The 69,333-nt window shown below is 50.6% G+C and overlaps 3 protein-coding genes across 6 annotated transcripts; 2 read left to right on the top strand and 1 right to left on the bottom strand.

Moving 5' to 3' along the window:
* Positions 1 to 2,583: 2,583 nt before the first annotated feature.
* Positions 2,584 to 9,470, top strand: FOSB (FosB proto-oncogene, AP-1 transcription factor subunit). The gene is made up of 4 exons (XM_053397694.1): positions 2,584 to 2,820; positions 5,784 to 6,101; positions 6,920 to 7,027; positions 8,977 to 9,470. Exons 1-4 carry the CDS (start codon positions 2,689 to 2,691, stop codon positions 9,451 to 9,453), a joined length of 1,035 nt encoding a protein of 344 aa, XP_053253669.1. The 5' UTR covers positions 2,584 to 2,688; the 3' UTR covers positions 9,454 to 9,470.
* A 7,730-nt stretch (positions 9,471 to 17,200) lies between these two features.
* RTN2 (reticulon 2) lies at positions 17,201 to 49,377 on the bottom strand. Of its 2 annotated transcripts, XM_053397689.1 has the most exons (10): positions 49,256 to 49,377; positions 40,953 to 40,997; positions 39,222 to 39,716; positions 35,547 to 35,795; positions 26,578 to 26,785; positions 24,526 to 24,664; positions 23,174 to 23,243; positions 20,739 to 20,785; positions 19,789 to 19,847; positions 17,201 to 17,310 (listed from the first exon to the last, which is right to left on the bottom strand). In XM_053397689.1, the coding sequence occupies exons 1-10, from the start codon at positions 49,284 to 49,286 to the stop codon at positions 17,268 to 17,270; spliced, it is 1,386 nt and encodes a 461-aa protein (XP_053253664.1). In that variant the 5' UTR covers positions 49,287 to 49,377; the 3' UTR covers positions 17,201 to 17,267. The 2 variants fall into 2 exon arrangements, with proteins under 2 accessions (XP_053253664.1, XP_053253665.1); XM_053397690.1 differs by lacking the exons at positions 35,547 to 35,795; positions 39,222 to 39,716; positions 40,953 to 40,997; positions 49,256 to 49,377 and adding an exon at positions 31,921 to 32,041.
* Positions 49,378 to 52,461: 3,084 nt separating this feature from the next.
* PPM1N (protein phosphatase, Mg2+/Mn2+ dependent 1N (putative)) lies at positions 52,462 to 67,440 on the top strand. Of its 3 annotated transcripts, XM_053397693.1 has the most exons (5): positions 52,462 to 55,028; positions 61,295 to 61,412; positions 63,875 to 63,989; positions 65,485 to 65,548; positions 66,980 to 67,105. In XM_053397693.1, the coding sequence occupies exons 1-5, from the start codon at positions 54,102 to 54,104 to the stop codon at positions 67,007 to 67,009; spliced, it is 1,254 nt and encodes a 417-aa protein (XP_053253668.1). In that variant the 5' UTR covers positions 52,462 to 54,101; the 3' UTR covers positions 67,010 to 67,105. The 3 variants fall into 3 exon arrangements, 2 of the variants coding, with proteins under 2 accessions (XP_053253668.1, XP_053253666.1); XR_008331676.1 differs by lacking the exon at positions 63,875 to 63,989 and having other exon boundaries at positions 66,980 to 67,031; XM_053397691.1 differs by lacking the exon at positions 65,485 to 65,548 and having other exon boundaries at positions 66,980 to 67,440.
* The last annotated feature ends 1,893 nt before the right edge of the window (positions 67,441 to 69,333 follow it).

Genomic DNA, 69,333 nt, shown 5'->3' with positions numbered 1-69,333 from the left:
AAAGACAAGCCCTCTGAAAAGGAAACTCACCCCAAACTGTTTGTGGATACTCAAGCGATATGTAAAGTCCAATCTGCACATGTTCAGAGGCAATTTTCCATGGGGGGGCGGGGGAATCATGGTTTCCTATGTTCCTGGTTCTGTGCTATATTTCTGCATGTGCTCAGAGGAACTGGTATCTTATTTTTACGACTTCTTTGTCCTTTATCGACCACTTCATAGCATCTTAGCACTTCAAATAGCATCTCCAAGACAGGGTCTCTCTGTGCAAAACCCTGGCAAGACACCACCAATTAGCGTAATCAATAATAAATCAGGTCCGCCCAGTGGTCTGATTCAGTATAAAACTGCTTATTTGTTCCATACATGCTATCAGCACACTTGAAGATGTTACCACTGTCAAACCCTTTAATCTAGGTGTTGCAATGGAACCTGGGGAACTCCCAGCCTCTAGACGAAAGTGGATTTTAACAAGACTCCAGTCCAAACCCTTGGGAAGGGTGTGTCTGTCTTGCACTTACATAAGCTATGGAAAGGTCAGGTGAAGCATGCGTGGGAGTGGCAATATTTCGGTTCATCCACAGAGGAGATTTGCACCTCTGAATTCGCTCTCTAGCTGAGGCTCCACCCCTCTGAAACTGAGGGACGCTGCTTGCAGGCTGTCTCGAACCCAGAGCCGCTCTGATTAGAACTGGACTCTTGTTTGGGTCAGGGAGGTGCAGGGTGCCAAGGATTTAATCTTGGGCGTTCTGCATTCAAAGCAGGTGTTCCACCACTGAGCCGCAGCCCTGGGGCTTTTAGTGAGGCATCTGAATGAAGGGTGATGATGATTAGTTTGCAAATTCATCATAAAAACGGGGGGTGGGGAGGGAGGGAGAGAGAAGAAAGCCAGCCAAAGAATGAATTCGGACAGCGCCACCATGTTCCCAGGATGTTGGGAATGTTCCTTATTGATGCCAAGCATTTTTATCCTGCTCTTCAGCCAAATGAAGCTGTCGAGGAGGGGCTTAGCAAATGTCACTGAAAACCCCTGCCCAGCACAAAAGGAAAAAGGGATTGTGAGGGAAGAGGAAAAAAGAAAACTCAGGCAGATTTATGGGTCACAAGCAGAATGGCTCCTGAAGACCTTTCCAAAATAGGAGAATATGAGAGATGTAAGCTTTAATTAGTGGGATCAATCAACTCATTTGTGAACTGATGTGGGGGGAGGGGCAGTAACCTGTGAGGCTCAGAGTTTAGAGCAATTTAGTTTACATCCAATGTGATACAACAATTCAGAATGTATGTATGTATATGTGTGTGTGTGTGTGTGTATGATTCTCTTACCTTCAAACAACGAATGTTAGGCTGTGAATGGCAAAGTATTGTACAATTCATTCCACGTACCTTTTTATTTCTTGGTAATATGCAAAAATTAAATAAATGTCAACCGTAAATAAATGTCTACCTTTGAACCAAGCGGGTTATTGGCTGTAGACTGCTGGAGCTTGTCTGAATTAGTTTTCCCCTCTCCTCGCTCTTTCCCTAAAAGGGTCATCCTCACATCTTGTGGCAATGAGTTCCGTGAGTGAACTATAATACAGTGATATATATTTTTGGCGGGGAGGTGGGGGTAACTGCCGATCCTCCTGGCAATAATACAAATCTACTCCTTGGCAGGTATTTAAAAGCATCCCCCGGAGTCTTCTCCCTAATGTGGGGTGGGGGGGTGGTTTCTGGAGGGGGGGGCAAGAAGAGATGCGCCCCCCCTCGCCTTCCCCTCCGCGCGCCTCCCGCTCCCAATGCCATTTCTAGAACGGTAGTAAAAGTTTCTACTAATAAAAAGCCGCGGCGGCAAACACGAAAGCTCTCCAGCGCCGCCGCCGAATCGAGAAAGGGATTCCCTCTGACGTCATTGCTAGGATACCAAACAAACACAGCCGAGACAAGGCCATATATGGCTAATTGCGTCACAGGAACTCCGGCGGGGCGGAGCGAGGGATCCCCGCTGAAATAGCCCTTTGGCGGCCCCGCACGGAGACCCCTTTGGGCAAGCGGGGAGGTCGGGGAGAGAGGGAGCCGCGGGCCGAGTTTCGGGGTCGGCGAGGTCCGGGATCGCCGGGGATCCGCGTTTGGGGGGCCGGATCGGCGCGCTTCCTGGTTGACGTCACGAGGGGCACGGCCCCCCTCTTGTATAAATAGGCTGCGAGGCAGAGCGTGGTTCATTCATAAGATTTCGGGCCCGGGAAGGAAGACCGGCGGCGGGCAGCGGAGACAGAAGCCAGCGCCGGAGGGGAGATCCCGACACTACTGCTCGGAAACCGACCGATCGCTTCGGATTGCTGGCTGCTTGTTTGGGGGGAGGGGGGAGGCTTTTCTCCCGGGCGCGCGTTGGGGTTGGAGTTGGCTCGACCGGTGGAACTTCGGCCTGCCGCTGCCTTCGGGACCATGCTGTTGCTTTGAAAGGAGAGCGAAGGGGGGGACCCGAGGGAGCCGTCTCCCCCTCCGCCAGGCGACCCGGAGAAGAGCAACTCTCGGAGGCGCCCCGAGCCCGAGCCTCCTCCCGCCTCGGATCCGGCGGCGGCGGCGACCACGGCAGCGGCAGCAGCAGCGGCGGGAGGGTCGGCCGGCTGGCTGTGCTCGGCGCTCACCTTGGCTTCCAGGCGCCCCCGGCGAGGCCGCGGCCTTTCCCCGGCGCCCCCGAGGGAGATGTATCAGGGCTTCCCCGGAGACTACGACTCCACCTCCCGGTGCAGCTCGTCCCCTTCGGCCGAGTCCCAGTACCTCTCCTCGGTGGATTCTTTCGGGAGCCCCACGGCCGCCGCTGCCGCCTCCTCGCAGGTAAGAGAGCCGCGGGTAGCGGGGTGTGTGGGGGGGGACACACTTGCCTGCCGGGTTCTTTCGTCCAGCCATGGGAGGCGGGGCGGGGGGGGGCGTGCTTTGCACCGGACTCTTCCGGGCGCCGGGATCCAGGAGATCGGAGGCGGGGACGGGGCTCCCCTCTTACCCACCTTGCAACTCCCTGCACCCCCAGCCCCTGTTCCAAGCGCTGGTCCCCTGGGGGTCTCCGGTGATTGCATGCCTCTCGGAGGACTCTCACGCCCCCCCCCCACCGCAACTGCATGTGCTTTTCGTTTTCCTCTTCCCTCCCCGCCGTCCTTCCTTTTTTGCCCCGCCTGCCCACTTCGGCCGATCCCCTCCCAAATTGATCCCGATCGCGGTACAGATCCCCCCCCCTCTTCCCTATTTTATTTTGTTTTTAAAGCACGCGGAAATTAATTCTCCGGATCGGGTGTCCGACCCGCGATTGAAAAGCAAAAGAGAATTAAAATATTCCCGTAATAGCAATTGAAACGGATCTCCCGCAAAACTCTCCCCGCGCGCGCAAGTCTCCCCTGCGGTCCGCATTCCTCAACTCTCTCTCCGCTTCCCGCACCCCGCTTCCCTCCGGGGTTTCGAACGCGCATGCGCGGAGAGGAGGAGGGGGGAGTGGAGGAGGCGAGCGCGAAGACGAAAGGGGGGAAAGGGGGGCGGGGTTGTGCGTAACGCATGACGTGCTGGAACCCTCCGTGCTGACGTGAAGCACGCACGGCGCGTTTCTCCTCCACCTCCTCCTCCTCCCCGAGGCGCGCGGGTTATTTTGGAACGCCGGTCCACCCCCGTTGCTAAGGGGCGGGGCGGGCGGGAGGAGCGCGCGGATTGGCCGGGCCTGGGAAGGGGAGGCCACGCCCCCTCCAGTCTTTTCTGCTGCTGCTGCTTCTATCTTGGTGCAAGTCAGCAGAGCAAAAAGGAAATGCTAAAAATAGTCCTCTCCAACTGTGGAAGGAGCAGGAGTGCAATGCTTTGCGTCCCATATTTCGGGGGGCAGTTGCCAGCTCCCCACTCCATAATGCCCCCTTTAGCTGGGAGAGAGAAAGGGGCCTTGCTCCAGCCCATAATAAGCATCCATCTCTTTCCTTCCCTTGTTAAATTGGGAGAGGAAGATGCATGCCTGCTCGCCCTCCCAGTGTTGTCCCTGGTCTTCTGGGAGCTCTGTAGGGGCGCGCACCCCCCTCTGCAATTCAGAGGGGGGTGCAATGAAGGGGTGGAGCAGCCCCACAGCTTCCCCTGACCCGCTGGCGAACGTGGGAAATGGGTAATAATATTAGGTATAAATGTGCTTGCTTCTGACACTCCAGCCAGGAATGGCAGCCAGCCCCCGACCCATTTGGAAGTGTGGGGCGGAAGGCCAGATAAAGTGGCTTGGAGGCAGCTTGGCTTTCCTGTGAATTGCATAGCGTCACTCGGGTGAAACCCTTTCCTTTGCTTTTGAGGGAAGGAGCAGCAAATTTTAGGGACGAGCCTCATTTTGCCCCCCAATTCACTCCTTTCCCCACCTGGAGCTGAGTTGCTTTAGAGCTCCTTGTCTGAGTTATTTCTGAGCTGTGTTACCTGCAGGGGGAATCGCCAGCAGCTTTCTTCCCCTCAGATCTTACTGTACTTGGGACTCTTATTATATCACACCTTCTGGTAGCTTGTGTGCTTTGAGGATTCGTCCTAAAAAAAGACGAGAAAAAAGCCAAGGTTTCAAACCAGAGACTATTATTCCCAGTTTAGGTGCAGAATACAACACACACACACACACACACACACACACACATATATACACACACACACGCAAATATATATTGCTTTATTGAAAAGCAATAAAGAGAATTCTGGTATCTTGTCCTAAAAGTTTCCATCGTGGTGGCAGTCACTGATGGCTGATGCTTTCCCTTCATTTGATCTTGTGATATTTGTTAATATTTCTTGATGTCATTACCGGTTTGAGGAATGAGAGGTTAGCCTTCAGTTCTCAAGCTGGAGAGGGAACAGTGTTTGCCACAAGCTTCCACCAACTCTTTTAACAGAAATCCAACACGCTCACTGACAGAATATCTGTGTTGCATCTCCACTGCAGCTGGCAATTCCTCTCCCATAACCCAGATGGCAGGCAGGACTAGATGACAGAGCCAGCTGTGGTGGCTCATTTCATAGAGTTGCCAAGGGGTCATAAGGGGTCATCTGGTCCAACCCCCTTTGGTCTTAGATAGACACTTTGGCTTAGACATGGGGTTGGTGCTCCAGGTGTCATTGGGACTAAAGCTGATGGCATTTGACACCGGCTGAAGTTGATGGGATTTGTAGTTCAGCAATGCAGGGGGTTGGACTATATGACCCTCAGATCCCATTTCAACTCTACAGTTCTGTGAACACCTGGAGGGCAGCAGGCTATTACTCATCACTTTTCTCTCCCCCCCCCCATGAACTCAAAGCGACTTACAAACATTAAATAATAATAATTTATTATTCATATCCCACCTATCTGGCTGGGTTTTCCCAGCCACTCTGGGAGGCTTCCAACAAAGTATTAAACAACAGTAGTCTCCCCTAAAGCTTCCCTAAAGAGGGCTGCCTTCAGATGTCTTCTAAAAGTCTGGTAGTTGTTTTTCTCTTTGACATCTGGTGGGAGGGCGTTCCACAGGGCAGGTGCCACTACCGAGAAGGCCCTCGGCAGTGGCCAAGGTTGCTTTTTAAAAACCGTAATAATGAATGAGGTTGAGAAGAAACCAGCTGCACACACTAGCTCCCACAAAGATTTTATTGATAAAGCAAAACACTTCATTTGTTAGGCATTCGCCTTGGGGGCAAATGATCCATGTCACCTGGATCATTCAGGCCACGGTTGCCTACAAAGGTGTTTCGTGAAGAAGGAACATGGAAGCCTTATTTCTGCCGTCCTCTGAGCATGCATGCCTCCCTCTCTCTCTCTCCCTCCTCAGGAGTGCAGTGGCCTTGGGGAAATGCCCGGATCCTTTGTGCCAACAGTGACTGCCATATCGACTAGCCAAGACCTGCAGTGGTTGGTGCAGCCCACCTTGATTTCCTCCATGGCCCAGTCTCAGCAGCCTCCGGGCCAGCAAATGCCTCAACAACAACAGCAGCAGCAACAGCCACCCACTGTGGACCCCTACGACCTGCCGGGAACCAGCTACTCCACCCCAGGACTGAGTGCTGCCTACGGTGCCGGCCCCTCGGGGCTGCCTGCCGCCCAGCCACGCTCCACCAGGGCCCGGCCCCGAAGGACTCGGGAGGAAACGGTGAGCGGGGAGGATTGTAGGGCCCTGCTTCTCCTGTGGAACTTCCTCTGGGGAGCCGGCGACGAGGTTATTAACTCAAAATCGTTTTGCACCCTTGATTTGGCCCCGCTTGACAGATTCCCCAAATAGCCTTAACGGTTGCATTTGGTATATATATTTTTGGGGTGGGATGTTGGCTGGTTGCCTTCTCCGCCCTCTCGCCCCCTTGGTAGCTTGGGGGAAAGTATGGGTGACTTATCCAGATTGCAGCGACAGATTTGCCAGTCCACTGTAGCCAGAACCACTTCGGATCCCTGGCTGAGCAGCGTCCAGCTAAAGTGGGCTGCTTGACCCCCCCAAATCTGGTGCTCCGACGTTGCTGCATCTTTTCCTAGACTTGCAGAGTTGCAAAGGGACCATTAGTCATCTACTCCAACCCCCTGCGATGCAGGAATCTTGTGACCAATGCGAGGCTCAAACCCACAACCCCCAGATTAAGAGTCTCACAGGGTTACTTGAGTGTATTCTCCTGGGTTGAAAACTGGAGTAAAACCCAGTATGTCCATTTGCCCCACCAGAAAGATAGTGTTGACGGCAGGGGTCGGTTGTGTGGATCCCAGGATTCTTGACAGCCAGTCAGGGGAAGGGATCTTCTGTCTCTTCATGAAGTGCAAAGATAGACCAGCTTCTCCAAGGTTCATTAGGGATGGATGCAGCTGGTTTGCCCTGCAGGAGAGAGGTGGTGGCAAAGTCCTTTGGGACGATGCCATGTCCAGAAAGGGAGAATTGTCTCTAGCCTTCATCCACGGACTGACTGCCTATTTCTCCTGCCCTTGTAGCTGACACCTGAGGAAGAAGAGAAACGCCGTGTCCGGAGGGAGAGGAACAAGCTTGCAGCGGCCAAGTGCAGGAATCGCCGCCGTGAACTGACAGACCGACTTCAAGCGGTGAGTGGAGAACGGGGACTTCCTGGCTATGAGCTTTTTGGTGTCACTGGCCCTGCCCTTGGGGGGGGGAACCCACAAGCTTTGAGGGAGGTGGAGCTGCCTCAGGGCCCTGTTCTTCCTCAATGGCCAATTTCTGTCTATTGCATTTATATCCCACCTCCCTCACATTTAACCTCCACAACAACCCTGCAAAGTAGGTCAGGCTGAGAGACAGAGACTGTGACCGGAGGCTCACGGTGAGCTTCACAGCCAAGTGCGGGTTTGAATCCTGGTGTCTCTCAGGCTCTAACCACTACCCCATGTTGTCTTTGCGTGGCAGGGATTACCATTTTAAGGGGCTACAAACGGCCGATTATTTCATTCCCTATGACCGTGGGGTAAAGCCAGGTTTTTCAGGGCAAAGAGTTTGAAATGTTTTTTCTTCCATTGGGATATTTGAAAAAGGTGTTCGGTTTTTTTTTAAAAAAAAAGGCTGCAACCGCTGATTTTTAATGCCCTTCTCCTTGTGGCTTGTTCTAAGCTGTTTTGGGCTCCCATATTTAGGATAACAAGCTTTATTTACAAATCTTCAAAAACGGACAGCTCATCCCCATCTTTTGGGGACCAGGCAAACCCCAGTTCCTCCCTCCCTCCTGAGCTTCAAGCTGAGAGGGGGTTGTCTCCTCCTGCTTTCCCTCCACCTTCCCTGCCAAGTTCCTAAGTGCTCTAGGCCGCCATCTTGGAGGAATGGGCGCCATAGAGTCCGTTGGCCAGACCGGTTCTCGGCCAGCAGTGGCCCCTCTGGTCCTGCAGGCGCCATTTTGAAAGAGGGCAAAGGGATGCTTGCTTGGCTAGAGCAGGAGAAATGGCAGAGTCCCTGACTGCAATGCCCCCCAAAACTAGGATGCCCCCCATAACACTTTTAAAGCAGTTTATCCTCTGAAGTTGATGGAATTAGAGAAGACTTTGAGAGCTTGGTGATCTCCAGGGAAGTTTGGTCTCTGTATAGCATATGGAAAAGGCAGATGAGTTGGGTCTAGTCTGGTGGGCTCCATGAACACCCTTGCTTCTCCTTGGCTGGGTATTGGAGCAGGCAGCGAGGCAAGATGGCAGATGCAGACTGCCCACAGGAGTCCCTGGCTGGGCTTGAACCACCAACCTTCTGGTGGTGGTGGTTATTATTTGAATTTATATACTGCCCTATACCTGGGGGTCTCTGGGCAGTTCACAGAATAAACTCAAGATGTAAAGCCACAAAATACCTAATAAAAATAAAAACAACCCAATAGCCGCCCACACAAGACAAAACACATTTTAAAAGGCCATAGGATGTCAATCAGATCAGCCAAAGGCCTGGTTAAAAAGGAATGTTTTTGCCTGGCGCCTAAAGGTGTACAGGTGGTACCTCGGATTACATATGCTTCAGGTTACAGACTCCACTAACCCAGAAATAGTACCTCGGGTTAAGAACTTTGCTTCAGGATGAGAACAGAAATCGCGCAGCAGCAGCAGGAGGCCCCATTAGCTAAAGTGGTGCTTCAGGTTTAAGAACCGTTTCAGGTTAAGAATGGACCTCCAGAATGAATTAAGTTCTTAACCCGAGGTACCACTGTATAATGAAGGCGCCAGGCGAACTTCGCTGGGGAGAGCATTCCACAAATGGGGAGCCACCGCAGAGAAGGCCCTGTTCTTGTGTTGCCGCCCTCCGGACCTCTCGCGGAGGAGGCACACGAAGGAGGGCCTCAGAAGATGATCTCAGGGTCTGGGTTGGTTCAGATAGAATCAGGTGGTCCTTAAGGTATTGCGGTCCTGAGTTTCTGGGGAATTTTGGCCAGACGCACCATCCAAGGGAACTGGTGGTGGTGGTTTCCCTCCCAGCTCCCCAATTCCACACCATCTCACCTCCCCTTCCTTGCCCCCCCCCCATGGCTTCCTTGCTGACTCCGCTGATGTCCCCGCTCCTTCCCCAGGAGACCGACCAGCTGGAGGAGGAGAAGGCTGAGCTGGAGTCGGAGATCGCGGAGCTTCAGAAGGAACGCGAACGGCTGGAGTTTGTCCTGGTGGCTCACAAGCCCAGCTGCAAGATCCCTTACGAGGACGTGCCAGAACTGATCGGGCAGCCGGGCACCTCGGGCGAGGTGAGCGCTTTAGCCCTGGCGGTCAAGGAGGACCCCTTTGGGCCCACGGCCTACTCGTCGCTGCCCCTTCACTACCAGCAGACCCTTGGCGGAGTGCAGGCCTTGTCCCCCGCGGAGGTAGCGTTTTCTAGTTCTTACTTTTCACATGGTGAACAGCTGACCGACCCGTACCCGGCTAACCCTTCCTATACGTCTTCGTTTGTCTTCACCTACCCAGAGGGAGCCAGCTGCGGAGCCACACACCAGCGGAACAGCAGCAGCGACCAGTCCTCGGACTCCCTGAACTCTCCCTCGCTCCTTGCCTTGTGAAACTCAAAAAAACAAAACACGCGCAAAAACAAAACGCAAAAGCCCAATCGCGAAACCTTTTCTCTGCCTGACCTCCATTGGAACAAAAAAACCCAAAACGACCCACGTGCGCAAACTTCTGCGTTAAGCGAAGGGGGGCACAAGAGAGAGAGAGAGAAATGGCAAATGCGCACCCCCCCCCCCCAGCTTGGGAGCATCGAACCTTTAAAACACCAATATCTATCTATAAAGAGACCAAGTCACCCGCCAGCCCTTGCTACACCAGCACCCACAATCACAAGCTCTGTGACCATGTTGTTGTTGATGTTCAGACTGCCGGGGTGCAGTGAGTGGAACGCCTTTTTGTGTGTCGACGGTCGCTTTCAACATTTCCTTGTTTTTTGGGCTTTGCAATTTCCAAATGGGAGAGCGAAGGAGGATGGATGTTTCTGGGCTGCAGCGATGGATGATCTACCCTCCGCCTCGGAAGAACTCTGAGCCTAAAACTTGCTTTCTGGGGGGAAACGGGGCCCTTGCCTTTTGCTGAACGTGGACTTTTTGGCTGAGTATGGACTGTGACGATGGTTCTGATTCTTGCTGCCTTTTGTTCATGGAATCATAGAATTGTAGACTTGGAAAGGGACCCCAAGGGGTCATCTTGTTGTAAGAAGCCGAGCAAAAGGGGGTGACCTCTCAGTAGGGGGAATGAGGAGGAATGGGGGTGGGCTTCCTCCCCCCTGTTCTAGCAGACCCTACATTGTCTGGCTGCTTGTGGATCTTCTGCCAGCTGCATGGTTAGAAATGGGCACTCTCAAGGCACTTTTCCAAGTTATCAGCCTGCACTATGAAACGTGGTTGAGAGATTGACCAGCCAGTGACCATCCTTTCCCAATTTATTTTGGCATGTGTCTACTGGCAACCTCAAAAAAAAGGTCTAGAATATGGCGCAGAAGGTGCTTAAAAGCTGTTGTTTTCTGTGTGGTTTAAGCTTGCTGCCTGATCAGAGGTGCATGCTTACTCAGAAGTAAGCACAACAGAATTCAGTTCCTTATGAGTTGCACCCTTAACGCACAGAGGAGCAAGTCTACTTTAATAGGCTTGCAAGCAGAAATTATTCCAGTTCACACGATTACCAGTTTAGGCGCTTTGGTGAATGTCCTGGGAATATAATCAAAGGGCAGTAGAAAAGTATTTGCTCTTAACAAAGTATGAAGAAAAAGTAGTTTTCTTCTTTTTCTTCATGCTGTGTTAATATATATATATATATTGAGTTCAATACAAAATTGAAAACTTAATTAATGAGAACCTCGGCTGCAAAACTCACCAGATTTTTAACTTGTGCAATAGTTTGGCAGCCCTGGTGTGCCTGTCAGAAAATATGGAAGCCTTTTAAGAGGATGGCAGCCTCCATGCTTGTAAAGAAAGCTTTTTTGCTAGGAATTTGCACAGTGGGCTGTCTGGAACGCCACGTCTCTTAATTTTGTCCAGCTGGTTGGGGGGCCAGCTCTACGTTGGGTCTACCCACCGCCTTTTAAACTTGGCCACATCCCCCCCCACCCCCGAATGAATCCTCTTCCCACTAGGGGCTTCTGCCTTTGCTCGGTTTCCTGTGGGGGGGTGGCTGGCAACCGTTTTGCCGGGATGTTGGGGAACTGCGCTTGGTGATATACTGTGAACGGACCTCTCTCCCCCCTCCTTGTATAGATGCTTTCCTTCCCCGACCCTCGATATTGTGACACTATGTACTTTAAGCTGCCTGTTCCCTTTCGCTTGATGTATCCGTGGTTTCTGAAGCTGGCTCTTCTCCCCACCATCCTTTTCTCCCTTGGTGACACTGTTGGTGAGGAAAAAAAACCTCTGGATATTTAGCTGACTTCCATCCCCGGCTGCAGCCTTTTCCTAATTTCTGGGCTTCTGGCTTCCTTCCTGCCTGGCTGCACCCTGGTGGATATCACTTTAGGGTGCCCGGATCCTCAAATGTGAGCTCCCTTTTTGAAAAGTGTCAGTGGCTCAGCCTGTCCCAGCATTTCAATCGGTTTGCAGCCGTGTTGCTTGTGAAGTGGCCCCCCCACCCCAGGGTCTCCTTGCGCCCTGTTGCTTTGGTTGCCAACGCCAAGCGGCGCTTGTGTATCTCTTGTGCGTGATCTTGTGCAACAGCGCTGCCCGCTTCTGACACCGCGCTGCCTCTTATTAACCTGCCACACGAGTGTGTTTATGGACTGGGGTAAAACGAAAAAAAGCTGCCTTGTTGCTTTTATGGAGCTCTAGAGCACGCCGTTCAGGATGTTTCCAAAAAACTTTCCTCGTGACCAAGCTTTCAATGTTGTGTTCCTTTTTAATTTTTTTTTTAAACCAGAATTATTTTTAATCTTATGGACTTTTATTTTAACCGGCTTTTATTTTTAATTGCTTATTATACACTTGCTGGGGAAACGGGGGAATATTTTTAATTTTTTAACTATTATAATAATTATTATATTATTTTTACCCCCTTGTGCTGTAATATTATTTTTGTGTGTGATGTTGTTTTGTTAAGCAGCAGGGGGGGCCGTCGGACGGGAAGGAGGGGAGAGAACTCTGGACCCGGCTGGCGACTCTTCCCTGCACTTAACCTTGGCTAGCAAAAATAGCAAATAAAGACAGCTTTGAAAAATGCACTTTTTAACGATGGATATAAGATCTCTATTTTTTCAAACTCCTGTAAAGTTAACATTAAGGTGCAATAAAAAAAAAAGAAAAACCTCGAGCCGTAGAGCTGCCTGGCTTTCTCCGCACCGAAACCCCCATCACCTTGTGCCTTAACCCTTCACGTTCAGGGCGGGGCAGAACTTGGGGTGGCCGGGTGGCAGGAAGCTGCTATTACGGGTGAGTGACATGTTTATGCGCCGGGACCTTGTTTGGTGTTGGAGTGCCCTCTGCAGCATGCTAAGCGAAAGCACATGTGGTAAGATCTCCAGGAAAGCAGATTTTGGGGTGTATGTGTGTAGTTACAACCCTTAAATCCAGGGTCTAAAATTCAAAAGAACCCATGATCAAAGTGTTGGTGCTGACCTTTAAAGCCCTAAACGGCCTCAGTCCTGTATACCTGAAGGAGCGTCTCCACCCCCATTGTTCTGCCCGGACACTGAGGTCCAGCTCCGAGGGCCTTCTGGCGGTTCCCTCACTGCGAGAAGCAAAGTTACAGGAAACCAGGCAGAGGGCCTTCTCGGTGGTGGCGCCTGCCCTGTGGAACACCCTCCCACCAGATGTCAAAGAGAACAACAACTACCAGACATTTAGAAGACATCTGAAGGCAGCCCTGTTTAGGGAAGCTTTTAATGTTTAACAGACCACTGTATTTTAATATTTTGTTGGAAGCCGCCCAGAGTGGCTGGGGAAGCCCAGCCAGATGGGCAGGGTGTAAAAAAATAAATGATGATGATCAGGCTAAAGGGGCCCACCTAGTCCAGCATCCTGTTCTCACAGGGCCAGCCATGATGGGAAACCTGCGAGCAGGATCCGAGCACAAGAGCAACTCTCCTGCAGTTTCCGGCAACTGGGATTCAGAAGTCTTACTGCCCCCGACTGTAGAGGGCAGAATATAGCCCTTGTGGCTGGTAGTGATTGGTAGCCTTCTTCTCTTGCACAAATTTCCTAGGTGGCACTTCTGCATGGGAGGAATCTTGTAGGGTCTTTCCAGCATTCCATTGTAATAAAAGAAAATCTTCCCTTATGGAGGGGACACAAGAGCCCTTATAGAGTCCTTTGCGGGGGGGGGGCAAGGAGAGAACTCTGGACCCAGCTGGCAACTCTTCCCTGCACTTAACTCTGGCTAGCAAAAATAGCAAAGACAGTTTTGCAAGAGGAGGAAGCTTTGATGCTCCTCTGTCTGGATCTCAATTGCATGTCACCCCCTCCCCCGGACTTCCAGCCAACTTTTGGTTTGAACCTTCCAACCCTGCTTTTCGCTGAATTCCAAAGATTTAAGAGTTTGGAACTAGAATGAACTACCGTTTCACGCAGCACATAGTTAAAACTGTGGAACTCCCTGCCGCAGTGTGCTGGGCCCGGGGGTAACCCGGTCCTGGTGCTGTCCAGGATCCGAAGGTTCTGCTGGGAGTCAGTCCGACAGGGCCAAGGCAGGAAACCAGGCAAGGACAGGTGCAGGATCTAGCATACAGCAATGTTGCTCCCGCAACCTGGGGTGGGGTCCAGCAGCCTTTTATCTCTGTCGGGGTGACGGCCGGTCCTGATCCCCTGGCGACTTACCTCCCTGTTCCACCTGAAGGCGAGCACTCTTCCTGCGAGTACTCAGGTCTCTCAGACCTCAGTCTCTGCAGCTCAAGAGACGTCGGTGGGTTACTCAGCCTCCCCTGACCCAACTGGTAGTGGAGCAGCTGTGAGTGATGGCCCAGCTGGAGGCAACGAGGTCACCCCTGCATCTGGAGCCAGGGCAGGCTCAGGCCCCTGACACAGCCCAGCTGGTGTTTGCTGCAGGGGAACCTGTGCAGACTGGGACTCTTCAGAATCAGGCCCCAGACTTGGTTCAGATGATGCCTGAGGCAAAGGATCCGGTGCAGACTGAGACTCCTCTGGTTCCGAGTCCGAGCCCGAGTCCCAGGCCATCACACACAGGAGGCAGGGCTGGCCACCAACTTATTAAATTAAACTAAATTTTTATTTATACCCCACCCGTTAGCTCAGGGTGGCTAACAGCAAACACAAAACACTGATCAAAATGTGACTTAAAAACAGCATAGAAACAGCATAAAATACAACATAAATGCAGCACTGATCTCAATAAAATTAAAAAACCCAGGGGTCATTGGGGGTGGGGGTGGGAAACCCCAGTCAGTAAACATCAAGTGATGGTAAAGGTAAAGGGACCCCTGACCATTAGATCCAGTTGTGGCTGACTCTGGGGTTCATCTCGCTTTATTGGCCGAGAGAGCTGGCGTACAGCTTCCGGGTCATGTGGCCAGCATGACTGAGCCGCTTCTGGCGAACCAGAGCAGCGCACGGAAATGCCGTTTACCTTCCCGCCAGAGCGGTACCTATTTATCTACTTGTGCTTTGACGTGCTTTTGAACTGCTAGGCTGGCAGGAGCAGGGACCGAGCAATGGGAGCTCACCCCATCGCAGGGATTTGAACCGTCGACCTTCTGATCGGCAAGTCCTAGGCTCTGTGGTTTAACCCACAGCACCACCCACACTAACTGGCCAAGTTGGTCCTACTAGGGCCAGCAGGAGACCAGGGAAGAGTTTAAATGTGGGGTCCCAGATGGCTTTAAGAGGATTGGAGGAATTCATGGAAGAGAGGGCTGTTGATGGCAGCTGGAGGCAGCAGTAATTCAGAATACCAGTTGCTGGAAGCCAAAAGCAGGGAGAGTTTTTCTCCTGCTCAGATCCTGGGGCATCTCTCCTCCGCTAAAATCCATCAGCATTCTTGAGGAGTATAGTTCCCTTAGCTTCCGTTATCATAGCATCAAAAGGGCAAGAATACACAGATATTTTAGCATCTTTGACAGAAGTAACATCACCTCCAGTTTCCTTTTTTAAATAACCAGGCCATGCAATGCTGTAGAAGCACAAATGCCAGAACCTAGGATCTTGCACTCTGATGTTGTCAACATTAAAGTGGCCCGACTCAGGAAGAACAGACACATGCCTGAGCGATAAGCTGGTGGGTGCCTTGCGGTTCACTCACTGGAAAGGGTTGTGTCCCTCCCCTCAGTGATTTTCACTTGCTGGTGGAAGGACAGCAAGGAGAGAACCAGCCTGGCATCCCTAGGCAGGGAGTTCCAAAGTGCCTGGGAGCAGCCACCACCGAGAAGGCCCTTTCCTGCATCCTCACCATGGGGGCCTGAGAGGAGGGTCTCCCCTGAAGACCTAGGGCCTGGGCAGGTTCATACTGGAGGGGGGCGCAGGATACGGCACTTCAGACAGCCTGGGACGAAGGGGGCTTACGCAGGAGAAATCCCCAGGGATGAGTTACGGTGTGCTTGAATTCGTGTGCTATAGGGCTCCCTGGAAAAGACCCTGATGTTGGGAAAGATGGAGGGCGCAAGGAGAAGGGGACGACAGAGGACGAGATGGTGGGACAGTGTTCTGGAAGCTACAAACGTGAGTCTGACCAAACTGCGGGAGGCAGTGGAAGACAGGAGTGCCTGGGGTGCTCTGGTCCAGGGGGTCACAAAGAGTTGGACACAACTAAATGACTAAACAGCATCTTAAAAAGCAGAGACATCACCTTGCCAACAAAGGTCCGTATAGTTAAAGCCATGGTTTTCCCAGTAGTGATGTATGGAAGCGAGAGCTGGACCATAAAGAAGGCTGATCGCCGAAGAATGGATGCTTTTGAATTCTGGTGCTGGAGGAGACTCTTGAGAGTCCCATGGACTGCAAGAAGATCAAACCTCTCCATTCTGAAGGAAATCAGCCCTGAGTGCTCACTGGAAGGACAGATCCTGAAGCTGAGGCTCCAAGACTTTGGCCACCTCCTGAGAAGAGAAGACTCCCTGGAAAAGACCCTGATGTTGGGAAAGATGGCGCAAGGTGTGCAAGGAGAAGGGGACGACAGAGGACGAGATGGTGGGACAGTGTTCTCGAAGAGACCAACATGAGTCTGACCAAACTGCGAGAGGCAGTGGAAGACAGGAGTGCCTGGCGTGCTCTGGTCCAGGGGGTGACGAAGAGGCGGACACGACTAAACGGCTAAACAACAAGAAGCAACCAGGCTCTTCTTAGCCTCTTATGGAACCTCCAGGCCCAGAGGCAGTCTACCTGGATTCCTAGGTTCTTTGGGACATTTGGCTACTGTGAGAGCAGGATGCTGGCCTGACCCAACAGGATCGTCTTACATTTCCAAATGCAAACACCTCCAATGCCTTCTGTTACCTTCCCTCTTTTAAAGCTCCACCCGTAGCGTTTGAAGGCCCTTGATGTTTTGTGAAGGACGCATTATTTTTTGGAGACCACCCCCCCCGGCCGGAAATGCAGAGGGGAGACTGGGCACGCTCTGCCCCTTTTGCAAACTGTGCGGAAAGGGGAGTGGGTGATTTGGGCAAATGCAGGCACTGTCACATGACCCCCCCAACCCTCCGACCCCCCAGCAGCCCATCCGTACATGAGCCCAACCCCCAACGATGCAGGAATCACAGCCAGGAGGCCACACGTCAGACACTTGTTGTTGCTTTTTTCCCCAACAACCATTTTTATTAAAGTGTAAATCCAGGCAAAGATTGAGAACCGGCTCGCGCCAACCCCGTCGTTGGCCGGGATGGGTGTGGCAGAAAGTGGAGCGTCCCGGGAGAAAGAAAGAAACATAAAAAGGTGCGTGGAGGTCGATTGTGTGCTCTGGCCAGCATTGGGCACCTGTTTAAGACGGAGCCTTTCTCCTGGAGAAAGAAGGTGTTGCTCCAAGGCTGGCGGGTCCGTGTCAACTTTCCCTTAAGAAATAAATTCAGCAGGCAGGGAGGGAAACCGGGGAGGGTGGCACTAGGATAAGAAAGGGGCCGTAGCCCAGCCCACCCCCCAAACAGCCACAGCTTCCAAGCTGTGCCAACTCTGCTCAAGGACGGCAGCCGCCCAGAGGACTACGCTGGGAGAATAGACGTCTCCGGCACGCAGTTAGCAAAGGGGGGGTTGACTGGAGAAGGCAAGTGGCTTTCTGTCGTGTCCAGGCCATGGCAGGCGGGGGGGGGGAGGAGGTGAGAGGTCAGGAGGGTCTCTTTGGGAAGGGGTGGGTGGGCAGCTGGAGGGAAGGAAAGGGGCAGAAGGAAGAGGAGGCATGTGTGGGTGTATATATATATCCGTGTGTGTGTGGAAGGGGGTCAGAGCAGGAGGGGGGGGTTCATTCATTCGGCTTTCGCTTTGGCCGTCGGCAGCTTGGACAGCATTCTAGGAAGGAAAGGAGAGAGAGAAATTAAGCCAGTAGCGAGTGGAAAGAGTTTTTTGCTTTTTAAAAAAATTATCTGCAGGACATCGTCTAGAATAAAATACCATATTTTCGCTCTATAAGACGCACCAGACCACAAGACGCACCTAGTTTTTGGAGGAGGAAAACAAGAAAAAAAAATATTCTGAATCTCAGAAGCCAGAACAGCAAGAGGGATCTCTGCGCAGTGAAAGCAGCAATCCCTCTTGCTGTTCTGGCTTCTGGGATAGCTGCGCAGCCTGCATTCGCTCCATAAGACGCACACACATTTCCCCTTACTTTTTAGGAGGGAAAAAGTGAGTCTTATAGAGCAAAAAATACGGTAGCTTACTAGGGAAATGCTGAAGTTGCCCTTTGGGGCGCCTCAGGGTCAATTTTTTTATGGTAGCCCAAATCTCAGTTGTACGGGAGTATGTACAGTGGTACCTCTGGATGCGAACGGGATCTGTTCCGGAGCCCCGTTCGCATCCAGAAGCGAATGCAACCCGCATCTGCAGGGAAAACCCAGGATCCGCGCACAACACTCTCCCTTCCTGCCGTTTCCAGCAACTGATGTTCAAAAGCATCGCTGCCTCTGACTGTGGAGGATAGCACAGAGCCATCACAGCTAGTAGCCACGAGAAGCCCTCTCTTCCTCCATGAAATTGTTCAATCCTCTTATAAGGCAATCAGAGTTGGTAGCCGTCACTGCTTCCTGTGGCAGGGAGTTCCGTAGTCTATTTCCCCCTTTTGAACTATTGGCCCACCCAACAACACAGCGTACACATTTATGCAGGTTTAATCCACGAATGAATCAAGTCGATTCACATTCCAAGAGCTCTGCAAACAGGTGACAGCCCTGAGTTTAAGCCGGTGAGCCCATTCCCTTTGCAGCAGCCCAGTCCCCACACCTAAAGCGAAATGCACATTAAAGACTTAATCCAGATGTGAAATTCTGGGGGACGTACGAGAAGGGAAACTCAAACACTTTCGCATCTCCTTTTTGTGTGTGCAAGTTTCTTCGAGGCTTGTGGTTGAAAAGAGGATGCGAGGCCAGACAAACTTGTGGTCTGGGGGCAGCGAGGCCAGTTCTTCTTAAATACTTCTGAACTTCCTTACGGCAGGTGAGTGCTAGAGGCGACGAGTGGTCGCCCCCACCCTCAAATTCGAGCGCACACTGGTGCAACTTCCACCAGTCCCAACTTTGCCTGCGACCAACAGGGTGATCAATTAACATAGAAACATCTAACTATGGTCTTCTGCAACCTGGTGCCCTCTCCAGGTGTGCTGATTGGGGCCTGGGGGGGCGTTGTCATCCAAAACGTCTGGAGAGGGCACTGGGTTGGCAGAGTCTGCTCTGGCTATTGCAGGAGGGGTAGGAAAGCTGCTTCCCTTGCCAATGCTTATCTGAAGGGCCTGCTTCCATAATTTCTATAGGTCCCGAACAAGCACTGGTAGCAGTGGCCCAGTGTGCCAGCAGGGGGTGCTGTGGGGCTAGAGTATATACACAGAAACCCCATACACTATTCAGTTTCTGAAAATTCATAGCACCCACGGGTGACGCTCTCTCTTCCAAACAGCAGTGAAATAGGAGCCAACATCGTGCAGTGCTAGGAGCATTGGGCCAGGTAGAGGTAGAGGACCCCTGACCATTAGGTCCAGTCGTGACCAACTCTGGGGTTGTGGCGCTCATCTCGATTTATTTCCAAGGGAGCTGGCGTACAGCTTCCGGGTCATGTGGCCAGCATGACTAAGCCGCTTCTGGCGAACCAGAGCAGCACACGGAAACACCGTTTACCTTCCTGCCAGAGTGGTACCTATTTACCGTATTTTTCGCCCTATAGGAAACACTTTTCCCCCTCCAAAAATGAAGGGGAAATGTGTGTGTGTCCTATGGGGCGAATGCAGGCTTTCGCTGAAGCCTGGAGAGCAAGAGGGGTCGGTGAGCACTGACTCGTCTCGCTCTCCAGGCTTCAGGAAGCTATCCGCAAGCCATGGGAGAGCTGCGCGACTTCCTGCCGGGCTCCCTAGGCTTGCGGATAGCAGCCTGCATCCTGAAGCCTGTGGCGTGCTGAGCACCTTAGAGACCAACTAAGTTTGTTCTGGGTGTAAGCTTTTGTGTGTATGCACACTTCTCCAGAAAGTGAAATATAAATAAATATAAATATAAAGGTGAGATATAAATGCAATTCAATGGCAAAGGTAATGAAGAGGACAGCAGAGTTATGGGGGTGCTGCTTGGCCCGCAAGCTTGACCAAAGGCAGGACCTGAAATGCAGAAGGCGAACCCCGCAGAGGAAATCAAAATTCCCACTTGTGGTTGGGGGAATTGAACTGCTATCCCCTTTGACCAAGGATCCAGGCCTGGTGGGCAATGGAAGGATTTGGTGGCCCGAAGCAAGGAAAAGAGGCAGGGGGCAAAGGAGAGAAAATACCCCCTCAAAAAAAACCCCACAACTTACTTTGCTCTGAGGTTACTCAACTGATTCCTCACCAGCCCCACATACTGGTCAATCTGTGCCTGGAAAGAGGAAAAAGGAAAAGGGTCTGTGGTGAGCCAAGATTTGCTGGAAATGCCAGGAAGACGTTCAGGCTCCAGGATATGTCTGTGTGTGCTTTAAAGAGGCTGCTTCCTTCAGGTGTCACTCCATACATGCTCAGAGGCACGCTGGCCTTCCACTGGTATGTTTGAAAAGCTGCTTTCCAGAGAAATCGAAAGGCACTCAGACCTGCATGCAATCCATGCCAAACATTGGAAGCACACAGCTTTCTCCAAAGAATCCTGGGAACTGTAGTTTGCACACTCCTGGAGCACCTTAATAAGTGAACTACAGCTCCCAGGGTTCTTTGCCCAGTGAGAGAGGGCAAAACAAGGAATATGCAAGAACATGTCAGTGATGGGCAGGTCTGAACCCAGTGGATCTTCGTGCAGACCTTAGTCAATCAGGGTCATAACAAGGATGGGGAACAGCTGACCCTGCCCTCAAATGCTTCGGCCCGCAGCTCCACAATGGTCAGTAATTATGGGAGTTCAGATGTCTTCTAAAAGTCTGGTAGGTGTTGTTCTCTTTGACATCTGGTGGGAGGGCGTTCCACAGGGCGGGCGCCACCACCGAGAAGGCCCTCTGCCTGGTTCCCTGTAACTTGGCTGCTTCTTGCAGCGAGGGAACGGCCAGAAGGCCCTCGATGCTGGAACTCAAGTGTCCGGGCAGAACGATGGAGGTGGAGACACTCCTTCAGGTATACTGGGCCTTTGAGGCAGTTTAGGGTTTTAAAGGTCAGCACCGACACTTCAAGGGCTTTGATGTCAGCAGAAGGGGCCCCCGCACCTTAAAGGAATTGAATTTTCCCTTGGGTAAAGTCTCCCAATTGCAGCTACACTCCCCCCCCCTTCATTGCCCAGGGCACCCACCTGATGTTGCCTGTACAGCAGAGGAAAGGTAAATGCACTTATCACACCTGCAGAAAGGAGGAGAATAAAGAAAAATGAGAGTAAAAATCTGCCGCGTTGCTCCCTGACTTTCTTCCCCACCCCACCCTGATACCCTAACCGAGAGAGACCTTGCAACTGGGCTGTTAACTGGCCTGCCGCCCCCACCCACCCCAGCTCATCTTGTCTCTTTCAAGCAAATCTAAGAGGCAATAGCAGGGAACCATGGCAGATTCTCCAGGGGTAGTTTAAAACAAACTAAAACTGCCTTTAGTCAAAAGCCTCCCCCCCCCTTTTTTAACAGCAGTAGGAAACGGTTGCAATAATGAACCGTTGGTGTAAACTCCCCACCCCAAAATATATATACCGTACTTTTCTATGTATATGACACCCCCATGTATAAGACGCCCCCTTTTGGGGGGACTCAAATTTAAGAAAATGGGGGGAGATGGCACAGAGTCGAGCTTTTTTGCAGAGGATTTTTAATATATATATATATATATTTATTGGTTTTTTTAAACATATCATTTAACCTAACTTCTTATCTTATACAATATTTTAGACTTCCGTCAATAACTTCTGAAGATTTTCTGTTCTTTATCACTTGTTCTGCATTTCTTAATTTCTCTATTACTTTTAATTATCCTTAACTAATAATTCTCATCATAGTCTTTTTCAAGTAGTCCTCCTTACAGAACTTCCTGCAGTCCTACTAGTGTAATCCAGTGGCGTAGCGTGGGTTGTCAGCACCCGGGGCAAGGCAAGTAATTTGCGCCCCCTAACCCGTGGATTTGCGCCCCCTAACCCTAACCCCCAGATGTTGCGCCCGGTGCGGCCGGCCCCCCCTGCACCCCCCACGCTACGCCACTGGTGTAATCTGTTTATTACAACTGTTCTTCAAATAGTTCAAATATTTACTTTTTAGCAGGGGATTTTAGGGGTGATTGCTGAAAATCCCTCACATGTCGCAAAATTCGCCTCTGGTCTGTGCCCTCGCCGGCAGAAGCTGACAATCGCCCACCCGATTGCAGCAATGTCAGCCAATCAACGCCACCCGTTGACACAGCAACCAATAACACGCACAATAGCCGCTAACAGCAGTGGCAGCAACCAATCGAACGTCTACCCTATGCAGTCCCCATGTATAAGATGACCGCCATTTTTTTTTTTGCATGATTTTTAAAGGAAAAAACCCTAATCTTATACACAGAAAAGTACGGTACAGTGATACCTCATGTTACATTTGCTTCATGTTACGTCGAGGGTGCAATGAGATTAAGGGCCACTATCTGAATGATAATCTTGGTCATTTGATTGCTCTTTTTACCCATTGCTGTCTTTTTTATTTGTATTTTTTATTTTTTATTTGTATTTTATTTTATTTGTTTACTGTCTTTTTCACTCCATAAGACACACTTTTTCCACCCTAAAAAGTAAGGGGAAATGTGTGTGCGTCTTATTGGAGTGAATGCAGGGGGGAGGCAGGCAGGAAAAGCCCCCAAGAGCCTCTTGCGGGCTTTTCCCCAGGAGGGAGAAGGGACTGACGCAGCCAGTCAGTCCCTTCTCCCTCCTCGTAGAAAAGCCCGCAGGAGCCACGTGCTCCTTAAAGGGTGCACGGCTCCTGTGGGCTTTTGCGGGAGGTGGGGGAATTGCCATAGTCATGCGCAGCCTCTCCCGGCCGGATGGATTCCGCTCGCTGTCTTGACTTCTTTGCTCTTTGGGGCTGGGGGGGGGGGGACCCGGGCTTCCCTCAGCAGCCCCAAGAAGCTCTGGGAGAAGTGGACACGCTTTCTTGATTTCCCCCTCTAAAAACTAGGTGCGCCTTATGGTCCGGTGTGCCTTATGGAGTGAAAAATACGGTATATTGTGTGTTTTATGTTGCTATGGCCGTCGGCTAATGCGAATAAAGTTTATCTTATCTTATTGTTACGTTCTTTCAGGTTACGCGGTGACTCGGAAGTACCAGAAAGCGTTACTTCTGGGTTCGCTGTTTGTGCATGCGCAGAAGCGCTAAATTGTGCTTCGTACATGTGCACAAGGGCCAAATCGCGCCGTGCACCTGCGCAGATACGGCGCTTCAGGTTGCGCTCTTTTCATGTTGCGAACGGGCCTCCGGAACGGACCCTCTTCGCAACCAGAGGTACCACTGTATATATCTGGCAGGGCACCTGTGTCATAAATCCAACAGGTGGTGTTTTGTGACAAAGCTTCACCAGCTGAACCAGCGGCTCTTAAAGGCGCAGGAGACTTTTCCCCCTGACTTCTTCTGTCTAGTCCAAGGTGGCGCAGTGAATCTCGACTGAACCACTGAGACCGCCTGCAAGGCTGTTGTTCCTTGTTCGCCCACTTGGTGGGCTCCTCTTCTCTCTGCCCCAGCCCTGAAATGCGTTGCTCCTTGCACAGCCCATGGGCCTTACCCAGTATCAGCAAAGTCAGCCCATTGAAGACGGCTCCCACGTAGGTGAGGATGTAGAACAGGAAAGCAAACTGAGAAGCAACGGGGGAGAAAAGAAATGGGCTCAGGTGGCTTTCGTTAGGCACAGAGAAAGTTCTGAGACCGACTGGAGTGCAATCTTGGGAGCCCGCCCCCCCCCGGTCCTGCTGTGTCCCTGGCAAGATTGGAACCCGTTCCCCTATCCAAACACACACACACACACACACACACACACACACACACACACACACACAGCATCCGCCACAGAGGATGTAGTGCTTAGAGTGTCAGACTAGAAACTGTAAGCTAAAGGTAAAGGGACCCCTGACCATTAGGTCCAGTCGTGGCCGACTCTGGGGTTGCGGCGCTCATCTCGCTTTACTGGCCGAGGGAGCTGGTGTACAGCTTTTGGGTCATGTGGCCAGCATGACTAAGCCGCTTCTGGCGAACCAGAGCAGCGCACGGAAACGCCGTTTACCTTCCCACCGGAGCGGTACCTATTTATCTACAGTCATACCTCGAGTTGAATGTGCTTTGGGTTGAGTGCATTCGAGTTGCGCTCCGCGGCAACCCGGAAGTAACGGAGCGCGTTACTTCCGGGTTTCGCCGCTCGTGCATGAAGAGACACTCAAAATGGCATCACACGCATGTGTGGAAGCGGCGAAACGCAACCCATGCACGCGCAGATGCGCCGTCGCATCTTGCGTTCTGTTTGGGATGAGAGCAGGGCTCCGGAACGGATCCCGTTTGCATCCCAAGGTACCACTGTACTTGCACTTTGACGTGCTTTCGAACTGCTAGGTTGGCAGGAGCAGGGACCGAGCAACGGGAGCTCACCCCTTTGCGGGGATTTGAACCGCCGACCTTCTGATCAGCAAGTCCCAGGCTCTGTGGTTTAACCCACAGCGCCACCCGCGTCCCAAGGAACTGTAAGAGCAGAGTTCAAATCCCCCCCCTCTAGCTCACGAAGCTCGCCGGGTGACCTTGGGGGCCAATAATTTGGCTCGCTCTCATTCTGACCTACCCTGCAGGGTTGTTGTGAGGATAAAATAGGGAGGAGCGGAACCCTGGACACCCCCTTCAGCTCCCTGGAGGAAAGTTGGGATGTAAATGGAACAACAGCGCGAAATATAAAATAAATATATGAGACATGCCAGGCTAATTGCATGTCTGTTGACGTCTGCACAAATGGCCATCTTAGGGCCTATTCATGTCAGTGGCTCTACTCTTGAGTTGGATTTAGTCGGCCGTATCTCTCGGCCAACCGGGCCCTGCTCCGTGACAGCTGAGCGGAACCTCCACATCCAGGGGCAGTTGAGCCCGACTCCTCCTTACCTTAATGGACTCCACCAAGTCGTCCACCAGGAAGAGGCGCTGGAGGGACTTGGTGCCCGACGTGACGTAGAAGACGACCCGCTCCGTGAGGCGCTCCAGCTGCTCCTTTGACAGCCCCAAGTCAGCATCCAGCTGGGCCCTGGCAAGGATAGGGTGGGTGGGTGATCAAAGACCTCGTCAAAGGCAACCTTAAGAAGCACCCCTTGGCACATCCCCGGCTGCACAGCTCAAATTATGCTCCTCCTAAGTGGTATGGGAGCGGGTTGGGCTAGATGACCGCTGGGGATCCCTTCCGAGTCTATGATCCTGTGGTATGCTTTTGCAGCTGCTCTCCTGGAGAGAGGAGGATTTACTGGGAAGCAAGGCGCAGGGGGATTTTTGGGGTGCCATTCAAGGATGGAAGGCTGAGCCCCCAGCAGAAGGCAGTGAAGGTCCTGTGTGAGTGTCTGGAGGCGGTTGGAGGATGGAAGGCGGACAACAGATTGAGGTTGAATCCTGACAAGACAGAAGTACTGTTTTTGGGGGACAGGAGGCGGGCAGGTGTGGAGGACTCCCTGGTCCTGAATGGGGTAACTGTGCCCCTGAAGGACCAGTTGTGTAGCCTGGGAGTCATTTTGGAATCACAGCTGTCCGTGGAGGTGCAGGTCAAATCTGTGTCCAGGGCAGCTGTTTATCAGCTCCATCTGGTACGCAGGATGAGACCCTACCTGCCCGCGGACTGTCTGGCCAGAGTGGTGCATGCTCTGGTTATCTCCCGCTTGGACTACTGCAATGCGCTCTACGTGGGGCTACCTTTGAAGGTGACCCGGAAACTACAACTAATCCAAAATGCGGCAGCTAGACTGGTGACTGGGAGCGGCCGCCAAGACTATATAATACCAGTCTTGAAAGATATACATTGGCTCCCAGGATGTTTCCGAGCACAATTCAAAGTGTTGGTGCTGACCTTTAAAGCCCTAAACGGCCTCAGTCCTGTATACCTGAAGGAGAATCTCCACCCCCAGCGTTCTGCCCGGACACTGAGGTCCAGCTCCGAGGGCCTTCTGGCGGTTCCCTCCCTGTGAGAAGCCAAGTTACAGGGAACCAGGCAGAGGGCCTTCTCAGTGGTGGCGCCCTCTCTGTGGAACGCCCTCCCACCAGATGTCAAAGAGAACAACAACTACCAAACTTTTAGAAGACATCTGAAGGCAGCCCTGTTCAGGGAAGCTTAGAGAAGCATGCCTGTCATGCTCTGGTCCAGGGGGTCACAAAGAGTCGGACACGACTAAATAACAACAACAAATCTTATATTTTGGAAATGTACATCCAGGTTTTTTTCCTTTAATTTTGTTGGGGCCTCCAGGAGAGTGGAGCCCTAAGCTATCGCTTGTTTAGCTTAAACGTAAATCTGACACTGTGACCTGCCTTTTCCTAAGCCAGACCATTTCTCCGGCGGTGGAAGGGGCAGATTGGAGGGCAGGGAGGCTGACAGCAGGGGGCGCCAGAGCCAAGGACTGGTGGAACCAAGGAATTCTAGGTTGTGTATTTACAGCCTCTACCCCAAGCAGAGACATCACCTTGCCGACAAAGGTCCTATAGTTAAAGCTATGGTTTTACCAGTAGTGATGTATGGAAGTGAGAGCTGGACCATCAAGAAGGCTGATTGCCAAAGAATGGATGCTTTTGAATTCTGGTGCTGGAGGAGACTCTTGAGAGTCCCATGGACTGCAAGAAGATCAAACCTCTCCATTCTGAAGGAAATCAGCCCTGAGTGCTCACTGGAAGGACAGATCCTGAAGCTGAGGCTCCAAGACTTTGGCCACCTCATGAGAAGAGAAGACTCCCTGGAAAAGACCCTGATGTTGGGAAAGATGGAGGGCACAAGGAGAAGGGGACGACAGAGGACGAGATGGTGGGACAGTGTTCTCAAAGCTACCAGCATGAGTTTGACCAAACTGCGGGAGGCAGTGGAAGACAGGAGTGCCTGGCGTGCTCTGGTCCAGGGGGTCACGAAGAGGCGGACACGACTAAACAACAACAATGGGGCTGGTGTGTGCTTTGCGGTTCACTCACTGGAAAGGGTTGTGTCCTTCCCCTCGGTGGATGGCGAGTAGTATTTTGCTGTAAACCCTGAGAGAGATGGTGACGCTGAGGGCCGCCAGGGAGACGTAGGAGGCCACGCTGATGATGCTGAAGTGCAGCAGGCACAGCAGGGCCACCATCAAGGTGGTGAAGACGAACGCCGACTTGCGGGTGTCGCGCCAGTACACCAAGTCTGCCACTGCAAGCAAAAGAGAAGCAACAGCTGAATGACGCTGCAGAGAGAGAGAGAGATAAAAACCACCCGTCTTGCTAGTCCTCATGACCAGTGCCGGATTTACGTAGAAGCTAAGCAAGCGATAGCTTAGGGCCCCACTCTCTTGGGGCTCCCCAAAAATGTAAAGGAAAAAAAACAACGGGGTGTACATTTCCAAAATGTAAGATAAGAAAGCAAATAAAATAACACCTACATACAGCAACAGTATTTTGTGTTGTGTAGGCACCTCAGATTAAGTCATGGGCCCCGCCTGCTCGCCTGCTCCCTAAAATATCACTGGTTTGCTCCTTTATATATATAGGGTGCCGACATTCTGCATGGACTGATTGCATGGCAACATGTACAAATGGCTTGCGATACCTAAAGTAAAGCTAAAGGGAGCCCTGACCATTAGGTCCAGTCGTGGCCGACTCTGGGGTTGCAGCGCTCATCTCGCTTTATTGGCCGAGGGAGCCGGCGTACAGCTTCCGGGTCATGTGGCCAGCATGACTAAGCCGCTTCTGGCGAACCAGAGCAGCGCACGGAAACGCCGTTTACCTTCCCGCCGGAGCGGGACCTATTTATCTACTTGCACAGGCATGCTTTCGAACTGCTAGGCTGGCAGGAGCAGGGATCGAACAACGGGAGCTCACCCCATCACGGGGATTCGAACCACCGACCTTCAGATCGGCAAGTCCTAGGCTCTGTGGTTTAGACCACAGCGCCACCCGCGTCCCTGAGATAACTATTAGGCTCATAAATTACCATATAGCATATATTCAACACAAAAACCAGCGGCAATTTGTTGTTGGCAAAGGACAGCTGGACATATAAAGGGCCCCATTACCTTCAGTAGCTTAGGGCCTCATCAAACCTAAATCCGGCCCTGCTTATGACACCAAATCCCTGTCACCGCAGGGAGAAAGCGAAGCAAGCAACAGCAACTTCATTGTGCTGTAGAGAGAACCACCCGTGTTGCTAGACCTCATGAACATTGCACATAGCAGGCAAGAGAAGGCAAGCAGGAGGCACTAAAACAGGGGTCAGCAAACTTTTTCAGCGGGGGGCCGGCCCACTGCCCCTCAGACCATGTGGTGGGCCGGACTATATTTTGGAAAAAAATAATAATGAATGAATTCCTATGCCCCACAAATAACCCAGAGATGCATTTTAAATAAAAGGACACATTCTACTCATGTAAAAACACGCTGATTGTCTGTGGGCTGGATTTAGAAGGCAATTATGCCGGATCCGGCCCCCAGGCCTTAGTTTGCCTTCGTTTGCACTAAAAGTTTCAGATGCACCAGGAGGGATTGAGCAACATCATCTCAGGTCTGGCTTTTTAACGCACTCCAAAACTGTTCTAGTCACTGCTTGCTTGGTTCCTTAAACTCGCCCCAGCGCCCCCTACCCCACCCTATAAAAAGCATTATTCAGAATAGCAGTTTGCAAGACCCGCTGCGAAAGGCAATAACATAATCCGATTCAAAATAGCGGTAGACCGACTGCACATTTGTTCCAAATCCAATTGAAACGATTTGGTTTGAATGATTCAACCAAGCTGGGGAACTTGCAGCACGAATACTGTACGCCCAAAGATGGGAAGAAGGAGACGTTCCAACCGAGGAAGAACGGCTTTTGAAAAGGAAGGCGGAGTATTCAGAACTGGCAAGACGAACAGGCAAGATTAGAGACCAAAACGACGGAAAGTTCATTGAGGACTGGAGACCTTTCACTGAGTTTTTAAAGAACTAAAATACATAGCTGTCAACTTTTCCCTTTTCTTACGAGGAATCCTATTCGGAATAAGGAAATTTCCCTTTAAAAAAGGGGAAAGTTGACAGCTATGCTAAAATAGCAGGATGAAAACACGGGTTCGAATTATGAGCAACTGCGTTAATCAGTGAGATAAGTAGGTTAAAATGAATGAATGGAATAGCATTTCCAAAGGGAAACAGGAAAACCGTGGAAGGGGATAAAGTAATTCACGGTAAAAACAAGAAAACCGAGGCACTTGATCCAGTGATAGCAGGTTTTCTGCCTGTGACCGGGGAGGCAGAGAACACCATTGCCGCTAGGAGCCATCAATTTGTTTCTGCAAATATAATATGAATGGTTCTTTTTCAAAGTCTCTGTTGCCTAATTCTCTTAGTCTTTCTGTCATTTTTGCCGGTTCTGCATTGTTCATCAACTTCTCTTGCCGTTCTTCTTTAGTTGGTGTTTCTCCAGTCTTCCAGTTTTGTGCAATCAACATTCTTGCTGCTGTAGTGGCATACATAAATAAAGTCCTCATTTCTTTTGGCATGTCTTGACCTAAAATACCTAATACCAACCAGCAGGTTCTGTGGCCGCAGGAGATCCTGTGACGCAGAGGCGAGAGGTCTCCTATCTGCCCCGGGCACTCACCCCCTGACTCAGGGTTAAGGTGGGTCACGCTGGCTAAGGGGGGAAACTCAGCACTCCAGGGGAAGAAATCAATCCTCTTCTGACCGCCCCATCCACTCCAGTGTAACGGCCGCATCCTGCACTTAAGTTTCTAAGGAGGGAGCTACCAGATGGAAGCTGCTCTTTAGGACCCAGGAGACCCTGCTTCCTCACCCCAGAGGCTGCCGCTACACCCCAGCAATGGGGAAAGCACTCTGCACATGGTCAGGGGCACCCTTGCTTCCCTCCCTAATCGTTGCCATTGCTATTAATGCATTTGCTTACATCCTGCCTTCATCCCAGACAAATTGGAAACAACACAGCTTAAAGCACAGAAAGCTAAAAAAAAAAACACGGTTGAAAACTAATTGAATTCTAATAGAATTAAAGCAACACGTTGTGTGAAAATTCAGATCTGAAAAACAACACAAAGGCCTGTTGGAATAAATAGTTTTCCACCTGCCAGGGGAAGGACAGCAAGGAGGGAGCCAGCCTGGCATCCCTAGGCAGGGAGTTCCAAAGTTGCCTGGGAGGTGCTACCACCGAGAAGGCCCTTTCCTGCATCGCCAGGAGCCCCCTCCCCATGAAGAAGCCTGAGGCTTGGATTTGGACTCAGATCCGAACTCAGGGCCCCAAAGCCCAACCAATCCTCACTATGGCTTTGCAGTGGCCTTTCCTCCCTCTTCCGCCTGCCCTCCAAGCTCAAGGGGAGCTGGCCCTGCTACGGTTCTACCTAATCCCTGTCTCACATTTGTAAGAACTCGGGTCTTTTATTGTGGCAGAACCTACCCTTTGGAATTCCCTGCCTAGTGATATCTGGCAGGCAGCCTTCAATGTCCTCTTTCCAGCACCTGCTAAAAGAATCCTTCTTTGGATAACCCAGGTGCCTGGGAAGCCAGTGCGGGTTTTCTGTTGTTATTTTAACGTTCCAAAAGAATTGTTGCTGTTCATTCTTCTGCCCAATCCTTTCAGTGCATCTTCTCTGCAAACTGCTCTGAGGGTTGCTTTCGTGTCACAATCCGCCTGTGTGTACGTTTGACGGAATGAATCGGGGAGCCCGTGCTGGGCTGAAAGGTTTGGATGAGTTTGCAAGCCTGCAGGTAGGCAGCTGCTGCCAGTCTGAGCAGGCAACGCTGGACCCAAGGCTCCTCTAGCAACAAGCATCTTCCCGTATGTGCTCAGGTACGGATTCAGGAACAAAGGAAAGATCAGGTTATCTGTCTTTTCCATCCAGCTTAGCCTTGTCTACTCTGACTGCAGCTGCTCTCCAGGGTCTTGGGCAGAGGGTAAAAGGGTTAAACCACTCGCTATCTATTCTCCTTTAGAATAAATAATAATAAATTTTATTTATACCCTGCCCTCCCAGGCTCAGGGCAGCTAAAGCCAATAAAATATCAGTAAAAACATAATGGGGGGAAAGGGAGGAAAAGGAAAAACACCCCAATTTAAAATACAGGTCAAAATGCAATTTAAAATGCAGCCTCATTTTAAAACAGCTGATAAATCAAGCCTCGCCCAGCCCCATGCCCTCCAGATGTTCCAGGTATAGAATCGGGAGGTTCTTTTTCAAAAATCCTTTGAAGGGGTCCTCTCCCTTTAGTTCCCTTTTAAAGAAAATGAAAAAATCAACAACGCATGCATATATAAAGGGGCAACCAGTCAACCAAGCGTTGCGAGCCCTGCCAGTTTAATTAACTGGTGGTGTTTGAAGAGGCAAGGATGGAAATATATATGTTTACATGTTACACATTGTCTGTTATGTGTGTTGTCTGTTAAGTGTATGTGAGTCTGTTCCTTCTGTCTCTGTCATTTTAGAAATGTTTAAGGGGTTTGTGTTTAAAATTGGCCACAACACCCACAGACTGCCTTTCTTAAGTGTGCATAGTTTAAAAATGAAAACTTGCTTCAAATTTTAGTTAAAAGAAACCATGTTGGACCTGATCAACGTAAACATGGCATGTTTTAACACTGGGAGCCGCCCAGAGTGGATGGGGAAACTCAGCCAGATGGGCAGGGTATAAATAATAAATTATTATTATTATTATTATTATTATTATTGAGATGGGAGTTGTAGTTTGGGACACCTGGAGGGCGCAGGGTTGGGGAAGGGAATCCTTGCGGTTGGCCCCAGCGATCCCGGAGCACGGAGGAGGAGGATGGAAAAAGAACCCAAATGCCTGCAGCTGTCAGAAACATCACACACACACACCCTCCCTGCTCAAACCCTATAACTGACAGCCCCAAATGCCAGGCAGGCAACTCAGCGAGGAAGGAGAGGCTGCGACAGGAGGGGGGGCAGAAAAAGGCAGGCCCCGGCTGCAGGGATTTGGGGGGGGGGTGTCCCACCTACCTACCCACCCACCTCCTATGGCACCCGCATCACGCCCCAAAATGTTGCCTCCCCTCATCTCAACACTCCCCCATGCCATACAGGATGCCCCTGTCTGTCAAAACAGCCGCACACAGCTTCTAAGGATCGGGTCCATCTCCCTCCCGGATCTTCCCTCCTCCCGTGTCGAGGTAGCCCAATTGCAGACCCTCGGTTGACACAGCCCCCCCAATCTTTCTCCCTGACAAGAAATCCCCCTTTTCAGAGGTCCTTCCACCCATCTTTTAAACTCCACCCAGCTCTGCGCCCCCTTGGGGGGTATAGATATATTTTAAAGTGTGTGTGTTTTTTGGGGGGTGTTTCCTACCTCTGTTAGCCATGCCGAGCCCCCTTTTCTCGCAGATCCAAGACTCGTCGCGGCTCTGCGGGGACCTCTCACGAGCGTCTGGCTGGAGGAGGGGCGCCCAGTCCTGGGAGGGGGTTGTTGGGGCAGAGGAGGGGGGGCTATTTATAGCTGACGAATCCCAGCTGCCATTTACCGTCACAGAATCTCCTGCCTTGGCTCGCTTAGAGCGGGTTCGGATCACCCGGAGTTGGGGGCGGGGAGGCAAACAGGAGGGAGGCCAACACCCAAATTCAGGGGTGGCGACTGGGAGGTGGTCATTTTGGGGTATTGCAGGAATTTAGGTATAGGTTGGGGGGGGTTTCCCTTCCAGCAGATATCATGCACATGCAGCCCACTACCAAAACCAGCACAATTGCTTTTGTGATTTGTCCCCCCAAAACACTTCATCACAGTTTCTTCCTATCTATTCCAAGGGCCTCTGCTGCACAATACCAAATGTAAGAATTCACTGATCAATGGATCTATGTACTGCTCACTGGGAAAACTTCAGAAATTCATCTAGACATGTGAGCTCAGCTACTCAGCAGCCCCTCTGCCTGAGTGATAATTCCTGGCATCCTGATACCTGAGTGCCAGACAGGGAGCCATTCCAGAAAGAACAAACCCAGATGAAGACAAAAGGGTGTGATGAACTTGGCTGGGAAACAGGGAAATGTAAATATCTCTTTTGCTTCACTTGATGGGTGTTTGGTGAGGGCAAGGGGAAGCATGGGGCAGGGTCCAGGATGCTCAGATTACCGCCACCAGACCTCCCCTTTCATGATGTAACCATGATGTATGAGTGATGTAGTTTGGGGGGGGTGTAACATGGGGATTAGCAGCTAATAAAAGTTTGGGTTCTCTTTTGTTCGGGGCTTCCATCTTGTTCCACCTTGTGGCAAGTGGGAGTCCTGTCGCGACCGTCTTCAATCAAGACCAAGCCTACTGGCTGCTGTTTTGCTCTGGTATTCCTGGCTGGTGTCCTTGTTTTTTGTCCAAGGGAGCCCTCAGAGTTCTCCATTAAGGGGGGGCACTCCTGGTTTCCACCAGCAGCCAAACACGGGGTGAGTTTCCCCTCTCTCTTGAGACATCCACAAAACTGAATGTTGGAAGGTTCAGGGCAGATTTTTTAAAAAGGTTCTTCCTCATGCAGCACAGATTGGACTGTGGAACTCCCTGCCACTTGAAGGTTAGGGATATCCACCAACCTGGATGGCTTTAAAAGAGGATTGGCCAAATTCGGGGAGGCAGCAATGCTTCTGAATGTCAGTTCCTGAGAGCTGCAGGGCGGGAGAGGGTTCTTGTGTTCGAATCCTGCTTAGGAGTTTTACCCTGGGGCATCTGGGTGGCCCCTGGGAGGACAAAGATGCTGGACTGGGTGGGCCCTTGACCTGACCCAGCAGCCAGGATTTTCTTACGTTCTGATGGAACCTCCAGCTAAAGAGGCAGTCTACCCAGAATCCTAGGTTTTGTGAAAACAGTAAAACAGGTTGCTGGACTCGATGGGACTTTTTCTTGACCCAGACCAAGCTCCTCTTAAACAGCTGCTTTCCTGCAACACGCTTTTAACGCACGATGTCAGAGGAATTAAAGACCCGGAAACTACAACTAATCCAGATCGCGGCAGCTAGACTGGTGACTGGGAGTGGCCGCCGAGACCACATAACACTGGTCTTGAAAGACTTACATTGGCTCCCAGTACGTTTCCAAGCACAATTCAAAGTGTTGGTGTTGAATTGAAAGCCCTCAATGGCCTCAAAGTCCCAGTATACCTGAAGGAGCATCTCCACCCTCATCGTTCTGCCTGGACACTGAGGTCCAGCTCTGAGGGCCTTCTGGTGGTTCCCTCATTGCGAGAAGCCAAGCTACAGGGAACCAGGCAGAGGGCCTTCTTGGTAGTGGCGCCCTCCCTGTGGAACACCCTCCCATCAGGCGTCAAAGAGAACAACAACTACCAGACTTTTAGAAGACATCTGAAGGCAACCCTGTTTAGGGAAGCTTTTAATGTTTAACAGACCACTGTATTTTAATACTTTGTTGGAAGCCGCCCAGAGTGACTGGGGAAACCCAGCCAGATGGGAGGGGTATAAATAATAAATTATTATTATTATTATTATTATTATTATTATTATTATTATTATTATGCCAACAAAGGTCTGTATGGAAGCGAGAGTTGGACCATAAGGAAGGCTGATCGCCAAAGAACTGATGCTTTTGAATTCTGGTGCTGGAGGAGACTCTTGAGAGTCCCATGGAGTGCAAGAAGATCAAACGCATCCATTCTGAAGGAAATCAGCCCTGAGTACTCACGGGAAGGACAGATCCTGAAGCTGAGGCTCCAAGACTTTGGCCACCTCATGGGAAGAGAAGACTCCCTGGAAAAGACCCTGATGTTGGGAAAGATGGAGGGCACAAGGAGAAGGGGATGACAGAGGACAAGATGGTGGGACAGTGTTCTCGAAGCTGCCAGCATGAGTTTGACCAAACTGCGGGAGGCAGTGGAAGACAGGAGTGCCTGGCATGCTCTGGTCCATGGAGTCACGAAGAGGCGGACACAACTAAACAACAACAATTATTATTACTGCTACTTCCGGGTTAAACACAAAACTGGGCTTTTGTGCCCCCAGATAGACTCTGGGTGTGCACACATCACCAGGAGATTATATTCTCTCTGCAATGCTTCAGTTCCTCATTTATGCTGCTTTGCACAGCTCTGTTTAAAGGGACAGGGAGCCGGAAACCGGGAACTGGGAGCCAACGCCAGCCTTGCAGAGCGGGCTGCATGTGTGAGAGAGGAAGACAAAGAGCGTTCCTTCTCAGGTGCTCAGCCGCAGAGTCAGCTGCCATGCGAGAGAGGCGGGTGGTGAGGGGAGAGAGAGGAATATTTGAGAGTCACACGCAGGAGACCCTCCTGGCTCCAATTCCTGCTCCGCTCAGCACAGAAGCTATTTTTACTCGCTGACTCGACTCGGCTACCATCCCGGTCTAGGCAAGTTGCCAGGGGGGGTGAGTAGGGATGTTTTCTGGGCGAAGAAGGCCTTACTAGGCCAACACCATGAAAACTCAGGCATGGCGGGGGCCGGGGGGGAGACGCTAGAAAGCCACAGACGCCCCCCTCCCCCCTAATATCCTTTTTTTTAAAAAATGCTTTTTATTGATTTTTCATTTAATACCTCCCCACTAATATCCATGGGCGGCAGCTCACGAGTTGCAGAATAAGGCCTCTAGCTAAGCAGACAACTTGGAGGTTTCCCTTCCTTTCATTTTAATATGCAAGTTTGTAGTCCTCATGGAGGCAGCCAGTAAAAAAAAAAAAGCAACACCCTGCAAATTCTCCGCAAAAAGCTATTAAGGAACGGCACCTCATCATTCTCCGGTCGCATTCACAGCATACAGGGCTGTGATACAGCCACAGTTTTCCCCTCTCCTAAAGAATTCTGGGAGTTATAGTTTGGGGCGCCGAACGTTCTTTGGCAGCGCCCCAAACCCCCCTCGCAGCGCTACCATTCCCAGAGCTCCCTGGGGAGAGGAGCTGGCTGTTTTCGCCGCTCTGGGAATTGTAGCACAGCCTACGCCTTGTCTGAACAAGCCGCCGACGGTTCGCTCACCTACGGGGCAGTTTTCCAGAGTGTTCCCTGATTGGTCCGGCTCGGCTTGATGCTGCTCTGAGATCGGCGCCCGGTCTTCCTCCTCCTCCTCTTCCTCCCTCTGCTCCACCTCCTCGTCCCACGACGGGTGTTGGCAAAACTCGGATGAGGTCAGTGCTGGGTGCTGGGTGGTGTCAGCACCGCGGGGGGCGCCCGGTTCCGGGTGGGGCGCTAAGGCGTCGGGTGGCGGCAGGTCCTCCAGGGAAGTTTCTGGGGGGAAGCGGACAGCACCAGAAGGGTCACAATGCTTTTTATTCCTCTTAGAATCGTAGAATTCCAAAATGACAGACCTGATAAGAAACCACTCAGGTGGTAAGGTGAAAAATGGAATGGGACCACTTCCAAAAACTACCTGATAAAATGTGGTTCCAAAAACAATACTTTGTTTTGCCCCGTTTAATTTCATAGTTCTGTGGGAGAAATTGATTTTAACCAGCGATCAGCAAACTTTTTTGGCAGGGGGCCGGTCCACTGTCCCTCAGACCTCGTGGGGGGCCGGACTATATTTTGGGTGAAAAAAATGAACGAATTCCTATGCCCCACAAATAACCCAGAGATGCATTTTGAATAAAAGGACACATTCTACTCATGTAAAAACACACTGATTCCCAGAATGTCTGTGGGCCGGATTGAGAAGGCGATTGGGCCTGATCTGGCCCCCGGGCCTTAGTTTGCCTATCCATGATGTTAACAAATGAATACAGAATATCCGCTACTTAAGGAAAGTACAGTGGTGCCTCGCAAGACGAAAATAATCCGTTCCGCGAGTCTCTTCGTCTAGCGGTTTATTCGTCTTGCGAAGCAACCCTATTAGCGGCTTAGCGCTATTAGCGGTTTAGCAGCTATTAAAGGCTTAGCGGCTAAAAGGCTATTAGCGGCTTAGCGGCTTAGAAAAAGGGGGGGGGAGCAAAAAAAAATTGCAAGACGTTTTCGTCTTGCGAAGCAAGCCCATAGGGAAAATCGTCTTGCGAAGCAACTCAAAAACGGAAAACCCTTTCGTCTAGCGGGTTTTTCGTCTTGCGAGGCATTCGTCTTGCGGGGCACCACTGTATTGAAACCGCAAAGAGATCGAGGGAAGTTAACCAAAATAGAAGGAATTCAAACCAGTTTTCCGGAAAAGAAAGAAAGAAAGAAAGGAAGGAAGGAAGGAAGGAAGGAAGGAAGAATACAAATGTAATCTCTTTCTGGGAACTTGGCATCAAATCACTGTTCGTATCCTTTGAATAATTTGGTGTGTTTGATCAATTTCCCTCATCCTTTTTCTCTTTCTTCTTTTTATATTCCTTTTATATCTTTATTTTTGTTTGTTTTGTATTTTTTCTTTTTAGTTCAAATATTTGGAGGTTATGTTTAATATATGCTTTCTTTGTAAATTTTTAAAATGGAATAAAGAATAAAAAAAATAGAATTGTAGAATTGATGGGTTGGAAGGGTCCCCTAAGGGTCGTCTATTCCAACCCCCAGCCACCCAGGGATCACATGCTATGGATGAATTGATCTGGAATCTCTGCCTTGCCTCCTAGTTGTTTATAATATCACACTTTTACACAGATGGAGATAGAGATAGATATGTTGCAAATCTCTGTATAGTGGTGCCCCGCAAGACGAACGCCTCGCAAAACGAAAAACTCGCAAGACGAAAGGGTTTTCCGTTTTGGAGGCGCTTCGCAAAACGAATTTCCCTATGGGCTTCCTTTGCAAGATGAAAGCCCATAGGGAAATCTCCGGGACAGCGGGGAAGCGCAGCGCGTCTTCCCCACTGTCCTCGGACCTCCTCCGAAGGCTGCCGGTGGGGCGGAGAGACCTTCTCCCGCCCCAGCCTTCGGATGGCTGTCCTGAAGACTTGCGGTGGGAGGAGGGTTTTCCTTCCCACCGCCAACATTCAGAATGCTGTTCTGAATGTTGGCGGTGGGGAGGAAAAGCCCTCCTCCCAACGCAAGCCCCGGGAACAGAGGAGAAGCGCTGCGCGCCTTCCCCTCTGTTCCCGTACCTGTCCTGAAGGCTTGCGGTGGGGAGAAAAGCCCTTCTCCGCACCGCCAGCCTGGCAAGCGGTCTCCATAGGAACGCATTAATTGATTTTCAATGCATTCCTATGGGAAACCGTGCTTCGCAAGACGAAAAACTCGCAAGAAGAAAAAACTTGTGGAACGAATTAATTTCGTCTTGCGAGGCACCACTGTAATGTTTCAATGGTTGAGATCTGTATAGGGGGCAAATCTTCGTTCTCAGTGCCTCAGATTTGGGGGTTTACCATATAGAGGCACATTTATACAAACAATTGATCACCTGCAATTTATCTCTCTACCTCTTTAATAGGAATATTCACAAATAAAATATCAGAGCAGTTTGCAACAGCTGCACGTAAAAACCAGTAGGTATCCAAACAAACCCCTGTGTTGCAAAAGAGAACGTCAATAATGTTTAGGCAACACAATGACCATGTACATACATAATAGACAATCTTTATAGAATTCCTTCAAACATTAACAAGTTCAAAATGAAATCTCAGACTCAAAGTCTCTGAAAGTCTTTAAACGAAGAGAGGTACCAAGCTCTGTACGATGAAAGACAAGCTGTGAAGCTTTGTGTATTCAGCAAATATAATGTCCAACACTGAACAGAGATTCCGGATATTGACTGCTGTTTCACATGAGCACTGCTCCATAGCGTTTGATATTTCCATTCACATATATTCATTCAAAATAAGATGGGTTTATGAAAGAATTAGGGACGCGGGTGGCACTGTGGGTTAAACCACTGAGCCTAGGGCTTGCCGATCAGAAGGTCGGCAGTTCGAATCCCCGCAATGGGGTGAGCTCCCGTTGTTCAGTCCCAGCTCCTGCCCACCTAGCAGTTTGAAAGCACATCAAAGTGCAAGTAGATAAATAGGCACCGCTCCGGCGGGAAGGTAAACGGCGTTTCCATGCGCTGCTCTGGTTCCCCAGAAGCGGCTTAGTCCTGCTGGCCACGCCAGCTCCGTCGGCCAATAAAGTGAGATGAGCGCCGCAACCCCAGAGTTGGTCACGACTGGACCTAATGGTCAGGGGTCCCTTCACCTTTCCAGTGGTACCTTGGGTTAAGTACATAATTCGTTCTGGAGGTCCGTTCTTAACCTGAAACTGTTCTTAACCTGAAGCACCACTTTAGCTAAAGGGGCCTCCTGCTGCTGCCGCGCCACCAGAGCATGATTTCTGTTCTCATCCTGAAGCAAAGTTCTTAACCCGAGGTACTATTTCTGGGTTAGCGGAGTCTGTAACCTGAATCGTATGTAACCTGAAGTGTATGTAACCCGAGATACCGCTGTACCTTTTATGAAACAATTCCATATTCTCCCCCCACGCTGACGAAGATTTACGAAACAGCTTATCTTTCATCGTACAAATTTGAAGAAATTCTATAAAGATTGTCTAAACATTGCCTAAACATTGCACGTAAAAACCATACGGTAAAAGCCATGCTTAAAAGGGTTTTTTTTAAAAAAAAGAAAAAACATTGTTTTTAAAGACAAGAGAGGCGTTTTCCTTGCCTGGGTAAAGAAGCAAAGGCGAGAGTCGTGTTTCGTGGCCGCAATTCCACCCCATGGCATCCCCTTCCGCTTCCCCTGGGGTGCCCATTTCTGGGTACCCCTCCCCGTACCTGAGGACGACTCGCTGCTTCTGCTGCTGCTCTGTCTCTCCACCAGCGCCTGTGCCAGGGGGCTGTGCCTCTGCGACCCTTGTGCCCCCTCTCCTTTCCCTCGGTCTGCTTCCTCCACGGAGCCTGCATGGGCTTCCCAGCCCAAAAAAGGGTCCAGTCCTTGGCCGTCAACCGGAGGGGGCGCCCCCTCTCCCTCGGGGGACGGACAGAGGCTGGGGATATTCTCCAAACTGTCCCCCAGCGCCGGCACAAAGGTCTCGCAGGTGTCCGTACGCGGCAGCGGGGCCCGCGCTCGGCGGGTCTGGGAGTCGCGCCTGCCCCGGGGGGCGTGCTCCCCCAGCGTGGGGCTGCTGTTGAGGGGCCCCGCGATGGTGATGTAGGAAAAAGTCAGCTCTCGGGGGGTGCCCCACTCCAGAGACACCTCCTCGTCTTCCTCGTCCTCCGAGAATTCCCTCGCCGTCTGCAGTTCAGGGAAGTCGGATTCATCGTTGCCACCTGGGGAGGGGAAAACGTTACAGGTGTCCTTTGCAGGTACAAGATCACCTCCATCTGGACGCAATTGCCCCCCCCCCGGGTCATTTGTCTTCCCTCTGTGTTGGTGGTCACTGTGTGTGTGTGTGTGTGTTTGTCTCCGTAAACTTTTACACATCCCTTGAGAAGACAGGCGAACTAAAATCAATGTATTGGAAGAAGCAAAGATCATCAGTGTTGAAGCAATGATTCTTCAACATCAAATTCGTTGGACTGGTCATGTCGTGTGGATGCCTGATGATCGTCTTCCAAAGCAACTACTCTATTCTGAACTTAAAAATGGGAAGTGTAATGCTGGTGGTCAACAAAAGAGGTTCAAAGACTCTCTCAAGGCAAATCTAAAAAAAGCAGTTTAAACATCAACAACCAGGAAACACTGGCCTGCGAGCGCTCCAGTTGGAGAACAGCCTTGACCAAAGGCTTTGAAGACACTCGAACTCAGGACAAAAGGGGGAAAGGCGCTAAGAGGAAGGCATGCTTGGCAAATCCACACCGTGATCAACTCCCACCCGGAAACTAATGTCCCCACTGTGGAAGGACGTGTGGGTCCAGAAGTGGCCTCCACAGTCACTTACGGACTCACTGTTAAAGCCGTGTTTGTGTGTGTTTTTTTATAATTTATTTTTACTGAGTTTTTAATAATACAAAAAGAAAAAAGAAAGTACATCCTACAAATACAACAACACACAAAAATTACTATTTACACAAACATAAATCCTTCCCACCCCCTTTACATCCCTGCCACCACACTCCTCAAATTCCCTACACCACAACTTCCATATCTTTTAAATTCGATACTATCATTGCACTCTTTGGGTTTTGATCATCTAGTCCAAGGCAGGAACATGTCCCAAACAGGGACCGAACCTGCAACCTTGGCCTTATCAGCACCTCGCTCTAACCAACTGAGCTCTAATACTTTATCATCTCTTTGGAGCTGCACTTTGCCCTTTTGTCCTTCCAGCCTGTGACACTTTCTGATTTACATATTGCAGATTGTTTTCTTCCTCTAAGAAACCTGGGACCCTCTAAACTAGGGTCTTAACCAGGGTTTGCGAGCTCAGTCTTGGCATAGCTGTCAACTTTTCCCTTTTTTAAAAGGAAATCCCCTTATTCCAAATAGGATTCCTCGCAAGAAAAGGGAAACGTTGACAGCTATGGGTCTTGGGCAGCTGTGCAAAACGACCCGGAGTTACTCACCATCTGTGGAGTCAGGTGTGGTGGAAGCGGTAGACGGAGACTCTTCTGCAAAAGACAGAAGGAAGACCTTAGAACCCAGAGCCACACACACACACACACACACACACACACACACTTTTAGTAATGCACGACAGGGAGGCTGACATTGGACCCTGGTTCGAATCTCGGCGACGCCATGAATTCATCACATGGCTCCAAGTCGCCAGTCCTTCTCTCCTGGCTACAACCAGGAGGGAATCCTATAGGGCTTTTTGTGCAACGATTATGGAGAAGATGCGGTCAAAATGATCAGAACCCTGGACATTAGAAGATGCCACTGCTTAGTGGTCAGGACGCCAGGTTAGGAAGACACGGGTTCAAATCCCCACTCAACCAAGAGGAGGCTTACTGGCTGGCTATTGTCCTACCTCACAGGGTTGTTCTGAGGTTGAGACAGCAAACTGTGTACTCGTTTTTTCTTTGTCTTAAGATCCTTGGAGGAGGATTGTCTTATAAATGTTGAATCAAATCATTGGCCCCCTTTACTATCATCGGCCTATTATTAAGGGACGCGGGTGGCGCTGTGGGTTAAACCACTTGCCAATCAGAAGGTCGGTGGTTCGAATCCCCTCGACGGGGTGAGCTCCTGTTGCTCAGTGCCTGCTCCTGCCAACCTAGCAGTTCGAAAGCACGTTGACGTGCAAGTAGATAAATAGGTACCGCTCCGGCGGGAAGGTAAACGGCATTTCCGTGCGCTGCTCTGGTTCGTCAGAAGCGGCTTAGTCATGCTGGCCACATGACCTGGAAGCTGTACGCCGGCTCCTCGGCCAATAAAGCGAGACGAGCGTCGCAACCCCAGAGTCGTCCGCGACTGGACTTAATGGTCAGGGGTCCTTTACCTTTACTCTTATCCGGCCAGAACTTTTTTCAAGAGATTCTTGAACTGGAGTTGGTGGGGTTGAACCTCTGGTCCCTACGCAGGTAAAATGCATGCTCTGCCGATGACATCAGCTCCCAAACCTTTGGGGACCCCGGCCCCCGCGGTTCCACGAACTCATCCCCCGTGCCCTCGACCCTATGCTCTAAAAAGCATTATTCAGAATTGCAGTTTGCGCAATTCACCAAGGAAGAGAGCAACACAATTCAAAACAGAAGCAATGAACTAATCACACATTCATTCAAGGTCCAGTTAAAACCACTTAGTTCAATTAACAAAACTGATGAACTTGATCCAGTGATCCTTTCAAAGTCTGAGTCGTTCACACCTCCTGCTTCCTCCTAAGACCCCTTTGCCTTTGAGCCCTCCCCTAAGGAATCCTGCCTCCGGGGGGGGGGGGGGCTGTACCGCTTGCTTTGGGAACCTCTGATGTACAACTGTTAAAACTGAATGGCATGTTGCTGCAGCCCTGGGTCTTAAATGACTGCCTATGATTGCTCTAGAACACTATATACCTTTGCAACACATTATTATTATCATTACATAATGATTTGGCAGCTGATCTGCTGGCAGGCCAAGGTGGATGAGCTGCAGCTATTTGCTTTGGCGAGGCCATCTGGGCAGGCCATACCCCCCCCCTCCATGCACACAGGAAACCAAGCAGGAGATCTGGGAAATGACCTCAGCTCACCCCACCCAGGCCTGAGTGTTCTACGCATTACACATGCAATGCACCATCTGGAGCTTCGCCAGCGGCCTGTGCAGGTAAACAAGCCTCGCCCCACAGTCATCGGTCGGACTCTGCCTTCCAACTGTTGCAGGAATTTATGTCTAGGTTGGGGGGGGGTTCCCCTCCAGCAGATATCATGCACATGCAGCCCACTACCAAAACCAGCACAATTGCTTTTGTGACTTTTGTGATTTGTCCCCCCAAAACGCTTCATCACAGTTTCTTCCTGTCTATTCAAAGAGCCTCTGCTGCACAATACCAAATATAAGAATTCACTGATCAATGTACCTATGTACTGGCTCACTGGGACAACTTCAGAAATTCCTATAGACATGTGAGCTCAGCTCCTCAGCAGCCCCTCTGCCTGAGGGATAATCCCTGGCATCCTGATACCTGAGTTCCAGACAGGGAGCCATTCCAGAAAGAACAAACCCAGATGAAGACAAAAGGGTGTGATGAACTTGGCTGGGAAACAGGGAAATGTAAATATCTCTTTTGTTTCACTTGATGGGTGTTTGGTGGAGGGCAAGGGAAACCATGGGGCAGGGTCCAGGATGCTCAGATTCCTGCCACCAGACCTCCCCTTTCATGATGTAACCATGATGTAGTTTGGGGGGATTGGCAGCTAATAAAACATGGGGATTAGCAGCTAATAAAAGTTTGGGGGCTCTTTTGTTTGGGGTTTCCATCTTGTTCCACCTGGTGGCAGGTGGGAGTCTTGTCGCAACAGTCTTCAATCAAGACCAAGCCTACTGGCTGCTGTTTTGCTCTGGTATTCCTGGCTGGTGTCCTTGTTTTTTGTCCAAGGGAGCCCTCAGAGTTCTCCGTTAACACAACCAACTCTCACCAGCAGTAGGAAACATCAGGAAGCGATTGCAAGAATGGGGCTGGATTTGTGGGACTGGAGTCACTAGGGGGTGCTGTGGCACCATGTCCCTGCTTCCTCCACACCCATCCACTAGGGGGCATCACTCAGGGTAGGAGCCCCAGGACAGGAGTGGGGTTCTGATTGCCAGGAGCATTCTGGGAGTCCGGTCGACTCCCGGAACCGTTCAAAAACCAAAGCGCGGTTTCCGATTGGTTGCAGGAGTGTCCTGCAGCCAATCAGAAGCCACGCCAGAGATCTTTGGTTTCCGAAAATCGTTCACTTCCGGGTTTTGATCATTCGGGAGCCAATTTGTTTGGGAGCCAAGGCATTCGGCTTCCAAGGTACGACTGTATTGGACTGAAGTCCGCTCGAAATTAAAATTCTCCAACTACAGCCATGCATTGGGGATTGTTCAAACCATTCAATACTCCAATAAATAAGTAAATAAGTAAGTACAGTGGACGCTCGGGTCGTGAACGTGATCTGTGTGGGAGGCACATTTGCAACCCGCAGTGCCGTGTTTGTGCACACACGGGTTGCAATTCGGTGCTTCTGCGCATGTGCAAAGCGTGATTTAGCGCTTCTGCGCATGCACCGAAACCCGGAAGTAACCCGTTTCAGCACTTCCGGGTTCAGCGCGGCATGCAACCCAAAAATGCGCAACCTGAAGCGCCTGTAACCCGAGGTATGACTGTAAGTAAGAAAGTATAATTATCACAGTGCGGCGCTTTACATGACCAAGGGCAAAGGGACAGATCCCTGCCCCGAGGAGATTACAATACAAGACTGAACAACTCCAATATGAAGAAGGGTTGCGGTGTTTGAGATTTTTTAGTTTAGAGGAAGCTGAGTAAAGAGGGGGCATGATAGAAGCTTTAAAAATTATGCAGGGCATAGGGAAAGTGGATAGGTAAAAGAGCTAAATGTTGGAAGATTCAGGACACATCAAAAAGTATTTCTTCACTGCAGTGCATAGTTAAACTTTGGAACTCCCTGCTACAGGAGGCAGTGATGGCCACCAGCCTAGATGGATTTAAAAGTGGATTGGACGAATTCATGGAGGAGGAGAGAGCTTTCGTCGGGCTACTAGCCAGGACAGCTGTTCTCTGCCTCCAGGGCTGGAAGTTGGCAAAGCCTCTGAATCCCAGTTGCTGGAAACTTCTGGAGAGAAGAGGGCTCTTGGAGTCAGATCCCGCTTGTGGGTTTTCTCATCTTATTGGCCACTGGGAGAACAGGATGCCAGCCAGAAGGGCCATTGGCCGGATCCAGCAAACTCCAAAATATATGTAAGAATCAAGGAGCCCAGGAAGCTGGCTGGCTTCTGCAAAGACAGACTATTGATCCACCCACCTCCACATGATCTGCGCTGAACTAATGGCTCTCTGGGGTTGCAGGCAGGTGTCCATCTTTGCACTGCCTGGCGATGTGGGGGTTGAGTTCAGGACCTTTCGCACTCACTCTGCGATTGACCTGAGGCTCTCCTTCAAAGAGGCATAATGTGTGTGGTTTTTTTTATCTAAAGGAACCTGTATACCCAGGATGTATGAATGGGCGCCCACCTTATGGACCAACCTATTGTGGGTGGCGCTGTGGTCTAAACCACGGAGCCTCTTGGGCTTGCCGATCAGAAGGTCGGCGGTTCGAATCCCCACGATAGAGTGAGCTCCTGTTGCTCTCTCCCAGCTCCTGCCAACCTAGCAGTTCGAAAGCACGCCAATGCAAGTAGATAAATAGGTACTGCTCCGGCGGGAAGATAAATGGCGTTTCTGTGTACTCTGGCGTGCCAGAAGCAGTTTAGTCCTGCTGGCCACATGACCTGGAAAACTGTCTGCGGACAAACGCCGGCTCCCTCGGCCTGAAAGCAAGATGAGTGCCGCAACCCCATAGTCACCTTTGACTGGATGTAACCATCCAGGGGTCCTTTACCTTTTACCTTTTTTTACCCAGAATGCTCTGGGGCCAGACAGGTAAGCATGCCCAGTCACAAGGAGGAAACATCTCAGGTGTGTGGAATTTCTCCTGCTCTCTCCCTTTCTCTGCTTCCACTTGTGTAAGCACAAAGGCGCTTCGGTTTTTTGTTTTTTAATTCTACCTTTTATCTTTTGGCAAGAAAATGAGTTTTGCTTGTTCTGTTAAAAACCAGAAGAGTTTAGCCAGGGGATTACTGGAAGAGTAATCCATTAAGTTACTTCCCATCTCTTTGAGCCACCTCCCACAGCAACATTTCAACCAGGACTCAACCCCTGTGCTTCACTGCCAGCATTTAAATACTTCTGCCAAGCCAAGTTCTCACCCTGGGCCAGCAGGGGGATACTGTAGATAGTTTTCACTCAGGTCCGCATATGCAAATAAGGAATTGAAAGTGACGCTCAGTGATTGGATAGTTACAGAAAGTTGATCCTGTTGCTTTGTAGTTGAGCTCTACATAAGCAGGTTGGCTGAACCATTCAGTTCAGTTCTGTTCTGGCCTGTGAAGAAGCTGTCTGAAGAATCGCTGTGTTGTCTGATATGTTCACCCACAACTTAACAGATGCCCTTTCTGTCTCCGGTGAAGCTCTGTCACCCTCTGCTTCTCATGTTCCATCATGTGGGCCTTGAAGCTCTTCACCTCGCATCGCATAGTGGAAAGAGGCGCAACCGGTGCAGGAGATCATTTTGTCGAAGGGATCTTCCTCTTCCTCCTCCGCTTTTAGTTTCCGGTTCCAGTTGTGACCCGAGGGGTTGGCACTTGACATCCTGGTGGATTCGGGAGTCTGGGGCGAGATGCTCTGCGGGGAAGGCCAAACACGCGAGATACATGGAAATGGTGCCATTGTCTGGGCTGCCGGTCTGGTCTCCCATCCAAAAGCTGTCCGGGGCTGAGCCTGCTTAGCTTCCTGCGTGCGCCAGGCACTCTGCCCACTGAGCTATGCAGGCAAAAAAGAAGAATGCCTGCCCAAAGAAGACCGCCCGCCCATGCCCAACTCTCCCTGGCTCCCCTTGGCCTTCGGCTCCCCTGAGCCCTCACGCCTCTCCTGGGCCATGTCAAGGAATCCCGTGAGTGGGCCAAGCTCGGTTCTTCCGTTTTAGACCTTGAAATTTCAAGGAGATGCAACTTCCCTAAAGAATCAATATCCAAGTGGGTCAGCTTATGGGGCAAGGGCTGTAGCAGAAGGTCCCTGAGTGCATCTTCAGGTAGGGTGGAGAGCACCCTCTGCCTGAAACCTTGCTGAGTCTGTGTAGACAATTCTCAGCTAGGTAGACCCAAGGGCCCAGATAAAGCGGCTTCCTATGTCCCCAGGTCCACTTTCAGCTGCAAACATGCTGGAGATGCCACCTTCATAGAGCAGAAGCCCCACACCTCCAGAAAGTCCACTGAAAACAGACTTTGCTCCCGTGCCAACGTCCCAGCAGCGTGCTAGGAGCTGCACACAAAAACACTTTCACAGCTCCAAATGCTGGAGAATTCTGCTCTGGGTGCTTAGTTGTGTATCTCCCCCAAAAGTCCAGCAGCTGTCAGCGGCCCAAGCTTGAATTCACACAATGTACATTTCCGAGCACAATTCAAAGTGTTGGTGCTGACCTTTAAAGCCCTAAACGGCCTCAGCCCAGTATATCTGAAGGAGCGTCTCCACCCCCATCGTTCTGCCGGACACTGAGATCCAGCGCTGAGGGCCTTCTGGCGGTTCCCTCATTGCAAGAAGTGAGGTTACAGGGAACCAGAGAGAGGGCCTTCTCGGTGGTGGCACCCGCCCTGTGGAACGCCCTCCCACCAGATGTCAAAGAGAACAACAACTACCAGACTTTTAGAAGACATCTGAAGGCAGCCCTGTTTAGGGAAGCTTTTAATATTTGATGCATTACTGTATTTTAATATTTTGTTGGAAGCCGCCCAGAGTGGCTGGGGAAGCCCTGCCAGATGGGCAGAGTATAAATAATAAATTATTATTATTATTATTACAATGTCTTGCAAGCCTCACTTCCTACAAAAGGTTAATGGAGGGGAAAGAGAGCAATTTCCTCTTGCGCCATCGGAGCCCCTGCCAGCAGGTTTTCGACTTTGCCAGAGGCTTCAGCCCAGTTCCCCATCCAGCTGCCTCTGCCCGCTGCCCTTCCGCTGCGGGAATCCACGGCCTGCCCTGCTTTGAGCAGAGACACCAGTGAGGTACTGTGGTTCGAGTCTCTGACCAGGACTTGGGAGAGACCAGAGTTCGAATCCCACCACTCAGCCCCACAATGCTCTCTGGGTGTGATCTTGCCGGCCGCCTTACTGCCCCTTTCAGACTACTAACCTACCTCGCCAGGGTTGTTGTGGGTGTTAAATGAGGACCAGGATCTGGGAGACGGGGGTTCAAATCCACACTTGGCTGCATGACCTTGGGGTGGGGCATCCCTTAGCCTAACTTGCCCCCCACATGGGGAGGGAGAAAAAGGTCAGGTATAAATGCAACAAATTAATAATATAGACACACCTAATGGCAGCTGTCCCGTGAATCCACGTAAATGCTTTGCTGTGATTTTGTCCGTGTCCGACTGCTACCTTGCAATACAATCCTCTGCACACATCGTTGTTTAGTCGTTTAGTCGTGTCCGACTCTTCGTGACCCCCTGGACCAGAGCAAGCCAGGCACTCCTGTCTTCCACTGCCTCCCACAGTTTGGTCAAACTCATGCTGGTCGCTTCGAGAACACTGTCCCACCATCTCGTCCTCTGTCGTCCCCTTCTCCTTGTGCCCTCCATCTTTCCCAACATCAGGGTCTTTTCCAGGGAGTCTTCTCTTCTCATGAGGTGGCCAAAGTCTTGGAGCCTCAGCTTCAGGATCTGTCCTTCCAGGGAGCACTCAGGGCTGATTTCCTGAAGAATGGAGAGGTTGGATCTTCTTGCAGTCCATGGGACTCTCCAGAGTCTCCTCCAGCACCAGAATTCAAAAGCATCCATTTTTTGGTGATCAGCCTTCTTTATGGTCCAGCTCTCACTTCCATACATCACTACTGGGAAAACCATAGCTTTAACTATACGGACCTTTGTTGGCAAGGTGACACAACAAATGACCTCTAGTCCCCTAGCCTTGCACCAAACACTTGCTTCTATGCACCCTTTTTTAATCAAAGGGAATCTCTCGCAACTGCTCTCTCTTTTGATCTCTGGAAAAGCCCTACAGTTACATCTTTGGGTGGGGTAGCATGGGTTTATCTCCCAGAAGTTCAACCTTGGGACACACCAAACAGCAGCCAAGAGGGCGTGCAGAGTGCAGTTGGAGCCGGCCTCTTTCCATGTCTGCTTTCACAAACGCAAACACAATTAAGCGCCCCCTCCACACATTCACTCCTGAAAACTGTGAGGTCTCTCTGTGTGTGCATGACACGGGGGGGGGGGGGGAGCAGGAGTCACAAACGGTGGGTAAACATGTCTATAAATAAATATTTCAGAAATGAGCATGGCTCTCAGGACCAGGTCCAGGAGATGCATTGGGAGGGGCAACGAAAGTGGGGGTTTGGGGGGGGAGCGCTGGCAAACCCTTCCCATTCCCCACTAGGGAGTGGTACTCCCCTGTCCTCCCCCCATGGAAAGTCGTCACCCCCCCCAAAGAAAATACGGTGTTTTTTCCCCATTTTGAATGGATGTTTTTGTTTTTTATCTTCCCCACCTGCCTAGGAAGAAATGGGCGATGCTCTGAAAAATCGATGACTAGAAAAGAGGCGTCCAAAATGGGCGGTTGGGTTTTGGGGGGGGTTGGAGGAGGGGGGGGAGAGAAATAAGGAGCCTTGCCCGCCCTCCCGCCCTCTCTCCCTGCCCCACAAGATACCTACTGCAATGGGCGAATCCCAGGACCTGCCCCATCGCCCGCCTCGTGGTCCATGCGGGATGCGCGCTGCGGCCGCGCTGCCCCCCTGCGCCTCCGCCGCCGCCTCCCGCCGCTGCTCATCTCCCCCGCGGCCCCATCCTGCCCCCCGCCGCGGCCCGCCGCCTCGAGGGCAGGCAGGCAGGGGGCCGGGGCCGGCCGGAGGCTCGCGGGCCGCCTGGGCGAGGCCGCAAAGGCGAGGCGGGCGAGGTGACAAAGAAGCGATGCAGACAAAGGATGCAGGAGAAGATGCAGGAGAGAGAGAGAGAGGGATGGAGTCGGAGGAGCCTACCTTGCAGGGAGGGAGGGGCAGGTAAGGAGGGAGGGAGGGAGGAAGTAGGGTGGGGGGTGAGGTCGCCGGGGGGGGGGTCTTTAGGGTGGGGTGAGGGAGGAGGGGTGGTCGTGGAGAGGGAGAGGTCTGGCTCGCCTTAGGAGGGAGAAGGCCCGCCCAGGCAGGAGGAAGGAAGGATGGATGGATGGATGGGAGGGTGGGTTGCCTGCCTGCCACTCAACATGTAGTCCCGCCCTCCTGCTTTCGCTGCAGAGCAGAATTGGGGCGGGGGGGGGGCGAATCATCACATGCTGGGAGGGCTGAACACCACCAGGTCAACAGGGTGGATATAGTTACAGAAAGGTAGCCGTGTTGGTCTGCCATAGTCAAAACGAAAATTTTTTTTTCCTTCCAGTAGCACCTTAAAGACCAACTAAGTTAGTTCTTGGTATGAGCTTTCGTGTGCATGCACACTTCTTCAGATACACTGAAACTACTGATACACAGATACTACTTCTGTTTCAGTGTATCTGAAGAAGTGTGCATGCACACAAAAGCTCATACCAAGAACTAACTTAGTTGGTCTTTAAGGTGCTACTGGAAGGGTGGATATAGGGATCCAAGGGTCATCTAGCCCAATGCAGGAATCACAGGAAACAATCCCTGGCAAATGGCAACAACAACAACAACAACAACAATAATAATAATATTTATACCCCCGCGCATCTGGATGGGTTTCTCCAGCCACTCTGGACAGCTCCTAACAGAATACTAAAACCTGATAAAACAGGGGTCAGCAAACTTATTCAGCCCGGGGCAGGTCCATTGTCCCTCTGAACTTCAGGGGGGGGCGGACTATATTCTATATTTTGGGGGGGGAAATTCCTATGCCCCCAAAACAACCCAGAGATGCATTTTAAATAAAAGCACACATTCTACTCATGTAAAAATACCAGGCAGGCTCCACAAATAACCCAGAGATGCATTTTAAATAAAAGGACACATTCTACTCATGTAAAAACACGCTGATTCCCGGACCATCCGGGGGCCGGATTGAGAAGGCGATTGGGCCGCATCCGGCCCCCGAACTTTAGTTTGCCTACCCATGTGATAAAACATCCGACATTAAAAGCTTCCCTAAACAGGGCTGCCTTCAGATGTCTTCTGAATGTCAGATAGTTGTTTATTTCCTTGACATCTGGTAGGAGGGCGTTCCACAGGGCGGTTCCACCACCGAGAAGGCCCTCTGCCTGGTTCCCTGTAGCTTCTCTTCTTGCAGTGAGGGAACTGCCAGAAGGCTCTTGGAGCTGGACCTCCGTGTCTGGGAAGCTGAACGATGGAGGTGGAGACGCTCCTTCGGGTATACTGGTCCACTCTCCTCTCCTATGGCTTACAGCAACTGGTATTCAGAGGCATTTAAAGCCCCCCACTGTGGCTTTAAAAAATGTAGTATAAACACCGACAACTGGGAAACACTGGCCTGCTAGTGCTCCAGTTGGAGAACAGCCTTTTCCAAAAGTGTCCTGGGCTTTGGAGACACTCGAACTCAGGACGCAAGGGAGAAACGTGCTAAGAGGAAGGCAGACTTGGCGAATCCACACCGGGATCAACTCCTGCCTGGAAACCAATGTCCCCACTGTGGAAGGGCGTGTGGGTCCAGAATTGGCCTCCACAGTCACTTACGGACTCATTGTTAAAACCGTGTTTATGGAAGACAATTGTACTCAGCTACAAGGGATTGCCACAGAAGAAAAAGCAGCAGCTCTGGCCTACACAGTCGGAGGCACAGTCTGAAAACCAGTTGATGGAAAGCACAGGAGGGGATAGGGACCTTGTTTGGTCAGATCCTGCTTCCAGGTTTCCCAATATGGCATCTGGTTGGCTTCTGTGAGAAAACAATGCTGGACTAGGTGGGCTTCTCTTGTGTTCTCATGTGCTGGGATTTCTTTTATCTGCGCCTGCTTGCACTGGGAGTGGGTGTGGAGAGCTGTGGCTCATCCGAGTCGAGTCATCCTCCCTCACCTCCTTCTCTCCCACAGCACCATAACTCAGTTCTGCCCCATGAGGTCACACCAGGCCACACACAGGCATCATGGGCTGTGTCATAATAAGGGCTAGAGAAGAGCTTTCCAAACTGTGCGTCGCCAGAAAGGGGTTATCTTTACCTCCTGTTCGCTTGTGAAACTGAATTACTGTGTCACGAAATGATGCATGTCTAAAAAGCACAACATGGAAAGTTGGTGGGCTAGAGGCTTGCGTTAAAAATGAAACAGAATGACGCGGCAGCTAAAAAAGCCAATGCAATTCTGGGCTGCATCAATAGGAGTATAGCATCTAGATCAAGGGAAGTAATAGTGCCACTGTATTCTGCTCTGGTCAGACCTCACCTGGAGTACTGTGTCCAGTTCTGGGCACCACAGTTCAAGAAGGACACTGACAAACTGGAACGTGTCCAGAGGAGGGCAACCAAAATGGTCAAAGGCCTGGAAACGATGCCTTATGAGGAACGGCTAAGGGAGCTGAGCATGTTTAGCCTGGAGAAGAGGAGGTTAAGGGGTGATATGATAGCCATGTTCAAATATATAAAAGGATGTCACATAGAGGAGGGAGAAAGGTTGTTTTCTGCTGCTCCAGAGAAGCGGACACGGAGCAATGGATCCAAACTACAAGAAAGAAGATTCCACCTAAACATTCGGAAGAACTTCCTGACAGTAAGAGCTGTTTGACAGTGGAATTTGCTGCCAAGGAGTGTGGTGGAGTCTCCTACTTTGGAGGTCTTTAAGCAGAGGCTTGACAACCATATGTCAGGAGTGCTCTGATGGTGTTTCCTGCTTGGCAGGGGGTTGGACTCGATGGCCCTTGTGGTCTCTTCCAACTCTATGATTCTATGATTCTATGAATGAAGACTACGGTTCTGAAGAGGTGAGGTTCCTGCAGCCCAGCTGGCCTATGAGTCGTTCTGGAACATGCAGAGCTGCCCGGATAAGGGTGGTTGCTAAAGATTTTGTTTTTCATTTTATAATGTATATGAAAGAGAGGGAAGAGAGGGTGAAAATTAAACAGGTGAAAATTAGAAACCGAAAAGCAAAGCTGTAAAATAGGTGCATAGAATATGTACGGGTTAAAACAGGGGTCAACAAACTCCTATGCCCCACAAATAACCCAGAGATGCATTTTGAATAAAAACACACATTCTACTCATGTGAAAACACACTGATTCCCGGACCGTCCGTGGGCCGGATTGAGAAGGCAGTTGGGCTGGATCCAGCCCCTGGGCCTTAGTTTGCCTACAGATGGGTTAAAATAACAAAGTCCAAGTAAGGGAATATCAGCCTTATCTAATTATCAGGTATCAGTCCAGATTTGTAAGATTTGGGACTGTTTCCCATCGACTCGCAAAGACTATCTGAGCTGCCAATATCATACAGAAGAATGGTTCTTTTGACAATATGTCTACATTGGTGTCATCGAAAACATTCGGTAACATTCATCTTGGGCAAAGTTTTCTTATTATTTCCGTCAAAATGAAATCCCAAAACGTCTTGTACCGGTTTATGTTCCCCAATTCAATTCACCAATTTACAATTAGGTGATGCAGAAGGAAACATATTTGGGCCATTTGCAAAGGAGTGCAATACCAGGATAAAGGTTGCGACCTTCTGGGTTCTGTTTCGTAACCGGCCCTAAGAGGCGCCTGGCTTTAAAAACAGAAATCTCCAGCTGTCTGCTACCAAAGGCACCATCTGGCGGCCAGAGTGGGGGGCAGGTGAATCCCGAGTGGGAGTCCCTGCAAAGGCCGCCTCTGACACAGGCGAGGATTAGGGGTCTTTAAACCCCATATTTAGCGCTGGATGAAGAGATTACGAGCCGCTGGGCTAATGCCGAAGCCGAGAGCCAATTGGGAACGGCTTTCCCGGAGGGTGGGGACAGATGGGTGCAGGGCGGGGGGGGGGGGAAGCTGCGGGAGTGACCCAGAGACGATGCTGGAAGCGGCCGGGAGCAGAGCAGGAACATTAGGGGTGAACAGCTGGTGCTATTTTCGGAAGAGGGGGTGATGTGTGGACCGTCTAAAGAGGAAGGACTTTAGCGAAGACCACCTGGGCTGCCACGGTGGTCCCATGGGCAAACCACCATCAGCAACTGAGGCTTCAATGCTGTAGCGACTCTCCTCGGCTAACGTGCAGCACCCATCGCACAACGGGCGTCAAAAGCTCAGGGACCGCCAGACGCCAAATTGTGCAGCCTTCCAGAAGAGGGTAGGAGCTGCGAGCCACCGGCGACCGAGAGCGGGTGGTCGCCAGTGACAAGAGAGATCCCTAGTGCGTCTTTCAAGATGTCGGTCTGAGTCGTCCCTCAAAGAGAGCACTCAAAACCTAGTTGGGACTTGTGGTTGCCTCTGCAAGGAGCAGATGTTGGACTAGATGGGCCCTTGGCCTGACCCAAAAGGCTCTCCCGTTCTTCTGCTCTTCAAGGACAGCAGCAACACAGGATCCCCAGGGGAGGCCACAGCCCCCTTGACATTTCGGGGAACACGTTGCACTTTATGGCCAAGCTCCTGAGCATGGCCACCTTCGTGAGGCTCCTGGTGGTCGAAGCCGAGAGAAGGGTCTCGCTGTTCTTCAAAGCGGAGGAGGCCCAGGAAGTCCCCAGTTTTTTCTTGGACAAACCCCAGACGGAGAAACTCCTGGAGGAAGGAGAGGTGGGCGGCTTGAGGTACGGCCTGGGCTCCATGCAAGGCTGGCGGGCGCACATGGAAGACGCCCACACCGCTCAGCCCCAGCTGCCTGGAGCCCTGGCCGGCTGGGCCTTCTTTGCCGTGTACGACGGGCACGCCGGCAGCACGGTGGCTCAGTTCTGCGCCAGGCACTTGCTCGGGCACGTGCTGGAGGCCGAGGCCCTGTCCGGCCAGGAGGAGGACCCCACAGCCGTCAAGGAGGCCGTGCGTGAGGCCTTCCTGGCCATCGACAGGCGCATGCAGGACCTGTCGCGGGCCGAGGCCTGGGAGCATGCCGGCACCACTGCAGTGGCCGTGCTGGTGTCGCCCCGGCACCTGTACTTCATCAACCTGGGCGACTCGAGGGCCCTCCTCTGCCGCTCGGCCGCTGTCACCTTCTACACCGACGACCACAAGCCCACCAAGCCGAGGGAGCGGCGGCGCATCGAGAACGCCGGCGGCACAGTGGTGCTGCAGAGGGTCAACGGGTCACTGGCCGTCTCCCGGGCCCTGGGCGACTTCGGCTACAAGGCGGTGTCTTGGCGTGGCCCCACCGAGCAGCCGGTGTCCCCTGAGCCCGAGGTGTACCAGCTGGAGCGCTGCCCTGACGAAGACGAGTTCCTGGTGCTGGCCTGCGACGGGGTTTGGGACACCTTTGACAACGCGGGGCTGTGCGCCTTCGTGCGCTCGCGACTCTGCCTCACCGGCAGCCCGCGGGACGTCTGCGAGTGCGTGCTGGACTCCTGCCTCTACAAGGTGAGGGGGGAGGATAGAGGCAGGGGGTTCTTACTTAGAATAATAGAATTGTAGAGTTGGAAGGGGCACCCAAGGATCATCTAGTCCAATTGCATCTAGAACCCATTGCAATACAGGAATTTCAGCTGAAGCATCCATGACAGATGCCCGTCCAACCTCTGCTTCAAAACCTTCCCAGGGGCTTTCAGTATCGTGGAAACTGCGGCCAACTAGATTTCTAGAAGGGACGCAGGTGGCGCTGTGGGTTAAACCACAGAGCCTAGAGCTTGCCGATCAGAAGGTTGGCGGTTCGAATCCCCGCGACAGGGTGAGCTCCCGTTGCTCAGTCCCTGCTCCTGCCAACCTAGCAGTTCGAAAGCACGTCGAAGTGCAAGTAGATAAATAGGTACCGCTCCAGCGGGAAGGTAAGCGGTGTTTCCGTGTGCTGCTCTGGTTTGCCAGAAGCGACTCAGTCCTGCTGGCCACATGACCCGGAAGCTGTACGCCGGCTCCCTCGGCCAATAAAGCGAGATGAGCGCCTCAACCCCAGAGTCGGTCACGACTGGACCTAATGGTCAGGGGTCCCTTTACCTTTACCTTTAGATTTCTAGATGTCTCAGATTATTGAGATTGAGGCCTATAGGAAGGAAGTTGAGCAGTTGGGGGAGTGGTGCAGGAAAAACAACTTACTCCTTAACTTAAAGAAAACAAAAGAGATTATTGTGGACTTTAGGGAATGTAAATTGAATATTCAGCCACTCATTACTGAGGGGAAGTATGTGGAACAGGTCTCAGTGTTTCAATTTCTGGGAATGGAGTTGAGGGATGACCTAACTTGGGGAGAAAACTGCAAAGACCTGATGAAGAGAGCACAGCAGAGGTTATATTTTCTGAGAATCCTCCAGAAAAATAATCTCTCAAAGGACCTGTTGATGGCATTTTACCATTGTACTGTGGAGAGTGTATTAACTTATGGTCTCTGTGTGTGGTTTGGGAGCTGCATGGTCAGGGGAAAAACAATGCTGTCCAGGGTTGTAAAGACTGTGGAGAGAATAATTGGGTGCCCTCTTCCCAACTCGGATCAAATCTATGCTGTCAGGTGCCATAAGAAAGCTGCAGAGATAGCGCAGGATAGCGCGCACCCCGGAAATGATCTCTTTCAGCTTCTGCCTTCTGGAAGAAGGTACAGGGTTATAAAGACTAGGACTAGCTTCCTGAGAAACAGTTTCTATCCAAATGCGATTTTGGTTTTAAACGCAGTGTAAGGTAGTCTCTATGGGAGTATATTGTATTTAATTATGGGGTATCAGAGTTTTTAGGGGCTAACCAGGCTGGGATAGCAGGCTTGTTATTTTGAATGTCTCATGTAGATTTTTTTCAACTTCATTGTTCTGTATGGAACAATGGCAATAAAGATTATCGTATCGTATTGATTCCTGCATTGAAGGGGGTTGGACTAGTTAGCCCTCGGGGTCCTTTCCAGCAATATAATTCTTTGATTCTAATGACAGCGTTGGAAGGGACACCCAGTGCCCATCTAGACCAACCCGCCCCCATTATTATTGATGCCTTTGCACAACACAGAATAAATAAAAGGCATCACACGGTTAAAATGCTTTTTAAAACCAGACAAGCGTTTGCTCCCCTGAAAAAATGTAACTTATCATCCCTTACAAATGCTTCTGCGGTGGTGATAACGCCAGGGCTGCAGGTTCGATCCCTGTATGGGACAACTAAATATTCCTGCATTTCAGGGGGTTGGACTAGATGATGTTCAGGGCTCCCTTCCCACTCTACATTTCTGTGATTCTATGAGTCCTTAAAATTGCCACTCTAAAGTCAAAACAGGCCCCTTTCTCAGAGGTGTATGGAGACCTGTCCCTTAATAAAAAGTTGGATATCCAATCGACTTCCCAGCTGGGAGATGTAAATCATTGAACAAGGCTGCTCCTAAGTTTTCGTAGCTTGAGCAAACCAGTAAGTAAGGTAAATCATAAGGCATGCTTCCTCCGAATGTGAGGACTCTGGAATCCGGAAATAGCATCCTTCGGCTAGGGCAAGTTGCATAGAAAGGAACCGCAGAACTTGCAAAGGCTTTTCCCCATCCCCCGGCAAGAATGCAGGGATCACAGCTAATGCAACCCTGACGGCCTTCCAACCTCTGCTTAAAAAGCTCCAACGATGGAGATCCCTCTGCCTTCTGAGGGAATCCGTTCCACTGTCAAACAGCTCTTGCAGCCCAAAGGTTCATCCCAAAATAGCGACAGGAGGTGCGTCTTTTTAGAACCCACCTTATTTTGATGATGGCAAGGTGTTCTAAATTCTGTTTAATAATGTGATTTGATCTCATAACCCACCCTGGGACCTGAGGGGGAAGGGCGAGTAACTGCAGAAATGTGGTGTTGTTGTTGTTGTTTAGTCGTCTAGTCGTGTCCGCCTCTTCGTGACCCCCTGGACCAGAGCATGCCAGGCACTCCTGTCTTCCACTGCCTCCCGCAGTTTGGTCAAACTCATGTTCGCAGCTTCGAGAACACTGTCCCACCATCTCGTCCTCTGTCGTCCCCTTCTCCTTGTGCCCTTCATCTTTCCCAACATCAGGGTCTTTTCCAGGGAGTCTTCTCATGAGGTGGCCAAAGTCTTGGAGCCTCAGCTTCAGAATCTGTCCTTCCAGTGAGCACTCAGGGCTGATTTCCTTCAGAATGGATGTGTTTGATCTTCTTGCAGTCCATGGGACTCTCAAGAGTCTCCCCCAGCACCAGAATTCAAAAGCATCCATTCTTTGGCGATCAGCCTTCTTTATGGTCCAGCTCTCACTCCATCACTACTGGAAAAACCATGGCTTTAGCTATACGGACCTTTGTTGGCAAGGTGATGTCTCTGCTTTTTAAGATGCTGTCTAGGTTTGCCATCGCCTTTCTCCCAAGGAGCAGGTGTCTTTTAATTTCGTGGCTGCTGTCACCATCTGCAGTGATCATGGAGCCCAAGAAAGTAAAATCTCTCACTGCCTCCATTTCATAGAATTACAGAGTTGCAAGGGAACCCCAGGGGCCATCCAGTCCAACCCCCTGCAATGCAGGAATCGCAGCTCCTTGAAAGGAAAAGAAAAACTACTCCCCTTCCCCAGAATGAAAATTAAAGCATTAAGCAGGCTTAATAATTATATTAATTATATTATATTTTATATTATATTTTTCTTATATATTCTATTCTATTATATATTATAATTAATTATAATAATAACTTATATTATATTATATTATATTATATTATATTATATTATATTAATAATAATAATAATAATTTATTATTTATACCCCACCCATCTGGCTGAGTTTCCTCTGTAAGCTGGACGTTAAACCAACCAACCCAAGTTTAGAGGAACCTGAGATTTTCCTGGCTTAACTGGATCTGTGGGACTTTCCTCATTCAGTTTTAAGATTTTTGCTGCCTGTGGGAACCTTTTCCTTCTCCTGCTGGGCATTTATCTCCATTCCTGGGCCCAGCCAAGTAATTAACACACATCAGCCTCCTCCCCCAAGGGCTTAAGGAAGTAGCTGCCAATTGAGGGCACTGGAGGTCCAGGATTAGCGAGGCAGGACAGTGGAGCATCAAGAAGTCATTTAGGAGGAGCAGGAAAGGTGAGTTCCAGAAGAGTTCATTAAAGAGCTGCGGTCCGAGGAGCATCTTGAAGGTGGTTCAAGCAGCAGGTGAGGGAGGCAGGTGTCCCTCTGGACTTCATTGGGCTCCAGGGAATTGCCCCATCCCTGCTCTAAAGAAAGCGGAAAAGATGCAGCTATAGAATCACAGAATTGTAGTGTTAGGAGGGCCCTCCAAAGGTCATCCAGTCCAACCCCCTGCAATGCAGGAGTCACAGTTCGCTCTGAAGTTGCAGAATCTCCTTTACTAAACACTGGGGTCCTGTTACATAATAAGAGCCCTCCTGGACTGGAAGCGGCCAACGAGACCACATAACACTGGTCTTGAAAGACCTACACTGGCTCCCAGGACATTTCCGAGCACAATTCAAAGTGTTGGTGCTGACCTTTAAAGCCCTAAATGGCCTCAAAGGCCCAGTATACCTGAAGGAGCATCTCCACCCCCATCATTCTGTCCAGACACGGAGGTCCAGCACCGAGGGCCTTCTGGCGGTTCCCTCATTGCGAGAAGCCAAGTTACAGGGAACCAGGCAGAGGGTCTTCTCAGTGGTGGCGCCCGCCCTGTGGAACGCCCTCCCACCAGATGTCAAAGAGAACAACAACTACCAGACTTTTAGAAGACATCTCAAGGCAGCCCTGTTCAGGGAAGCTTTTAATCAATTAATCTTTATTACGGTCCGGAGACCCAACAAATCGTTACAAAGCAATGCACAACTCAGACAGCCTACTTCCAGGTTAAACAAGAATTTTGTTCAGAATAATAGGGATCATTGGTTCTTGCAACCACCGAAATTTTTTTTGCCACTGCTATGTTCTAGCGTTTGTCCGGTCTTCCAATAGGAACCTGACATAGTGAGCCTCTGATTTTCCCAGGAAAGGTACCAGCAAAGGTAATTTTATCAGTTCAGCCCTGGTTTGCTCGTATTTCGCACAGTGCAGCAAAATATGTTTTATAGAAGCTTTTAATGTTTAATAGACTGTTGTATTTTTATATTCTGTTGGAAGCCACCCAGAGTAGCTCGGGAAACCCGTCCAGATGGGTGGGGTATAAATAATAAATTATTATTATTATTATTATTATTATTATTATTATTATTATTATTACTGGATCAGGCCAATGGCCCACCTAGTCTAGTATCCTGTTCTCACAGCCGCCTTGTGGGGTGTCTAAACGTAGGACGTGGGCACAGTAGCTCTTGCCTCCTTGGGGTTCCCAGAAACTGGCGTACTGGGTGGGAGTAAAACACAGCCATCATGACTAGTGGTCAATGGTCGCCAGCCCCCTTCTCCATTAATTTGTCTAATCCCCTTTGAAAGCCATCCAAGTTGATGGCCATCGCTACGTCTAGGGGGAGGGAGTTCCACGGTTTAACGACGTGCGATGAAGTCCTCTCTTTTGTCTCCCAACCTTCAGCTTCATGGGTGTCCATCCATATATTAAGTATATAGGGATGGTGAGAGTGTTGGACTAGGACCTGGGAGAAACCAGGGTTCAAATCCCCACTCAGCCATAAGGCCTGTTGGGTGTGACTTTGGGGGCCAGTCAATGCCTCTCTGCCTAACCTACCTCGCAGGGTTGTTGTGGAGATTAAACACGGAGGCAGAGGTATGGCACCTTGAGCTCCTTGAAGAGAAAGGTGGGATATTATTATTATTATTATTAATTTATACCCCGCCCATCTGGCTGGTTTTCCCCAGCCACTCTGAGCAGCTCCCAACAGAGCACTAAAATACAATAACCTATTAAACATTAAAAGCTTCCCTAAACAGGGCTGCCTTCAGTTGTCTTCTAAATGTTTGGTAGTTATTTTTCTCTTTGACATCTGGTGGGAGGGTGTTCCACAGGGCGGGCGCCAACACCAAGAAGGCCCTCTGCCTGGTTCCCTGTAACTTGGCTTCTCGCAGCAAGGGAACCGCCAGAAGGCCCTCGGCGCTGGACCTCAGCGTCCGGGCAGAACGATGGGGGTGGAGACGCTCCTTCAGGTATACTGGACCAAGGCGTTTAAGGCTTTCAAGGTCAGCACCAACACTGATGCTATTAAAAATGCTGCACATTCTCACTTTCTTTGCACCATGCATAATTTCCCACACCTCTAACATGCTGTCTGCACCCCCAAAATACTTGCCCTTTTTCTCTGCTAAAAACCCCCAGATATTGCAACTTTTCCTCCTATAAGGAGTCAAAGCATTGCCTGTAAACAGACTGGGCTGGCTCTGTCTCGTGCATCTGGGAGGAAGGAAAGGGATCTGGCCCTTGAGATGTTTGTCCAGGGAGAATAAGGTCCTCCAGGTTGAAGGAGATGGTTGTCCCCCTTGCAAAACAATTGCTTTGCTAAGCAGGCGGGGGGGACACAATCCTCAGATGACTCTACGCCATAGCTGTCAAGCGCCCCTTATTTGGCGGGACAGTCCCTTATCCCAGCGCCACGTCCCGCTGCTGTCCCTTATTGATGAGGCTTCGTTTGGCTGCTGGCTGGGCTATCTGCCTTTGGCTCAGAGGGGCTCAGAAGTTGAACATACCCGTGCTTGGAAAATCCCTTATTTTGGCTGCTGATCCCTTATTTTCGAGGCTGCTGGTCCTTTATTTTCAAATCTGTAAGTTGACAAGTATGCTTTATGCTCTCCCTGCAGGGCAGCCGTGACAACATGACCTGCATCGTGGTCTGCTTCCCAGCTGCCCCGGCCGTCTCCCAGGAGGCCTTGCAGAAGGAACAGGAGCTGGACGCTTCTCTGGAGAAGAGAGTGGCAGGTGTGTACGCCGTTTGCGCTGTGACGGAGCGAAGCCTGGGAAGCCTCGTTGGCCGCTGGCAAAAGGGAGGAGTTGGATTTTGAGAACGGGGAGGAAAAATAACAGAGGGCAAAGTAGTGCTGTGAGGTTTTTTGGGGGGGGTCAGTTTGGATGATGCCCTGAGCCCCTTCCAGTTCTTGGGTACCCAAGTGAGGGTTAGAATCTAACAGAGGATTCTGTGGGTGAGCTACTCAGACAGGTTTCTTTGCACAACAATGAGCTAAAGCATGGCTAGGCAAACTAAGGTTCGGGGGCTGGATCTGGCCCAATCGCCTTCTAAATCCGGCCCACGGACGGTCTGGGAATCAGCGTGTTTTTACATGAGTAGAATATGTCCTTTTATTTAAAATGCATCTCTGGCTTATTTGTGGGGCCTGCCTGGTGTTTTTACATCAGCAGAATGTGTGCTTTTATTTATAATGCATCTCTGGGTTATTTGTGGGGCATAGGAATTCGTTCATTCCCCCCCCCCCAAAAAAAAATAGTCTGGCCCCCACGCGGTCTGAGGGACGGTGGACTGGCCCATGGCTGAAAAAGGTTGCTGGCCCCTGACATAGTCCATCACAGGGGTCAGCAAACTTTTCCACCAATCGCCTTCTATTTGGCTCGCAGACAGTCCAGGAATCAGCGTGTTTTTACATGAGTAGAATGTGTCCTTTTATTTAAAATGCATCTCTGGGTTATTTGTGGGGCATAGGAATTCGTTCATTTCCCTCCCCCCCCCCAAATAGTCTGGCCCCCCACAAGGTCTGAGGGACAGTGGACCGGCCCCCTGCTGAAAAAGTTTGTTGACCCCTGAGCTAAAGCGTCCTCCTCCGCATCCCAAAAGGATAAGCTAGGTTGCAAGAGTTGCAAGGCCCTCCAGAATAACGGGTGGGACTGTCCTTCAGCTCCCTCACCTATCTGAACAATAGCCAGTGCTTTGAGGTGTGAGCTGAGCTGGAAGGAGGCTGGAAGCTGGAGACAAAGAGACCTGCTTGCTCTGTGCTGGATCCCAAGAATAATGGAGACAAAGAGACCTGTAGGGCTGCGAACACCATGAGCCCTCCAGACTAGGCTCAGGTTGTGCATATGGATAAATGAAACCATATATACGAAAGACACCACAGTTTCAGCTGTCCTTTCTGCCAAGGTGAAATATACTCGGAGTCAAGAGTGGATTTCATGCTCTTTATTCAGCTCATAGTGGAAGGAGGAATGGAAGTTCCCCCAGAATGTCCGCTTTATATACATTATTTACACAATGGGCTCCATGTGATTGGCTAATTCCAGGATTCTCCTGTAGGCCAATCAGGTTGCAGATTCACTTCCACCTGGAGCTGGATTGGGTGGCTCCTGTGGACCAATCAGACTGCTGCATTCTGAATCCTATTGTTCTAGGACCAATCAGACTGCTGCATTCTGATTTCTATTGTTCTAGGACCAATCAAACAGCTGTGTTCTGGATCCTATTGTTCTAGGACCAATCAGACTGCTGCATTCTGAATCCTATTGTTCTAGGGCCAATCAGACTGCTGCCTTTTGGATCCCATTCAACTCAGTACATAACATAAGGACACCGTTTTGGAGGACTACATGCAGTGCTATAGATCTGAGGAGCCGAGCTTGGAGCTTAGGCAAGAAAGAGTCTTGCAAAGTTACACAGGTCTTGCAAAGGTGCAGCTCAGGTTCTGCAAGGCTTGTGCCAAACAGCAGGTGGGGAAGCTGAGCTCTTTTGCATAGGGCTCTGTTTTGATCATTCGAACTCTCGTCCAGTGCCTGTTCTGCAGACTCAAATAAAGATTATTATTATTATTATTATTATTATTATTATTATTATTATTTATACCCCACTCTTCCCGGTTCAGGGCGGCTAACAACAAATTTAAAACACTTAATTGATGAAACAAAAAACATGAATAACTTGAATAACAATAAATTCAGAATTCAAAAATCAATTTAGGGGGGAAATCCATTCAATGAACATTAGATGATCACCAGGGCTGGCTGGCTAAGTTAATCCTATTTGGGCCAGCGAGGAGACCACGGGAGAATTAGCCATGGGATCCCAGAGCGGGTAATCTTCATAAAAAGGGGAGAAGGAAGGAAGGAAGGGGAATAAAAGATCAAGCTAAGTTCAAATTGAAAACCAGGTGGAATAGTTCTGTCTTATAGGCCCTGTGGAAGGAGTTTAAATCCTGCAGGGCCCTGGTCTCATGGGACAGAGCATTCCACCAGGTCGGAGCCACCACTGAGAAGGCCCTGGCCCTGGTGAAGGATAGTCTGACTTCCTTAGGGCCTGGGACCTCTAAACTATGATTATTGATGGACCCATTTGTGTCTGGGTGGGGATCTAGAAGCCACTCGTGGGGCAATTATCCGCCAGCGCCATCGAGGTAACCAGCCCCTCCACTTCTCTCACCCCACCCCAAATCTCACCCCAGAACTTTACGATGAATTACTGGAACAGGAAGGGGGTCCCAACCTCGTCTCCGTCTTCCAACGTCTGGCTACAGAGGCGAACCCTAACCTTCCCCCTGGGGGAGGCCTGGCTAGCAAGTAAGTATGATGATCTGCCTCCGCATTCCCTGGGAATCACGCACCCCCACCCCGCTCTCATATCTGCAGGGGGGGTCTGTTTCTTCTAAAACACACAATGGTGCGCTCCAGCAAGAAGGATTGTCAGCTTTCAAAACCTAAAGGATTCCGGGGCCTGGGCGGGGCTTCTGGGCCAGTGGGTGGAGCCTAGTGTGGACCTGTGGGTGGAGTTTGGGGCAGGGTCCAGGTGATGATGATGATGATGATTTATTGAATTTATATACAGTGGTACCTTGGGTTACATACGCGTCAGGTTACATACGCTTCAGGTTACAGACTCTGCTAACCCAGAAAAGGTACCTCGGGTTAAGAACTTTGCTTCAGGATGAGAACAGAAATCGTGCTCCGGCGGCGCAGCAGCAGTGGGAGGCCCCATTAGCTAAAGTGGTGCTTCAGGTTAAGAACAGTTTCAGGTTAAGAACGGACCTCTGGAACGAATTAAGTACTTAACCCGAGGTACCACTGTACCGCCCTATATCCGGAAAGTTCACAGAGAAGATCAACATAAAAACCAATATATATATATAAAACCAAAATAAAAGCAAGAACCCAATAACCAGCTCCAGCTGGTACACAGGATGAGGCCCTCCCTGCCCGCAGACTGTCTCGCCAGAGTGGTGCATGCTCTGGTTATCTCCCGCTTGGACTACTGCAATGCGCTCTACGTGGGGCTACCTTTGAAGGTGACCAGGAAACTACAACTAATCCAGAATGCGGCAGCTAGACTGGTGACTGGGAGCGGCCACCAAGACCACATAACACCGGTTCTGAAAGACCTTCATTGGCTCCCAGGACGTTTCCGAGCACAATTCAAAGTGTTGGTGCTGACCTTTAAGGCCCTAAACAGCCTCGGTCCAGTATACCTGAAGGAGCGTCTCCACCCCCATCGTTCTGCCCGGACCCTGAGGTCCAGCTCCGAGGGCCTTCTGGCAGTTTCCTCCCTGCGAAAAGCCAAGTTGCAGTGAACCAGGCAGAGGGCCTTCTTGGTGGTGACGCCCGCCCTGTGGAGCGCCCTTCCTTCAGATGTCAAGGAAATAAATAACTACCTGACATTTAGAAGACATCTGAAGGCAGCCCTGTTCAGGGAGGTTTTTAATGACTGATGTTTTATTGTATTTATAATCTTTGTTGGAAGCACCCCAGAGTGGCTGGGGAAACCCAGCCAGATGGGTAGGGTACAAATAAATTATATTATTATTATTACACCCCCCCCCCAAAAAGAACCACATTTTAAAAGGGCATAGACTACATCTGAATTGTCAAGAAAGGCCATTTATAGGCTTAGCCTAAATTGAAAAAAGTAGGTGCCCCCTAATCCCAGACCTGTGGCCGTGTTTGCTCGGTGGTTGTATGAAAAGCACTCTGTTTATGCTCAGAAGCTTTCCTTTCTGCGAAGAAAGGAGGGCCAAGCTGCTTGGGGTACCAGAAGCTAGTGACCGCCTTGTTCCTCTCGCAGGAGAGCTGTGATCATGGAGGCTTATCAGCGGGCGAAGCAGAGTCGCGAGGAGCAAGAAATGCCGGTAAGAACCCCCGGATCTTATTGAACTGTCTGTAGGAGTTGGAAGGGAGTCCAGAGGGTCATGGAGGGCAACCCCTTTGTTCTCCTCGTGGCACCGCCACACCAGACAACTGGGCTCTGAAGCCTGGGAAATTCGGGGCAGGTAAAAGATCATCATGTAGCAGCGTTGAACTATGGAACTCCCTGCCACTTGAGGCAGTGATGGCCACGGACTTGGATGGCTTTAAAAGAGGATGGGGCAAATCCATGGAGGAGGAGAGGCTCTTGGTGGCTCCTAGCCAGGATGGCTCTGCTCTCTGTTCCCATAACCTGGGGAGAAAACAGCAAACACCTGATGAAGAGAGCACAGCAGAGGTTATATTTTCTGAGACTCCTCCGGAAAAACAATCTCTCAAAGGACCTGTTGATGGCATTTTACCATTGTACTGTGGAGAGTGGGTTAACTTATGGTCTGTGTGTGTGTGGTTTGGGAGCTGCACGGTCAGGGAAAAAACAATGCTGTCCCGGGTTGTAAAGACTGCGGAGAGAATAATTGGCTGCACTCTTCCCACTCGGATCAAATCTATGCTGTCAGGTGCCATAAGAAAGCTGCAGAGATAGCGCAGGATAGTGCGCACCCCGGAAATGATCTCTTTCAGCTTCTGCCTTCTGGAAGAAGGTCCAGGGTTATAAAGACTAGGACTAGCCGCCTGAGAAACAGTTTCTACCCACATGCGATTTTGGTTTTAAACGCAGTGTAAGGAGTCTCTATGGGAGTATATTGTATTTTTAAAATGGGGTATCAGAGTTTTTAGGGGGCTAACCAGGTTGGGATAGCTGGGTTTGTTGTTGGTTTTTGAATGTCTTGTGTAGATTTTTCAGTTTCGTTGTTCTGTATGGGACAATGACAATAAAGATTATCGTATTGTATCATATAGTGAGAGGCAGCAATGCTTCTGAACCCCAGTTGCTGGAAGCCCTGGGGAGGGGGGGAGTTTGCTCTTGGGGTCAGATCCTGCTTGTTGGTTTCCTGCAGATATCTGGTTGGCCATTGTAAGAACAGGCTGCTGGGACCATTGGCCTGATCCAGCGGCTGCTCTTCTGATATTCTTCTGCTCTGTGCCTTCCTGCCTCCTGGTTATCGATTCTACAAGCTCACAGCAGTTTCAGAACAGCCTAACCACCTGCTAAGCTGCCCCAAATAAACTTTTGGGAACTTGTGAAAAGTGTGGCGGAGGCTGCTTTTCAGCTGGACTGACTGGTTCATTTGATTCGACTTTATTTAAATATTTAATTTATATATTGCTCAACGCCACCGATTCCCAAGTTTCCAGAAAATACGATCGATTGAAACGAACTTTGGCTGCTCGCATTCCGACACAATTTCCCACACTGTTTCTGCTCATGCTGCTCCAACCAAGTTCCTATTTCTCCCTGCCCTTCTTCGTTTCAGGCCCCCAGTGCGAATGCTGCCTCGGATTGAACGCTCTGCTGTGCAGGTTGGACCACGGATGCCAAGACATCATTTTTGCGAAAGAAAGCAGGCTGGGGAAGCAAATCTGACCAGGATTTCTGGGCAAACTTAGGAAGCTGGATGGCAATGGATGGGGTGGGGCGAGTCGGATTGGGGCCACAACAGCCCCCTTTCCCCACCGCCCCCAGGGTGGAAAACACCATCTGGACTGAGCAGAACAGCTGTCACTCAAGGCAAAGGCAGTCCATGTTAGAACAGATCATGTGTTTTGTTTCTTGCCTGGACATAATTTGTGCTTCTTTTTTGAATTTGCATTTTATTTATTTGTTAACATTCTTATATTACATCGGTAAACGTTGTCATATTACGTTACAGGACTTACTATAATTTCCAACATGTATACAAAAATTATATACAAATTTTATATACCTAGAAAGAAAATGAAACAAAAAAGGAAGAACAAAGAGAAAAAACAAAAACAAAATTTCCCCCCAAAATCATATACATTCCAACACTCTAGACTTCCTGTCTATACCGTTGTATATTCCTTTTTTACATGAATGTACTCTTACTATTGTATATTTATTTACATTTTATCTAATACATTCCTATATCAATATGTGCTCTTAGTCTTATTTCTCAACTCAGTCTCACTCCAAAGTCAATCAATGCTAGCATAGTGAACCTTTACTGCATATTTTGAACATATATCTTATATCTATCCCACTTTTCCATGAATTTTTGTTAACTGCTGTCAGGGAACTGCCATCGGAAGAACAGGAGGTGAAAGGGCTCACAGAGGTTGGGAGAGACTTATCAGCTGAGGAGGGAACCAGCAGGGGGAGAGAAGGAGCTCCAAGGGAAAGTGAGGCGGAGGGATGGCTCAGAGACACTTCCAGCGAAAACAGTGGGGAGGTTTCAGGACCTCCTATAGGGACACCCACCCCTCGCCGGAAACTGTCGCGCCGAGAGTCCAGAAGGCGCGTTTCCGTTAAGGAGCTTTTATGCTGGAAGAAGTTCCGTAAACGCCCACTGTCGGATTCTACGAGCGACTGATGGAGCCATGCTTAAGGAGCTCCGTTACAGACAGAGGTTTGTGGACTGAGCCAAACTCTGAGGGACTAGGAATTTCACGCACAAGCAGCTCATCATCCCATCACAGCAATCCGACAGTCCCTGAAGGCAGCTTGTGCAGAGAGGCATCAGGAGCAACCCAGCCGGAACCGGAGAAGCGGGAGGAGCTGGAGCGGGTCCAAGCCTGGAAGAAAGGTACCGGGTGTTGGAGGTCCAGCTAGCGCTGCAAACGGCGAGGCTCGAGGAGAGGAGGGCGCAGGATGCAGAAAAGGCAAAAGGCTCCCCACTGGCAAGAAAGATGCCAGGATTGGTGCAGAAGTTTGGGGGGGATCCCAGGAACTATCAAGCCTTTAGGACAGAGATGCAGTATGCTCTCAATCTGCAGTTTGACGACTTTCCCGACGAGGAATCGCGAGTGGCGTTTGTGGTTGGCCATCTCGAAGGGGGGGCGAGAGACTGGGTTAGACCCCTGATGGCAGGGAATAATGACGTCCTGAAGGACACGAGGAAGTTTTTTCGCGCCATGGACCTGATGTTTTCCAGCGACATTGAGCAGGGAGTGGTGCGCAGACAGTTGATGGCTTGTAAACAGGGGAGCCGATCTGTCCGTGAGTACTGGACTGAGTTTACCATGTTGATACATAAATTGGGGTGGGATCTATCGGCGGAACCCATTCAAATGCTTTTCGAAGAGGGGCTTTCTTCGGCGGTGAAAGACGAACTTTCCCGGGCGCCCAGGGCGGAGTCTATGGACCAGCTGACCAAATCAGCGCTGACCATTGGAGCGCGCCAGGAGGCGAGAGCCTTGGAGAAGCGGGAAGGGAAAGGGGAGCGTTGGAGGGATTTCCGCATTCCAGAGATTCTGGAGCCAACTTTCCCGCCAGGAGAGCCGATGGAAATTGGAACAGTGCGCGCGCGCGCAGTTTCAAATCCCAGTGAAGGGCGGAAGAAGGAGGGGAAGAGCGCCAAGAAATGTTATCTCTGCCAGCAGCCAGGTCACTTTGCCAGAGTCTGCCCGCAAAGAAAGGAATGGCAAGGGATGGCGGGAGCTGTTGGGGAAAAGGAGGAGGAAGTCCAGGAGCAAGTAAAAGCCAACGCCTGGCTGACACCGTCAGGGCACAGCAGCCAGGCCAAGGAGCAGTAAAAGTGCCCACGCCGGAACCTCCAAGACCAGCCCTAGTGATAGAGGTGTTGCTAGAGCTGCCAAACGGACACCCACTAAAGATAAAGGCGCTATTGGACTCAGGCAGCTCCTGTAA

Source organism: Podarcis raffonei, chromosome 8, assembly GCF_027172205.1.
Source record: "Podarcis raffonei isolate rPodRaf1 chromosome 8, rPodRaf1.pri, whole genome shotgun sequence".
Taxonomy (NCBI): Eukaryota; Metazoa; Chordata; class Lepidosauria; order Squamata; family Lacertidae; genus Podarcis; species Podarcis raffonei.
Note: the sequence above shows the minus strand (reverse complement) of the source record. Positions and strands in the feature narration are given on the sequence as shown.

Bases quoted from the DNA above. Each gene is read 5' to 3' on its own strand.
- FOSB (XM_053397694.1), top strand. From the start codon at position 2,689: ATGTATCAGGGCTTCCCCGGAGACTACGACTCCACCTCCCGGTGCAGC. The intron at 2,821-5,783 runs GTAAGAGAGCCG...CTCCCTCCTCAG, and splicing joins CCGCTGCCGCCTCCTCGCAG to GAGTGCAGTGGCCTTGGGGA. The intron at 6,102-6,919 runs GTGAGCGGGGAG...CTGCCCTTGTAG, and splicing joins GAAGGACTCGGGAGGAAACG to CTGACACCTGAGGAAGAAGA.
- RTN2 (XM_053397689.1), bottom strand. From the start codon at position 49,286: ATGGGGCAGGTCCTGGGATTCGCCCATTGCA. The intron at 24,665-26,577 runs GTGAGTGAACCG...TATCCTTGCCAG, and splicing joins GAAGGACACAACCCTTTCCA to GGCCCAGCTGGATGCTGACT. The intron at 23,244-24,525 runs GTAAGGAGGAGT...GTTGCTTCTCAG, and splicing joins ACTTGGTGGAGTCCATTAAG to TTTGCTTTCCTGTTCTACAT.
- PPM1N (XM_053397691.1), top strand. From the start codon at position 54,102: ATGGCCAAGCTCCTGAGCATGGCCACCTTCGTGAGGCTCCTGGTGGTC. The intron at 55,029-61,294 runs GTGAGGGGGGAG...CTCTCCCTGCAG, and splicing joins TGGACTCCTGCCTCTACAAG to GGCAGCCGTGACAACATGAC. The intron at 63,990-66,979 runs GTAAGTATGATG...TCTTCGTTTCAG, and splicing joins GGGGGAGGCCTGGCTAGCAA to GCCCCCAGTGCGAATGCTGC.